Source organism: Amblyomma americanum, chromosome 4 (assembly GCF_052857255.1).
Source record: "Amblyomma americanum isolate KBUSLIRL-KWMA chromosome 4, ASM5285725v1, whole genome shotgun sequence".
In the NCBI taxonomy this organism is placed as follows: Eukaryota; Metazoa; Arthropoda; class Arachnida; order Ixodida; family Ixodidae; genus Amblyomma; species Amblyomma americanum.
Genome location: NC_135500.1, coordinates 218,431,051 through 218,501,022, shown reverse-complemented (window position 1 = coordinate 218,501,022; position 69,972 = coordinate 218,431,051). Strand labels below are relative to the sequence as shown.

At 48.5% G+C, this 69,972-nt stretch overlaps 5 protein-coding genes and 1 long non-coding RNA gene across 8 annotated transcripts in view; 2 read left to right on the top strand and 4 right to left on the bottom strand.

The window, feature by feature from the left end:
* Positions 1–6,002, bottom strand: part of LOC144127603 (uncharacterized) — a 15,991-nt gene extending 9,989 nt beyond the window's left edge. The window contains exons 1-5 of one of the 2 annotated variants that reach the window (XM_077660581.1): positions 5,748–6,002; positions 4,404–4,566; positions 818–1,125; positions 95–323; positions 1–20 (exon numbers count right to left, since the gene is read on the bottom strand). The exon at positions 1–20 is cut by the window's left edge and continues 77 nt beyond it. In XM_077660581.1, the coding sequence (XP_077516707.1) occupies positions 1–20; positions 95–323; positions 818–1,125; positions 4,404–4,416 (570 nt within the window). In that variant the 5' untranslated portion in view covers positions 4,417–4,566; positions 5,748–6,002. Of the gene's footprint in view, positions 21–62; positions 324–817; positions 1,126–4,403; positions 4,567–5,747 lie in introns of both variants that reach the window. The other variant, XM_077660580.1, reaches the window with a different exon arrangement.
* Positions 6,003–13,291: 7,289 nt separating this feature from the next.
* On the bottom strand, positions 13,292–25,313 carry LOC144129368 (mitochondrial 2-oxodicarboxylate carrier-like). 2 transcript variants are annotated; one of them, XM_077663442.1, is made up of 2 exons: positions 25,167–25,313; positions 13,292–15,662 (listed from the first exon to the last, which is right to left on the bottom strand). In XM_077663442.1, the coding sequence occupies exon 2, from the start codon at positions 15,630–15,632 to the stop codon at positions 14,709–14,711; it is 924 nt and encodes a 307-aa protein (XP_077519568.1). In that variant the 5' UTR covers positions 15,633–15,662; positions 25,167–25,313; the 3' UTR covers positions 13,292–14,708. The 2 variants fall into 2 exon arrangements, with proteins under 2 accessions (XP_077519568.1, XP_077519567.1); XM_077663441.1 differs by lacking the exon at positions 25,167–25,313 and adding an exon at positions 18,183–18,310.
* A 5,750-nt stretch (positions 25,314–31,063) lies between these two features.
* LOC144129365 (mitochondrial 2-oxodicarboxylate carrier-like) lies at positions 31,064–39,669 on the bottom strand. Its single transcript, XM_077663439.1, has 4 exons — positions 39,272–39,669; positions 35,858–36,486; positions 34,790–35,017; positions 31,064–32,225 (listed from the first exon to the last, which is right to left on the bottom strand). The coding sequence occupies exons 2-4, from the start codon at positions 36,263–36,265 to the stop codon at positions 31,947–31,949; spliced, it is 915 nt and encodes a 304-aa protein (XP_077519565.1). The 5' UTR covers positions 36,266–36,486; positions 39,272–39,669; the 3' UTR covers positions 31,064–31,946.
* Positions 39,670–43,368: 3,699 nt separating this feature from the next.
* Positions 43,369–59,278, bottom strand: LOC144129367 (uncharacterized). The gene is made up of 3 exons (XR_013313913.1): positions 59,192–59,278; positions 45,680–45,865; positions 43,369–43,535 (listed from the first exon to the last, which is right to left on the bottom strand). It is a non-coding gene; the product is annotated as an uncharacterized LOC144129367 (long non-coding RNA).
* On the top strand, positions 43,389–49,978 carry LOC144129364 (uncharacterized). The gene is made up of 3 exons (XM_077663438.1): positions 43,389–43,530; positions 45,633–45,919; positions 47,003–49,978. The coding sequence occupies exons 1-3, from the start codon at positions 43,389–43,391 to the stop codon at positions 49,631–49,633; spliced, it is 3,060 nt and encodes a 1,019-aa protein (XP_077519564.1). The 3' UTR covers positions 49,634–49,978.
* LOC144129366 (very long chain fatty acid elongase AAEL008004-like) lies at positions 59,190–65,541 on the top strand. Its single transcript, XM_077663440.1, has 2 exons — positions 59,190–59,269; positions 62,656–65,541. The coding sequence occupies exon 2, from the start codon at positions 62,718–62,720 to the stop codon at positions 63,552–63,554; it is 837 nt and encodes a 278-aa protein (XP_077519566.1). The 5' UTR covers positions 59,190–59,269; positions 62,656–62,717; the 3' UTR covers positions 63,555–65,541.
* Positions 65,542–69,972: the final 4,431 nt, after the last annotated feature.

Here is a 69,972-nt window from a genome sequence, read left to right as displayed (position 1 = left end):
TCTTTTGGTAAAAGAGAAGCCTACGATAGAAAAGAAAGCGTGCGATTCAAAACCACAATCACCGGTGCGGGAAAGGTCGATGCTTTACGCTCACTGGGCCAGTTAAAGCAGAGGACGTCTACGCCATGCCTGTCCAGGAAAGGGATGGTGTAGCTGAAGTCCTGGTACTGTCCTGGAGAGCCCGTGAGCAGGAGGGCCAATGGGCGTTCGCTTGTGTCCTTGTGCTCGGCTCGATCCATTCCCGTGTGCACGTACACCAAGCGCACCTCGGCGCCCGTCTCAGGCGCATTCTTATAGCCCGGACGCTCTTCCGCGCGCCATTTCTGCACCGTTCAGTCAAGAAGTAAATGTTCAACTTGCGAAAGCAACCGCAACAATGAGGAGATGAACGGCGGCTACTGTGCCTTACCGGTACTCTACATCGCTCAGTAAAGTTGTTTATATATTCACCTAGCCCTTTCTAGCAAACATGTGTGCTGGCGGTGCGCTTTCGCGCTGCCCAATGCGGAATACCAAAATCATGTCTGCACTGAACACTGCTGAGATATTGAGGGCAGTGAACCGAGTCTGCAGATCGAGACAAGCGCAATCCTGAACAAAGCAGTGATTATATACCGAAACTTTTGAAGTTTGCATGCTTAGGCTGCAGTAGTGTGTGTCCAGCCCCTAAAGCGATGCCCGATTTTAAAGGCGTAAGCGCAGTTCACGCGTGGAATATCCCGAGGAGGAATTTACTCGCATAAGAAAGGACGTTTACGGTAAATGCATGCGGTATCGCCCAATGCGCCAAGGGCGACGTAGTGTTTTTCGCACTGGCCTCGTAGAGGTGTCCGCATGTGGTGACGACGGCATGGCGCTCCTTGTACGCCAGCGGCACACGGTGCGGATGCGGGTGGCCCAGTCTGTGCACAGCGGCTGTGACGTGCATCCATCGTCTGGAGGGAAGAGTCTGTGCCTTCCGAGCACCGTGGGCGCCAGCTGTAGTGGTGAGGCTGTTCCTGGCTGGCAGATCAAACATCCACAGCGGCAATGAAATCGGACCCAGCGTTGAGACTGCCGGCCAGTGCCCCCAACGGGCACTGTGAGTCAGGCTCGCTCGTCGGGAAATCCGGCATGACCCGAGACCTGTGCCGGTAAAAGGGGAGAGAGAGAGAACGTGTGGAGGAGGGGGGAGATTTCACGAGGAAAAGCCTGGTCCGGTTTCGCAGTTCAACATGGTTGGTGGAGTACCAGTCGTCCTGCATTTTGTTAGAACGCACTTTTCAGCTGCATAACGCACATAACTTAATTCATTGCACCATGGAACAACCCTGAAATCCGTATCACAGTACTTTTTACATCGTACTAGGTTTCGCTAGGGTCAAAAGCTAGGGCCCATATAGGCCGTCCACGAGTGACCTTGTTCGGGCATTGGAAACGAATGACGAAGAACAATCTACCTCGCACCTCTGGCGTCCCCAAAATGACAGCAGAACCTTCTGTTATTGCCCGTTGTTACCGTGAAGTGCATTGGCTATGAACAGCATACGAGGCGACAATGAGTCCCGAAACACTACTAAACTCAACCTATAAGTGTTTAAAGGTTCTCGGTACGCTGATGACGACAGCACTAGCCTTGCATATCTGCTTATACGTTAAACGCTGGATCTCTAAACTTCCGCGAACGATTACGCTCCCTTCGAACTACACTCAATGACAGATGAAACTAGCCCTTCGGGTCGGGAGCGGCACCCATCGCAGAAACTACGGCAATCACAGTCTCGGCTTCCTTAGAGGATCTTGCTGTGAAGCGAAGATTGTCAATGAGGTTAAGAAGATCAATATTACAACTCTTTGCAGTGACGAAGCGACAAAAGAAAATGGCCGTGGCTTAGCTTGGTTAAGCCTGGTGATTGCGAAGCTGCCTTGTTCGTAGGCACCATCGTAACATCTGGCTGTATCTGGCCTTGGCGAGAGGAGCGGAGCTGTTTTATACAACAGGTGTGACGTCACTCTGACCGTAGCGCCCCAGGTGAGAGGAGCGGGAGTTAGACTGCCGTTGGTGGCTACCGCCTCGCCTCGCGACGGCGTGAGATGGGGCCCCGTTTTTACACAGCTGGTGTGACGTCACTCTAGGTCACGTGGTGTGACGTCACGCAGCGAGGTCACGCTAAAGGTCAATGGTGCCTACCACCGCCTCGCCACGGAACGGGCTGAATTGCGACCTAAAGTAGTATTGCTTCGCAATAAAAACTTCACTGGGAAAGGAACTCCCATTGGATCACTGATCAACCTGGTCACTGGAGTAGGTTTGCATTTTGATGCTGCAAGTTACATCTCAGCATTTCAGTGATGTGCAACTTTGAGCAAAACTCCTACAAAACAGCAGTATTTCACGACGCACGGCATCTTTGCTCCACCACCATACATGCACGGAAGCAACATTACTATAGTCGGATACAACTAGTCTGTGGTGAATCTCCGCGCATATTCAGGACCGCCGAACGTGATCCCTACGTGAAAAGAAGTAGAGCGTTGTAAAAGCTTTTCTTGTTACCTGAACTAGAAGCTAATCACGAGACGAAATGACAAGCTCAAGAATTTTTATGCCTCTGGCTTGTTTGATAGAGAAACTTTAAAAGGCCGCTGATTTTGGAGACTGTTGCAAATGGCCAGCGGAGTAATACAGGACGCCGCGGACTCTGGCCAGTGTTATCAGTTGATGCTTTTCTAAGTTGTATCCAACTATAGAAGTGAATCTGTTTCCCAGCTTTCCGTGCCAGTCGGCGGAGGAAGGTGGCTTTACGATGGCCCAAGTGACGATTCAGAGAACTAACGGCACTGCAGCCCAGTCTTGCTTCTGGTCGAGTGCGTTATTTTGTTATTTCTTTTTAACTTCCTTCTCTTTCTTTCTATTGGCACACCTACTCATTAGCATACAGTCGTAAGGCAGCACATGTACAGTCGTGTTTCGTTAATATGAACACTATGGTTCCCGAGCAAAGCGTACACAAAGCGAGTCGTCCGTAATAACGAAGCAGGTAAAATACACAAACAATAATATAGCTGTGGTTTAGTTCTGGTTAGACCTGATAGAATAGCGAGAGCTTGTTTGTTTCGTTTCGCCTCATAAGTCTGGCTTCTTTCAGAGACGCAGAACTCGATTCGTCGTCCCCGCCCGTTGTGGATGCACTGTCGGAGGCTAAGCGGGCCCGCCCAGCCGCGTCTTCCTTGCGCCGCTTATCGAGACGCTTAGCGCGCTGCCTCCTCTTGGTTTCATTCCGACCGCGAAGCCTGGCTTCTTTGTCTCTCTGCCATCTCTACCGACGGCTCTGTCTGTCTGTTGTTGAGAGGAAGAAAGAAAAAGGAAAGTGCACAGGCCTGCTCACTGGCTCAAGCCGAGCCGCTATCGCTACCACGTGCAGATAGTAGGAGAGTTGAAAGATGGGATAGAAAGACAGGATAGTAAAGACGCGCTAAAGACAAGGCCGAACCCGGAGGCAGTGCAATACCGGGCCAACCGGTGGCGGTAGTGAAGCATCCTTCAAACTCCCCGCCACATTTCCAAAAATAAGTCCAATTGGACCCGTAACAGATACTCTACGGAGTATGGACATTCGCTCGCCTCGCTCCTCCTACCGACGGCTCCACTGAGCCGCATTCTATATATACAGCTGTGCCAACCCCTCTCCCTCCTACGGCGCATGCGCACGGCTGTTGCAACTCGGTTTCGCTGGCGCGCCGCGGCGGCGGCACCTGCTATGGCATCACGCGCATGCGCACAGCTGGCGGAGCGAGCGGCGGCTGCCAACTGTTGCGGTTGCTAGGCAACGGCTCGAAGCCACGGTGCGACCACGACTCAAGTGTGGCCACGCTGACCTCGCGTAGCGGCTGCCGTAGTGCAGCTCTCGCTACAAAATAGACAACAGATATTCTGAGGGAAAAGAGCGCTTTATGATTGCGGATTGCTTCTCTGCATAGCGGCGGGCAGTTAAGTGGACATAAAGGAATCTTAGAAGCTGCATGTTTATTATTCTGATTGCCGTTATCAGGACGTTTTATGCGCCTAGTGGCCCATGAGACGCGTGATGGCGCCTCTTGGTGTGACGAAGTGTCTCCTACTACAACTGTTCACATCGCAAAGAACTCCGTACTCACTCAGCTGGCAGCTACTGAATATGATTTTCAACGTAACGCGCAGAGATTTTTTTTTTTCGCAGCCATTCATGCAATGCGGCCCAGCCTTTCCGCTTCACGTGTAGCAGACGACGCACTTGAACGGAAGCAAGATTCGACCGCAGCAGCATTAGCTGTTGTGACCGCCATTGTGCCTAGTTTCCGGCGCCGTCTGAAACTGGCCTTTTTATATATATAGCGTTGGTTTGAAGGTCATAGACACAGGGTACGCATTCCGGATGTCTCACCTGCTTGTAACATACCACCGGGAAGGGGATGTGTAAGCTTACGGTCACCTGTCTATGGCAGGCACGTCAAGGTCGAAGGCGGCTGTGGTTGACATGGCCGTAGGAACCATGTACATCCTTGAAACCTCAAAGACGGATATTTTGGTGAGTTTTCAGCAGAGGGCTGGAAAGGGCACGGAACATGGACTTTCATGAGGAAAGTCACGCGTGCCTAGTCAATACTTAAGCAAGACCCCAAATCACTTTCCCTTGACCAGGAATGTAATAAACAGCGTTATGAAAGATGAAAATACAACAATCACTGTTAACTTGTTAGTGTTATGCATTTCGCGGGTATTTCTGCAAATTACTTTGTGGTGAACTTGAACAAATCCCGCTTCTCATCAACACTTATCTGGCGGAAAACAGGTTATGAAGCTACGATCCACAAACATTTGCTCGCAGCAAGGCTTATCTGACGGCATTTCGCGACGGTACTCAAGACAACTCTGGAAAGTGGGGCAGTAGCGAGATATAAACCGCGATGTTGAATAGGAACCGATGCAGTCCAAGGCTGCTGGTGTCTGCTTCACGGAGTAAACAACATTGAGGTGACTATAGACTTTTAATTTAGAATTGTACTGAGACAATCATAGAATGAACGACTCTAATTCTGCTTCAGGGCAGAAAATTGAGCAAGTTTGTACACGTTCAATGTGGAAAATTTTAGCGCTAGCAAACTAAGACACAGCGCTTATTCGCAACTAAATTTTTTATTCAGAGACTTCAATATATAAGCAAAACAAACAACAACAGCAATACTGTCTACAAGGTGCATCTGATGCGAATACCACTTCAATTAACTGATAATCTGCATGACCCCAAAGCTGAGAGATACATGTTTTCAAGAACGATAATGCGCAGTACAGGTTCGCAGACACCAAGCAGTGCAGGCTTCAATAACGCAAGCAAATTTCGCGTATGCCACAACGGGGGATGCAAGTTTTCGGGTGCTGACCGCGACACGCATGGTTCAGGAATTCCGGCTGTGCTGGCAACCGTTGAAACTCATATTACAGGACAACTTCGCGCTTACTTGTGTATACACTGCGAGCGTAATGTTCGTGCACAGACACTAATTATCTGACTGTCTCTTTAGTTCGGTTTTCGATTAGTTTCACGAGCTTACTAAATGGTTAGCGGTCAAGCTCAGTCATTTACGAAAGGCCAGCCATGGCAGGTTTCTCGTCTTCAAAATGGATAATGCCTAGAGTATACTAGAAACTTTGATCATTCTCGACTCTGTGTCGTGACTACCTGTCCATCTATAGATACAGACTCGCTTCCTGCCAACTGTTAACTTACCGCTGAACGCTGTAGCCAAGAGGATCGCAATTTCGATACCCCGCGGGGCTCTTCACTTGGCCATGACTGTAGCCTCCTTCCATGGCCCAAGATGATTTTGTGTCGACATGGAGAGCGCGGCGGCCTCAAGCACGCCAGGCTCTTTTTGTCTTCTTTTTCTTTCTTTGCTATGCCATGAAACACCGTACGTAGATTGAATACGCAAACTGACGAATACAAAATTAAATCTTGTGGTTAACTCTGCATAAAAACTAAGCCAGTTATCTATTTATTTATTTGGTCATGCTCTTAATCTTAACCCTCCTCGAAGGTGATTACAGAGCGGGAAACTAATATATATATATATATATATATATATATATATATATATATATATATATATATATATATATATATATATATATATATATATATATATATATATATATATATATATATATATATATATATATATATATATATATATATATATATATATATATATATATATATATATATATATATACTTTTTTGATAAGCCCGAAAACCCCCACCAAAACACGGACTTCCACCCAGCAAACCAAAATTGGACTCCCAACATCGGGCGGGAAAAACACTTGGATATCTATATTAAGGCAGTTCAAAATGACATTGTTGAAAATTTTAAGAACCGCAGGTTAGGACCAGACAATCTTTCTAAAAGAGAACGTACTGCTCTCGAGGCGCTCAGCAACCGTACCGACATCGTCATAAAGCCAGCTGATAAGGGCGGAGGCATTGTTATCTTGAACAGGGATGACTCTATAGCAGAAGGCATCCGACAGCTTTCTGACAACCATTTTTATAAACAACTGCATGGCGACCCCACCGACGAGCACTCAAAAGCTATATCTGACATTCTCCTCGACCTCACAAAACACAATGAAATCTCCCCGAAACTATGCAAGGCACTCACGGCTACCCATCCTTCTCCTGGGCGTTTCTACATGCTCCCTAAATTACATAAAGCCGGTATTCCTGGACGGCCAATAATTTCAGGAATCGGCACTCTCACAGAACCAATATCAAAGTACATTGACACTCTAATTAGCCACATTCCAGCCACACATCCATCCTACATCAAAGATACAAACCACTTTCTCCGCCAGATAGACAATATAACATTACCAGAAGGAGCCTTTCTTGTGACCATGGATGTAACATCTTTATACACAAACATTCCCCATGCCGACGGCATTGTAGCCCTTTTAGAATCTTATGAACAGCAGAAACCTCATGAATCTCCAAGCCCAAACGTGTTAGGAACACTAGCCAAAATTGTGTTAGAATATAATAGCTTCGAATTTGATCTTCAATATTATCTGCAAGTAAGTGGCACCGCTATGGGAACAAGAATGGCCCCAAATTATGCCAATATCTTCATGCATCATATAGAGTCAAAATTTCTTTCTTCTTGTACAATTCAGCCGTACTTTTACAAGCGCTATTTGGATGATATTTTTATAATATGGACAAACACAGAACAACAACTTATCCATTTCATTGACAGTTTCAACTCCGTGCACCCAAACATAAAGTTTACGCACACCTACTCAGCCAGTCAAATCAATTTTCTTGATGTTGACATTCTGGTGGACAAGGGGTCAGTTCGTACAACCGTTTATAGAAAACCAACCGACTCACAAAAATATCTACATTTTCAAAGCGCCCATCCCCGTCACTGCAAAACCAGCATCCCTTATTCGCAGGCCCATCGTTTTCGAAGAATCTGCTCTAACGACCTAGACTTTCATGAAAACTCCGAACACTTGCGCAACGTGCTCTTAACACAGCGCTATCCACGTTCCCTTATTGATGACGCCATAAGCAGAGCTTCAAATCTTAACCGTAGTCAAATACTCCAGGGGCACCAAATAGATAACCGAAATGATTACACTACAAACCTTATCCTCACATTTAACAGTAACGCACCGAACATAAACAGAATTCTTAATAAGCACTTTAACATTCTCCAGCAAAGTCAACGACTATCGAAAATATTTACATGCGCACCCCGCGTGATTTACAGGCGTGCCAAAAACATTCAGAACCATCTAGTTCACTCCAAGAAACACAAAACCCCAAAATATGGATGCCAGCCCTGTGGTAAGGGTCGCTGCAAAGTTTGCAAGCACATGCAGACTACGTGTTCCGCAACTAGTACGAGGTCAGTTTTCCAGCATTCAATCAACGGTAACTTTGACTGCGACTCATCAAACATTATTTACCTTCTTGAATGCACTTTGTGTAACCAGCAATACATAGGACAGACAAACACTGCATTCCGCATTCGATTTAACAATCACCGCGCACACGCCATGTCTCTCCCAAACCTTCCCCTATCCAAGCATGTAAACGCAGAAGGACACCCATTTGACCAACTAAAAGTAACAATTATTCAAGGGGGCTTAGGCGTGAACGTGAACAGCGTGAATCCTATTTTATCCACAAGTTTAATACTATTCAAGAAGGTCTTAACGAAAAGCCTGGTACCCTTTCTTTTATTCACGACCTCCAAACAAAATAATACTACACTTCTCGTTAATTGGCTAACTCAGATATACCTTTTATAACTCCTAGTGTATATCCCAGGCAATCATACCCCTCCTTACTTACACTATCCTGTCTCGTGCAGTATTGATAAGCTTTTGACGTTTTTTCCTTACATTTTCCGACAATTTGAAATCTTTGCACACAGCTAGCCCAGCCCTCCTCCCCTACAAACAAGTATTCCCGGCGAGGTCGGTTCAACGACCCACCCACGGAGAGGGGTGCACCGTTCAGTGAAACCCAGACCCCGTGAGTAAGTTCTTAGACATGTGCTCGTTAACGTAACCCACTCCTTCCTTAACGTTCTAGCCCTCGGCTCACCGGAAATTAGTGAGACCCCCAAAAGGCGCCTGGTTTGGCCTGTTCGTCACTGCCAGTGTCATTTGCGCAGCGGCTCCTCTTTGGCCACGCATCTGCAGCGGCGCCCTTTGTGTTTGTGCATTTTGTTTGTGTGTTTTGTTTGCACGATTTGCTTTCGTACGCCTGTGGTTGCCGTGCTGCCCATGTCCCCCGCACCGTCTTCCTCTCCCTTTCTCTCGTTTCGCCATCTCCTTTTGTACCCCACCCTTCCTTACTATACTAGTTTTCCCCCCTTTTTTTTTCTTTTATTTCTATTTTTTTGCTTCCTCCCCCAATATTGTCCCGGTCTGCTCCCCGCACCCCCATCTTTATTTTTTTTTATTTATTTATTTTTCAATTTTTTGAACCGTTGTTGCTATTTGCGTGTTACACTCCTTTCTCCCTCCTCTTGAGCTCACAAACTTAAAACGTCCATCTGACGCGAGACCACTACAGTCCTGAAGAAGACCGCACCGCGGTCGAAACGTTGATAAATAAAAGTGTCTTTGTAGAAGTGCCCACTTCTCTTAAATTATATATATATACATACACTTCGCGAAAACTGCAAACAAAGTACAATCATGAAACAAAATTAGAAATTTGCGCACAATTTCGGCAAAAACATATCGACGCGTAATTGAAATCTTTGCACATCCCCCTCTGGAACATCACTTCGTGATTTATTCCATATTTCAATAACATCGTATCAGCACGTGTATTAATAGGTTGTATTATTCTACTGCAGTTTTTACGTTTATTTTAAAGTTCCATTGTGTTATCCGAAAAAAGCTTATCCGAAAAAGTGTTTTAACCTTCTGATCTCCAGCAGTTCTAACCCACACTGCTGCAGCATCCACACTGCTGTCAAGTACGGCGGTCATTTCTTCACATTCTGCATTTAGCTCGTCATTTCAGCTCTGAATGCATCTATTTTGACATCTGATGAAACCTGGTCATCAAGAATTAATTGCAAGATTTCAGCAGTCTTGGGCCCAGCCTTTTCCTCAGCATCTGAAACCAACAGTGACAATGCCATATAGAAGAAGTCCACCAAAAATATCAGGTAACTGCAATGGCATGGCACGACTAACGAAAATTAGTTGTCACTTCGAAAAGTTACAACATTTGTCAAATAATGAACTGCAAATAATGTCGCCAGGCCAGGTGCCGTGAACCACAGTTAGAACAGCCTCCATTATTGTCTTTGTAAATGCACGCGAGGTAGGATAGCAGTCCTCCCATATGTCCACCCCTCCACGTGGAACTTCACGGGCAAAGCAGGAGCATTCCGGCACCATCCAATCAATTTCCGTCCTTCAGAACTAGAATCAGTTTTCTTTTCTGTTTTGATGACACGACGCTGAAGCTTGCTCCGAGTCTATAGTGCGAATATACGCGAGAGGAGGGCTTCAACTCGCAGAAAATCCGTGACCTGAAACCGCTTATTTACAGCGTACGCCCATCTTGTATTTTCTTTTGGCCCTCGAAGTTGCTCTTTCCGTGCGGTTGCTTTTTGTATACTATATGCATTTGTACTCCTTAGAAAGTTTGCTCAAGGTGCCTCAACTTTCAGCGTGCGTTATGTTTTTCGTGCTTCATTTTTGAGATTGCTCAGAACTGGAAATAAAAGTGACCACCCACATATGCCGATGTTATGCTACGTACACCGCATATTAAATGTTGCATGCATGTGTCCGCTGCTTGCCTTCATTTCAGCACACTGCGTACATTAAGAGCAGCTAGAAAACAAGCGATGCAGTTTCGCACGGAGCATGAAATATTGCCCATATGACCGATACAATGACGTCATGCTATAAAACAACAACAAAAAAATGCAGTGCGGCAAACCACAGCTCAGAAATTATACGAACTAACCATATGGGGTCTTCCCTAAGACACACAAAGTTTTGGGCGCTGCTGGTTGTGGCAACGTTTTTCGGATGTGTCCGGAGAACATGAGCACCTCCTTAAGAGATTCCAAATGTCCCGAAGGGTTCTTTTGCGTTTTGTGTTTACTGGGAAATTATGCTAGAGTCCTTCAATACATTTAAGATATTGAAGATCTCCGGTTATACTTCCTTGAATTTCTAAGAGGAGCTGTCCTTTCGTGGCAATGGCACCTTCCCTTTCCCTAGAGCGGAGTGTCCGGCCAGAGGTCGATCCTTATTGTAACGTCTCTCTCTCTCTCTCTGCTGCAAGCGAATCTACCTTTCGAGGCCAAGTAGGGCTGAATGCTATGGGTGGTGAAGCTTGAATGCATGAGTGGTATTTGCAGTTTTCGCATCTGAGGCAACAAGACGGTGGTTCACATTCTAATACAATAATGGAACGCAATAGGATGACTCCGGTATGAGGCATACGAAAGTTTAGTTTTCGTCTATTCCAATTCGTCGAAAATAATTTATCGGGGAGAATGAGAGGAGATAAATAAATAGGTGTTGAAGGTGCTTTTTTGGTGGGACAAGTCAACGCTACCTAGGTAGGAAGAAAGTTTTGGAGAAGACATTGAAAGGAGTTGGCCATCGGTGGCCTTGTGCGTGGCACTCACACACCATGCGCGTACGGGCAATGCCCCATGCCTCTTCCCTATACACCAACCTGTCCGGTTCATCTCCTCTATTAGGGCCGCCGCGGTGGCTGAGTGGTTATGGCGCTCGCCTGGTGGCCCGAAAGACGCGGGCTCGATCCCGGCAGCGGTGGTCGAATTTCGATGGAGGCGAAATTCTTGAGGCCCGTGTGCTGTGCGATGTCAGTGCACGTTAAAGAACCCTAGGTGGTCCGAATTTCCGGAGCCCTTCACTACAGCGTCCCCCATAGCCTGAGTTGCTTTGGGACGTTAAACTCCCATAAACCATAAAACACAAACCATTGTCTCCTCTATTCTTCATTCCCCTTAGCGTAGTCGAGTTGCGGTGGCTCCTATCAATAAGGAGACAGTTGCTACCCATCACCCCCAATCGACCTCCTAAATAAATAAGAATCACTCGTGGCGCGTGCCACCACCACGCCTCACTCGGCGCTCCGATCGTTTCCTTCACCGGCCTATCTGGCACTAATACACCCGGTTCAATACAAGCCCGAATGCTCTCTCTGTGGGGCTCCGAGAGCTAACTTCGAACACTTTCTATTCATATGCCGAAAACTCCAACCACCATCTCGCTGGAACCTCACAGACCTAGAAGGTTGTGAGATCGCGGTCGCCAGCTCAGGGCCGGCCTCACAGAAGAGGCTGGTGGAATGGGCGGAGAAGGACGCCAGAAGTCATGGACTGATGGCCGCCAACCGGGATTAAAAACCAAGCCAGCCAAACCTCCCCTAACGCCTTCCCTTACTTGGTTCATTTATCAATATAGTGTTTGCCTACCTACCTAGCTACCGATCGGTGCTGCCACTTGGCGGTATATTTGAGAACAATCCGTCTGCAGCAAAGGTGCGCTGGATCGCGGAGGCCACGCTGCACCTAGCCTCGTGGCCACGCAGCGGCGCTTTCGAAGTGAGTATTATGTACTATCGCGATCTATATACTACGGCACACATGCTCTCGGAGAAATTCACTGCAGCTCTGCCTCGGGACCCAGACACGTGGTATTGTTTCTAGCGGCGAGAGCATGCTTGTGCCCATATGACGCATTTCAGGCGACTGGATTACGCGAGGACTACGCCGAAATAAGTTTTTTTTTTCTTCCGAACACTCGCGTCCCGTAAAGTTTTGATCGCGGTAGAACAAGCACGCTCGTCGTGTAACAGAAACTGGACCTGCCGAGTTTCGTTCTTTGTATCCAATACGAGGGGATCAGCATAGCAGGACAGCGTCTTATGATACGGGAGTGACTGCATTTGTGCGATGATGTAAACATTCTCCGCACTGTTGTTTTACCGCCGTGCTTACAGTCTCCATGAAAAGAAGTAGCCTGTATTTTCAATTGGGAAAGCTCTGGCTTCCTCTCCCATGTGTCAGCATCCCCTATTCACCCTGAACAGCCGACACTGGTGAGAATGACAGCTTCAAGTCCATCCTGCGGCTACACTGTCGCATTGCGCGATTAAAACAACGCGTGCAGATCTGGCCCGGTGGTCTACCGTCTGTGCCAGCTTTTCTATGCTGTCTTTGAAATGAACCAGAACTTAGAGAATATTTCGTGCTCCGCTCACTACCGAGGATGTGGCTTTTGGAAATTCGACCTTTTAGCAGCTCGGTCTTCGTTGTTTAGGCTGTTGACACACTTCTACATTTGGGCACGATACAGCGGGATACCTGTTGCGATATTCAGGACTTTCTTACAGAGGTAAGGCGATTACCCAGTTAAAATTTTATTCTGTTCAGGTTTCTTTCAAGTGAAGGCTCATATCATTGAATCATACCTTTCCTTTTTGAAAATGTGTCCACCTCAGAACCCTAAGCTCTTTTTTAAATTTATTGACTGATCGGGTGAAAAAAATCAAGATCACCATCTTCCTGACAATAAATTTTTTCTCTCTCTCTCTATCCATTGGCAGTCCGATGACACAATGCATCACGCCACCCGAATATAATACTCTAACCTCCACCCCGCCACCACCCCCTCTGCCTTTTACTAGCGTGACGCATGACACCCGCGGCAATCACAGTACGAATAAGGTAGACACAGGAGGAAACCGAAACAGGTCAGAAATAATTTTTTAAAAGTCATCATACATAACATGGGAGCAATGTATCACGAAGGACCTCAAAAACGCAGTAAGGAAGGCGCCCTCGACTTTCGCGACCAACTGTTTCAGTGATCACTTCGATAAAAACACGAGAAAAAGATGAAAGCACTGAACTGCATTCCATGGCGCCAAAGCGAGCAACTGGCTTCATCGCCTTGACGGGAAGCGGTGTGATTATACACAGCGTTCGAGTTAAGCACTTGAGAAATGGGAAATGGTTGTAGACAGTTCAACCCGATTACAGAGGAAATTCACGTGTGGAGGTTGCGAAAATGAGAAAGCGCAGTCTATGCAGTGGTACATTTGAACGCTGTAACATAGATATTACCGAAAGCAAGCAGTTCCTTGCTGCACAAAAGGCAGTAACAAGCTGAAAATGACGTTGCTCCTGTCAGTTGCAAGGTTTCACCTAGTCACATTTTTCTGTAAGACGGTCTTCAAACCCTGCTATTTTAGCAATGCATTTCCTAGAATGCGAAGTTAACAGTGCTCCAGCATGGCTCTGCTTATATGTATAAACACGTTGATTTCCTTCACGTATGAGGACGCCAGGTCAACCCTTCTCTCAGAATTCTCGCCGTTTTGCCAGCCTGCTCAAGTGTCGCAGCTGACAAACACTTAACATACGTACGGATGGCATGACACGATTGGTACCTTCGTTCACGGCGTGCCGGACGTAGCAGTCGAAATCAATGTACATACCAGCAATGATTATTTTTTTCATTAAGGGCGCGGCCAGTTATTCTGTCTTGTAGAAAAACGCAATTGCTATATATTCCGCTGCACGTGAGCCTAAGGTGCCACGATCCTTCAAAGTCAGCTCTGGTCAACAGCAGTATAATGTACTTATACCCAAAGTTTTCTTATTTGCACAAGTATTCCACAAAGAAAGAGCGATACCACAATATTCCTACAGGCCAGTAATGAAAGATATATGCGGTTCTGAAGAAAAAAGACCAAAACTCTTTTTTAAACCAACATAAGTAACGCTATTTCTACAACCTCAATCTTCCCGCAGCAGCACCAGTGACACAGGAGAGTTTGAAATAGCGCAGAAAATACTGCTTTGTGTGCCTCCGTTGAAAAGTCCACTTCATTCTCCTTGAAACAAAAGATGAAAAGGTTGCGGGTATAAGGACAGAGAAAAGTCACCAGAAAATGTTCTTAGAGTACCGTAGCCAGCGTATAGTCGAACATCTGCAGTGCTTGAGGTAAGGCACTTCACTACAAGACAGGCTCGCGTGCTAGACGTGGAGCCCAGTTTGCAGTCAGGGCTTTTCGTCAAGAACCACAGGTGCTCCTGGAAACAAATCGCCGCACTCCGCGAACCAATTCTGGCAACTCTGGGCAACATTCACAAAGCGATCAGCCGGGGAACTTCTGCTTGAGGAACTCGTGCATGTGCTCGTACACAACCAGCATGACGGCGCCGCCGGGACCCAGCCGCAGAACTTTGGGCACGAGGCCCTTGTAGAGCGCGAAGAAACCTTCCTCGACGAACACGGTGCGCACGCTTTGCAGGCACGTCCTGTACTTGATGGTTCCCGGCGGCCCGGGTTGCGGGCCCTGGATGCGGCTCTTGGCCACGTCGAACGGTATGTTCATCATGGACGCTCCCGTGCCGGCCACGAATCCCGTGGCCAGCCGCATGGCGAACGTGGCTGCTTCGCTGTCCGTCTTCGGCAGCTTGTCCTTGACCGAGAAGTAGAAGCCGAAGTAGAACATGTTGAACAGTCCATTGCGACTCATGGTCGAAGTCAGTCCCAAGTTGAGGCCGCGGAGGCCGAACCCTGCTTCGCGATAGATGCCCCTGGCTACGGCGAAGGTGCTCGGCTGCCTCGTGACGACCTGCTTGTCGGTCTGCAGGCGCACCTTGACCACTTCGAACGGGTTCACGAACACGGCTTCGGTGAGGCCGGCGAACAGTCCCGCCAGCGAGAGGCTGACGGCCGTCTGAGGGCCACCGAAAGCGAACAGCTTCTTGTACTGCTCGAAGGTGAAGAACTTGACGGCCCGCTTGGGCGTTTCGGCCAGGATGGGCGGCAGGATGCCCTTGTAGATGGCCAGCAAGCCCTCGGAGCGCACCATGCGCCGGAAGCAGTCGGCGATGGAGGTGTAGCGCTGCTCGCCGGCGGCCGCGAGCAACTGGTTGTGCTGGACCTGGAAGCGGGTCTTGACCACGTCCAGAGGGTGCATCAGGCAGATCTCGACGAAGCCCGCCGAGCCGCCCGACGCGATCTGGATGGCGGCTTCCCGCGCCAGCTTGCGAATGCCCGAACGCTCCGACATGGTGGTGGTGCTGGTGCTATGGCCGCCCGTCTGCACAGTTTAATGCAAAGACAGAACAAAAAGACATCGGTAATTATGCAAGATACCTCTACACACCAACCTTCATCCAAAACATTAGCGCCGAGCAACTCCCCACATACGGCTTTACGTGCACAAAAGTCCGTGAACAAACGAACCAAGGCGAGGCATGTTCACGTTTCAGGAACAGAGATACGAACGACGGGTGATACGAGACTGTTCCAAATATTGGCAGTGACGAGTTGGTAGTGCGATTATAAGCGATAATGTAAGAAAGTTTTAGCACAGAGACGTATTGGCGTAGGCGCGTATTCCGGACCAGCGTATGCGCGCTGCTCACGCGCAGTAGCAGGCGCGCGCTCCCCGCTTTCCTCCACACCATGCAAACTGCCAGAAATGCCCTTCAAGTTACTGCAATAATTGTTTTAAAAATAGTTCAATGCTACTCAAATGTTTGAAGCACTATTTGTTCTGTTCCTGCAGCCCTGGCTGGACGGGAGAGCTGTGGATTCCATAGTGCTGCAGACAACATGCGTGTTATAGTATTGCAAGGTGGTGAGCATTGAAGCGAACGCCGAAACGGGTCACCGACGTGGCCTAACGAGGGCGCGGGAAGAGCGCCCCGTAAACCGACAGTACACGTTGGTGGCGGGAGTCAGACTGGCCCCTCTCCTTGAAAAGCGGGGGAGCGTCTATTATCTTTTCCCTTTCCCCCGTGCAGCTGGGTGCCGCTGAGAAGGCGCCTGTGGTGTCCTTGGCGTCTGCTGCCTTGGGGAATCGTCACAATGCGATATAGGGCATAGTCCGGCCGACGTCTACGCTAAAACTGCTCCGCTATGCTAAATATCTCCCTAAACACAAGCTTTCACGAACTACTAGATAAGGTGCCCTTTTCTTCCCATGGCACTCCCGAGGAATCAAAAACAGAGACCGACTAAACAGAGAACCGAGCATAGTTTTTCGAATATATATTATACTATCACTCTGAGGTTCTCACCCTGGAATGCAAACTAGAAAGAGAAGAGGGAACAGGCTTGAAAGGCGCGCCCCTTGCTCTGCGCACGCGCCAGCCGTTTCGCTGCAATCACTGAAGGTTTGGTTTGGTTTAGTTTACGGGGGTTTAACGTGCGAAAGCGGCTCAGGCTATGAGGGACGCCGTAGTGAAGGGATCTGGAAATTTCAACCATGTGGCCATAGAAATGTTTCTGCGCCCACGGTTGTAAAAGCGTGCAAAGCGCGAAGGCAGCAGACGACACACCTAGTCGGAGACAAACGCTCATATATGTCTAGGCTCGTCTGCGCCTTGTAACGACAGGAAACTGAATCAAAATCAGAAAGAATAGCCAATGCCTGCTGTAGTACAGTTTCGCTCCCTCTACGGCGTAGAATGCCTGGCTCGTTCATATTACTAAACTGTACCATGAGAAGCCGACAGAGAATAGTGCCCTGATATGAGCCAACGTTAGAGCCACGCTATGCGGATCCAAGCCCCTTCAGATGGTGGCTTTTAAATCCCACAGAAATCAAAGGGCCCTCCAGTCCCAATAAGAGCTGGACGGAGGGATGCAGCCAAGAACCAAAGCTGCGAGCTCATAGTGTTTACGAGCATAAAGTCATAGCTGATGAGACGCCCCGGGGCGCACAGGGCAGAGACGGAGGCATCAAATATTCAAAAGTTAGCTGCGGTTTGACTACTGCTGAACCTGGTTAGAGAACGAAAGCTCTGGTGTATCGGGCAACTAGACGCGACCTGGCGCCTGTAACGTTGAGTGCGTTCCGCACACTGGATAGGCAGCGCACCCACACGCCGTTAAATTAATGGTTCATCGCGAGAGGTTGGCCATCCAATCAACGCTGCGGCCTGTTCTACCACCCTCTACAGGCGAATCGAAAGGTCAAAGGTCAAGTGGTGCGACACAATGGTGGACCCCATACGGTAAGGCCTATAGCCACACTTGACCTCTGGCTCACTTGAAGGTCGACCGACAACGCACGGCGAAATCAGCTTTACCTAGCGTAGTGAAGCTCTCGCTTCAGTAAGGATAGCGTCGGTAGTACCCTAAGGTGACTGCAGCTTCCAATCAAACCACGACGACAGAGCTGAGGATGCTGGTTTGGTTTGGTCTATGGGGGTTTAACGTCCCAAAGCGACTCAGGCTAGGAAGAACGCCGTAGTGAAGGTCTCCGGAAATTTCGACCACCTGGGGTTCTTTAACGTGCACTGACATCGCACAGTACACGGGCCTCTAGAATTTCGCCTCCATCGAAATTCGACCGCCGCGGCCGGGATCGAGCCCGCGCCTTTCGGGTCAGCAGCCGAGCGCCATAACAATCAGCCACCGCGGCGGCGGGAGCTCAGGATGCAAGAGCACAGATGCGTCAACGGACGACCGCACCGAAGCAACAACCTGCACCCGGCAATCAACGCTGCGCGGCAGTTCCAATCACGCGTCCGAATGAGGCGTTTCGCGAAAATGGTAGCTACTAACGCCGCAGTCAAAACAACGCAGGTCCCTGGACGAAGTGCCTTACCGAAGGGCGCAGAATGGTTTTCGTCGAAGCCATAGGCCTCAAAAATCGTCCCAGCGGGTGCAGACGTCAACGCTGCTGGCTGAGCAGTGGACTACGAGGAGCGCCGATAATGATGTCTTCAGGCTTAATGGCCCATACCTACGGCGGAGGATCGGCCAGGTTGCACTGCCGATACGAACGCCCTCATGGCCAAGGAGTAGAGTAATTGTACTAATTTGTCGCCTAGACACGATTTTGGATAAAAAGTGGAGACAAAAAAAAAACTGAAATGAAAAAAAAAGAGTGAATTCTCATTCCAGCAGAGGATACTAGCTAATGCAATTATATATTCGTGAATTAAAATCAGCACCCAGTGATGATGATGATTGCGACACACCTCTTTCTCCTCACTTCTCTCTAAGAAGCGTCCATCGACGCGTCCACGAAGTAACTCGCGCGTTCCTGCAGGTGACACTGCATTTGAGTCGTAACTGAGGGCGAGCGAGAAACGGAACTGCATGGAGGCAGCAGAGCGGTTCCTGCTCCGTCTACAGTTTCCTAACCAGACTTTTCGCTACATAAGGCGTCGCTGCCTCTTACCGCGCCACCGCCACATCTGCGCGCGCCGGAATCGGCGGTTTTTGAGGAGAGGCAACGGCCCTCTAACTGCCTCGCTTCTGGGTGGACACCTCAACCGTCAACAGGGCCGTGAGGAAAGGGAGAAACGTGGGAGCGAGAAAGGAAGCGAGAGAAGGAGCCGGAATACACCGGAATGAAGAGAATACAGAACAACAATTGCGGCACCGTGAGTTCGTCCCCTTCCACGAGTGAACGCAGCATTTTCGCGGCGTCACCAGCCGCACTGAGTTCTAAGTCTCTGAACTGCGCGCAACTCTGGAGCCTCCCCGACGTGTCATGCTACTCAAGGTGAGTTCCGACGCCACATCCTCGATCACAGGTTGGTTGCACGCACGCACGCACGCACGCGCCCTACTGCGCTAGGTCGCGTATGGCATGCATGCTATCCGGACTCTGGATAGGCAGCGCGCCCACCCTGCCACCCTGGCAAGGGTGGCAGTTACATTATTGGTTGATCGCGAAAAGTTGCTCACCTAATGAACGCTGCGGCCTTCTGCTGCAGTGCCGCGTGTCTGCCACAACGCTGTCAGCGCTAATGCATGCAGCCACATCTCTCTCTCACCACCGCCACGCGCCTCAATGCGCGATTGAGGCGTCCAGGTTAGACGTCCAGGTTAGGCGTCCAGATTATTATTATTATTGTCCAGGCGAAACGCCAAGGCGCCCGTGTGCTGTGCTGTGGTCAAAATTATTCCGGAGCCCTCCACTACGGCATCTCTTTCTTCCATTCTTCTTTCACTCCTTCCTTTTCCCTTCCTTTACGGCGCGGTTCAAGTGTCGGCCGATATGTGAGCCAGATACTGCGCCATTTCCTTGCCCCCAAAGCCAATTTTCATTTTTCCACTGACCTATGGAGCCAGTTATGCGCCCTTCATTTCCTCAAAATCATCGGAGTCTAGAACGCTAACAACGCCATTGAACGCAATGAACGCCGACTGCGGCGGCGGCTGAGTGACGTCATAGCTGTCACGTGGTTTCTCCTCGGTTCAAGGTCAAACGCGCGCTTATGGCGCGCACTGCGAAGAAGCTACGGAGTGGAGAAGTAAAAGCTTTCGCTTTTAAAAAATACCACGCGACTAGCTCGCGAGGCAGAGCCACAACATTATTTTGTTGAGAACACGCATCAAGTAAAACTTTTATTGCGATAGTACCTATACACTTTGGCTTCGCGCTCACGGAAATCGGTGGTGAGAAGTCGCCCCAGAGCCAACTGCGTGCTGGACCTTCGACACTGCAGGTGCACGACTGATCAGGCGGCACCTGCTGTGCGACTGCCCCGTTTGGAGCTCGAACGCACAAAAAACAGAGGGGAAAATTTAAAATCAGTTTTGAGGAAAGGAAATGACGCAGTAACTGCCTTACATATTTCGGTGGACATCTGAACCGCACCATAACGGAAGGGATAAAGGAGTGAGTGAAAGAAGAAAGCAAGAAAGAGGTGCCGTATAGTGGAGGGCTCCGGACTAATTCGACCACCTGGGGATCTGTAACGTGCAGTGACATCGCACACCGCGGTCCCCTTCGAATCCGGTTACTCCGGATCAGTAGCAGAGCAAGACGAGCCCTTTAACTGCTGAGCCACCGCGGCTGGTGTACAAGAAGGTTACTTCATTGGAAGAGTGGACGACGCCCGGGGCCAACACGCCAGCGTGCAGTGCTCCCGTGCAGTGGGACTTCGCGAAGTAGGCCTGCTTAACCCTTTTACCCCGACCCATTCCCCTGAGTGGAATCTTGATGCAGGCAAGTTGCTGCATGTTGCACAAAAAGCTGATACAGCGCGAAGGTGCGAGAGACCATAAGAGGCACACGTACGATATACACCGGGCCAGCCTAGAATGCGCGCTATCGAATGGAGACACGCCGGCCAAAGTGCCATTCTTCTGATTAAAGATTTACACATCTTTCCCTCTCCCCTGGGTTCTCTTAATCCCTTCCGTCATGGCACGGTGTTCACTCGGCTTGAGACTATAATCGCTTCGGACCTCTTTCTCTGTTCTTTCACTACCACCTTCTTCCCTTCACCCATGGCACGGCTGAGGTGTCCATCGAGAAGTGAGACAGTTACTGCGCCATTGCCTTTCCTCAAAAACCACTAATTATAGTCGCTTCGCCTTCCTTTGCCCGTTGCCCCCCCCCCCCCCCCCCCACACACACATCAGCACCACATAAATAGTTTCAGAAATGACACGCCTACTTGTGTCGCGCGACAGCAATTAGCGCTGCGTACTAAACGTTCCCGTATAACAGCTTTTATATGCGATTCCCCAAACCCTTCGTAGCATCGCTTTTCTTGAAACCTATTTAAATACCACAGCTTCGTTTTTATGGAGGAAAAACGCTAAGGCGCCCGTGTGCTGTGCGATGTCAGTGCACGTTAAAGATCCCCAGGTGGTCGAAATTATTCCGGAGCCCTCCACTACGGACCTATTTGTTCCTCTCTTCTTTCACTCCCTCCTTTATCCCTTCCCTTACGGCGCGGTTCAGGGGTCCAACGATATATGAGACAGATACTGCGCCATTTCCTTTCCACCAAAAACCAATTATTATTATTATTATTATTATTATTATTGTGGAAAACTCTAGGGCGTTTACGAGTCGCGCCACACCGAATTGTAATAGTAAAAGTATAGTAATTCATCTTTACATACATACTTTGTGCCCTGCTTTACGTCGCTTTGAAAAAATGTATACTAACTAGTACGTGGCTGCTGATGAGGTAACGGCAAACGCCTATTACAGAAAACGTTCCCAGGCGTTACCACAGTTCAATATTCACGTAATGAGCGGATAGAAATATATCAGATCTAGAGGGAAGATCAGGTGACATTTGTGCGGTCTATATCGCAAGCTGTATGAGGATCGAGAAGGAATGTACTTCATTCAAGCAACTCTCCTTCATATCTAGTCTGAACGATGTTTTGTTTACGGTGGCCAGCTTGGGGACTTCGCAGTAACGTAGAGGTGCGGACGCTCGTGCCTTGAGACAGGCTCGGGCAGGCAGACGCCTTGTGAAAAGTGCTGCGCGTCCTTGTCGAAGCTTCTTCCTACCATCGCTAGGCTACGCGTTACGGCGCTGCGGTCGGCTCGGGCATCGTGGAAACCTCCAGCCCATGTTCCCCTTGCTCGCGCCGGCGCGGCCTCGACAATGAAGGCGGAGCCCTATCTTCACGAGTGGCTAGACGCTTATCGGACAGAGCACAAGCGTCATTAGTGTACAGTCAACCGACGCAACGAGTGGGCTATTCGGTGCTGTAGTATCAACGCTTATCATCGGGGGCAGCTCGTCTCGTCCGTCCCGAGAGCAGGCACGCGCTCGAAATCTCACTAATACATCGGACGAGTGACCCTCGAGCAAACGCCTTCTTTAAGAGCATGACGTAAAAGTCCAAGTGTTCAGCGCCACCAGATATCGATTCCAACATTGCCAGCTATATTAGGCGTGCCGTAGTAGAGGGTCCCGAATTGAATTCGGGCTCCCGGGCTTCTCTGACGTGCACCTAAGCCTCAGTGCATGGGAGATTTCGCATTTCGCCTCCACAGAAATGCGGTTGCCACGGAAAGGATCGAACCCGCGACGTCACGTTCAGGAGCCGAAAGTGCTCCGACGATGACAGAACAATGCTTGCTTGGGAGCAAGCAATACCATTCTTTGGAAGGACAGTGAGGACAAACTGGAGTTTGCCACTATTGATACGTTTCCGCGCTCTAGCTAGAAAGACGCTTTTCTCACCAAAAAAAAAAAAGCTTTTATTAGGCAGAAAAGTCTACAGAATTAAATACAGGTGTCGCCATCACCGGCGGTTTTCGCAAGTAATCTGCGGCGCGTCGACCCTTTTTTTTAACGGCGTATCTTTGAGGCTATACTAAACGACCATTCACGTTGAAACGGTGAACACGGAGTACATTTTGGTGTAAACGTTGAGAGTTTAAATCCGGGAGCGGGAAACATTATAAATCTAATTTTCTCAACAATAAATGGGCCGGTTTCTGCAGCGCAAGCATCAGCATAGCAAGAAAATGCCATGGAATGAATTCTTTACAAAGAACGGAAATTACGTACACTCATCCTTAGTGTCTCTTCAGAGTAATGGTGTTGCACTCTGAGAATAAGCGCTAGACGCGAGAGTGCGTTCGCGCTCAACACATCGTACTTGATCACATCCTCAACAACTTGCAGTGCAAGTAAATCGGCAAACCTACAGCAACGTCAGGCGTAGACGCATGCAATTCTAACAGCGACAGATGATACCGCAGGGTGTTCTTTTACCGAAAGGTTGGCAGCTAGGATAACATTTTTTATTCTTAAAGATAGGCGGGGAATGAGAAGAGGCGTTTACCTGTATCACTTGACCCGCCCCTAAGATGACACTATAGAAGGATACACTCCAAATCAGATGCTGTAAGCGACTTATTTCTCGCGTTTTTCGCGGATCACACTGACCTCGCGAAAAAATCATCCGGCGATTAATTTGCGCATAAGGAGCGCTAAGGGTCTTGCTTCACGAAATTCCGTATTCGCAAAATATTCCGACACTGCAAAGTTACCAGAATTCACGCAAAAAAAAAAATAATTTACAGTAATCACCAAAACAGGGAAGCCTGAAAGAGTAACTGCAGTATCGAGACGTGCATCATTGCTATTTTTTTGCACAGAGATGGTACTCCCGTTACCTACTGAAACCGCATCGATGGCGCAACCAAAAACAAAAACAAAACTGCGGACTCGTCATTAAGCGGCACGTCGACAGCTTTCAAGAACACCAAGACCCCGTTGCTATTACTGGCGAATGACGCGACACGCTGACCGAGTTGGCTCTTTTCTGTCTTTGTAACGCGTCTATTCTGGCTACAGCCCCACACTCGGAGCCGAACAGTCCAACAGGGGCTATTACATTACGCACTGGGCAATCTACCAACAGTTCAGAGAGTAAAAATACCGGCACTTAACGGCTGAATTGGATAAGTATGCGCTTTGATACAGTTATAGTCATGGCACATTCCACAGTTTAGTTTATCACAAGAGCCAAGTGCAGATGTAAATCCGGGGGCATATATGAATGTGAAAGGCTGCTCTGCCACGGAGACTTTGCCTAAGCGCGTAATAAAAGAAAAATAACCTATGCTATAACGGCACGAAAAAAAAAAATAATAATAATCGGTTTTCGGGGAAACGAAATGGCGCAGTACAGTCCTTCAAACACTTGTCTAGACCACGTCGGCGTTATTTACGAGCAGCCTACACCTCTAAGCAATGCACAACTGAGCTCGCGCGTTTGTAGTAACCGTGCTTAAGTTCGCCTTGAAAATGTTACGCTAAACCCATGAGGAAACACATACCGGCGTGGGCAGCTTAGTGGTCTAAGCAAATACTACCGAAAGGAAAACTGGACGCACCACGGAAGCAGAATAAAAATTTTATTGCCTGAATCCTGCCATGTCATGGCAGTAACGGTTCACTCGATCGGTAAATGCTGTGAAGCGTAGACAGCGCTTGATCGCACTCGTCATGTTTTTACGTAGTCACACGGTTTCGTGGAGGCTCGGCTTGTAACGTCGCTTCAACACACTAAATCAGTTCAAATCATTTATCAAATGCAAGCAAAAGACGATACCAGATAAATCCCTATATGAATGCACTACGGTCTCAAGCATCTCTTGGTAGGCACTTGCATGCAGTACGCGCGGATTCACGCCCTTCAAGCAAGCAAGCAATACAGAGTGAAACTTCATCAAGCCTGATATGTGCAAGCAAGCAAGCAAGCAAGCAAGCAAGCAGTACAGAGTGAAACTTCACCAAGCATGCTCTGTTTTGAGACACTCGAGCGCCTTCTGGCGCATTAAAACCGAGCCGGCGCAACGCGGACGTCATACCACCAAGGCGAGCAAGTACCTCTCTCCGTTGTAAACAAACAGCGCGCTCCGTAAAAACCCTCTCCATCGGGAGTCACATCCCGCAAGCTGGAGCTCGTTGTAAGCTCGACCGCGGTACAAAACGGCGCTTTTGGAATGCCGCGACGAATCTTGGCAGAGGTAAGGCAACGTACTACGATAGGGCCCCCGGCTGTCAGCACACGCAGCACCAAGGTCACGCCCTCCAGCGCCAATTTGCCCCGAAATAGACGCTTCGCTGTCTGCTTTTAGCGCCATAACAAACACGTGCAGGGCAATCTCCCGCTACCCAACGCTGCGCAAAGCGTCAACCGGAAAACGCCCCGCGCTGTTAGCAGCCAGCGGCACGCGCCAATGTTGTCACGGCTCTAGCGCCTCGGATGTAGTACAGTGATCACTAAAGTTGGAAGTCCGGTGCAGGCACGATCCTTGCGCAAGGTCCACCGGGTTTAGAAATGGCAGAAGGCGAACACTCACCGCGTGAACGCAGCCGGCACGATCCGCTAGCCACACACGCAGCGCCCGTAGACACAGCCGGCGGCGAGGGAGACGCGCTTCGCAGCATTTCCGGATGTCACGTGACTCCGGCGCAAGCGTCTCTCGATGAGGGCTGCGAGAGCAGAGAGCTTCCGTCGTCTGCTAGCGGAGTACAGGCAGACGATGCGAAGCATTTGTATTTGCTAGTTAGAAGGTCTCACCAACAACCTTCAAACGAGGACAAACCTAGACTTATAAAGAAAATACGATGCAGGCATAACCATGTAGCCATTACATAATTTTTGATGATTGTTCAAATGGCGGTCAAAACTAGTCCATTAAGTGATGTTTCCTGATGCTTTAGCTGTTTTGAACTGAACGTTGCAGTTATTACTGAAGGTTTACGAAACGATCTCTTCTTCGTCATCTCCACTGAGGAAGTGGGAATTGAAATCACTTGTTCTTACAGGGTGAATGGCCATTGCGGCCATTAGAATGATTTGCTATTTTTTGTTTATGTGTTGTTCCGTGCTATTAGGCATGTTCGTTTCTCAGAAGGTGAGCAAAAGTAGCGGGGTCACCGAAGTACGTCTTCGGGCATTCTTTATCCCCCACCTGGCCGTTTAAACTTGATTGCCGGGGTGCCATTTAAGAACACTGGAGCGAGTGAGTACGGCATGTTTACGGTCGAAGGTGGGTGCTTCGGATCAAGCCCATTATCTGCTGGACTGTCCGGATAATTATTCGTACATCCATGCCTTACCCAGATTTGATTCACCACTCAATAGCCTCAGAAAAACCGTGCCTTTACTAGCAATTTCATTCGCCCATAAGCTTCTGCACACATTAACGCTGTTAGCACCACCTGGCGTTTGATGAAGACACGAACTCCACCGGACGGTAACAAGACTCACAGATGGCGCGATCCGCCTTCAGGCGATACTTTAGTGGCCTTGAGGCTTGACGGTAACAAGACTCACAGATGGCGCGATCCGCCTTCAGGCGATACTTTAGTGGCCTTGAGGCTTGCTAATTTTTTGTTTTTTTAATAGCTGTTCCAAATGACGAAGTCCTTATGTGACCGCGTGGCGGCAGCTGTCGACTCCTAGTTTACGATCTGCAGACGACAGTGTGGGACGTTTGTCGTCTCGCCAACAGGTGGCTGTAAATGTAGGGCGTGTAGGGGCGTGCTAGTGACTCTGGGGCGTCCTAATGCGTCCTAGGTAGAGGCTTTTTGTAGTAAGTGTCGTGCGCGCCAAGCGATGTTCCTTTTTTTGTTGGCACTTTTATTTTGACCAACCAGCGCCATCTTTCGCAAAGGTTTCCAAATTGTCGGGGAGGTGTTGGCAGTGGTGAAGCTAGAGAGGCGTGAGCCAAGCGTGAGCGACGGCAGGGCGTTGTCCGGACGGAGTGGATGGAAGCCGTCGTTGTTTCCCCGATAACAAGAGATCTGTTCTTTCCTCCGCTGCATCTTAAAAGCATTTATTAATGCTCATAAACGGGCTTGATACTGTGTAGTTTTCACAGGTAAATATTTTGAGCATTGAGGACAGATCTGCTTTGTGTGCTCTATTTTTAATTAATGGAAATTTTCAACGTGTCCGATTTCGCGATGCAAAGCTTTCCCCGTGTGCGCTCATTTATGCCACTCTATGCGTTTATCCTCCTCAGAATCTACCCATGACCTGTAGCTGTTCTTACTGTGCCCGCAGGGCGTCCGGTGCGTCATGAGCGGGCATATAAACGTGTTGCGGGGAATACTTTCAATAATTCTCAAGAATAGTTTTTTTTTAGGTAAAAATATCGGCTTTTTCAGCATAGTATTACCAGTGTTGGCGGACACCGAAAAACCAGTGAATCGTCTTAAGTCATCATCATCATCAGCCTGACTACATGGCAAAGGCCTCTCCCATGTCTCTCCAATTAACCCTGTCCTTTGCCATCTGCACCCACCCTAAGCCTGCAGACTTCTTAATCTCATCCACCCACCTAACCTTCTGCCGCCCCCTGCTACGCTTGCAGCTTCTCTTGGAATCCACTCCGTTACCCTTAAGGACCAGCGGTTATCCTCCCTTCGCATTACGTGCCCTGCCCAAGCCCATTTCTTCCACTTGATTTCGACTAGGATGTAATTAACCCGCTTTTGTTCCCTCATGCATTCTGTCCGCTTGTGGCCGCTTAACGTTACACCTATCATTTTTCTTCCCATGGCTGGTTAATTAATTTCAATAATCAACTTTTTAACTGTTATAGAGATAGGCGCGTAGTTGTAATTAGAGATTTACGGCCGGTCGTTATTAGTAGTGTAAACACGAAGACAAACATTCTGTTTAGCGGCGGCATTGCCATCGCTGCGCGTGCTGTGCTAAAATACATTCGCTTTCGAAAAGCATGCAGGCAAAGCAAACTTTCCAGTGCACGTAACTAGTCAAGAAAGCCAAATTTTTTGAAGGAGAGGGGGGGGGGGGGGTTCTACGGTTTTTCCACCCTGCTTTGAGATCGTTTTTAGCTTAAAATTATCTTAGTTCAGTTTACCTTGCTCTCTAGCCGCCGCCTTAATTCAGTGGATAGCTGGGCATGCGTGTTTGATTCCTCGAGCACGTCATTTCGTTACCAGTTCTTTCGTTTTTAAGTTAGCGTTCGTCCTGTGTTCTCTTGTCCTTGTTTCCTTTGTGCCAGGCCCCTCCAAACCCAAACTTCCACTTTTGTCATTCATTCCTCGTACTGTCATTGATTGGAATAGTTTGCAATCGAACATCGGTACAGAAAACTACATAAAAAAAATTCCAAGAACTCATTTACTGTTATGGAACTGTGTTGATATATGAATTTATTTTTTCCTTTTTGTCTTCCTTTTATGTTATTACTTGTGTTCTAATTCTTGTTTTTATCGCCGAACCTGTTCTTCTTAAACTGTAAAGCGTTTATAACAATTTGTATCCCCCCAATGTAATACCCTCTCAAGGAGGGCCTTTAGGGGTAACGTGATTAAAATAAACAACTGGCAGTTTAGCATTGCTAAGCGCGAAATATTGTGCTTTCGCACATTTTTTTTTTTTTTTTGCAGGTGCACACCGTTGCCACGTACCTGAAAGCGCGACTGAGGCGTCCACTGACTCAGGGAGCCAGTTATGCGCGTCTTGGACTTTTTCATCGTCAGTGCCAGTTTCCCAATGTAGGCCGGCAGTCTATGCTCCAGTGCCGAGTTTCTGCACCAGTGTTGTCAACGGCAACGGGTACTGCCCTAGTGCCGTGTTTCTGTCACAACGTTGTCCACGCGAAAGCATGCAGCGCACATCTCTCTGTCACAACCGCCACATAGCGCTATAGCTCAAGGCGCGAATATTATTGTGATCGTAGTATTGGGCGATGAAGAAGAAGATGTGGAATGCGCAGCGCGAGTGTGTGTTGCAGTTTAACAAAGGCGTATCCCAGAACAACTAAACCAACGTTGATGCGATTTAAAAGACAAAAAAGAAATTAATGGCACACTCGGTCGAACGCCTTTGCCAGGTCAATTTGCAGCAGAGCTAGTTGTCCTTGAGCGTCACTGCAATACTGCACCACCATGCGCGCAACACGTAGATTAGACTCTATTGACCGTGCCCTCAAGCCGTGTGTTTGATGAGGTCCAATAAAAGTGGACGTAGCAAGCTGTAGCCTATTTGAGAGTACAGAAGCTGTTCCACGCGCTTGACTGTAAATGGCTGTCTCTCGCGACCTGTCTGCGTCCAGTCGTCTGTGAAACAAGATTGCCCACTGTCACCGCTCCTGTTCGCACTATACTTGGAACCACTTTGCTTAAGTGTTAGGTACAACCAGTGGAGCCGTCATTGGTTTCCGCATTATGGGTATCAAACTGAACTTAGTGGGGTAGATGTGTAGGCCAGTTGGTGAGACATCGGGAGGCTCAGCAGAGCACAGGACAGAGGAAGGTGACGGTGTCGTCACCTCCCCCTGTCCTGTGCTCTGCTGCGGTGTATAGCCTCCCGATGTCTCAAACTAAAGCTATTAGCTGATGCAGATGACCTCGCGTTTTTCTGCACTGATAAGCCAAGCATCGATGAGGTTATTCGTTTAACGGATGACTTTGGTTCAGTCAGGAGCACGGAGCACGGTCTCTGGTTTGGAATACGGGTATCGACACCTGCTGAATATGCTGACATGCAATGGACGCGTAGGCCACCCAACTTCCCCGGAATTTCTTCGAGTGCCTATAAGCACAGTGCACATTACTGGGAAGACCGTGTGCCAACTCTTCAGCGCTATGCTCAGAATTTTGTCCCCCATGGTTTCTCGATTTTTGGCAGGGTGACTGCATGTAATCTGTTCCTCGCTACTAAAATTTATTATGCACCCCAAATTATTCATCGCACAAGACTCTATATATATCCAGCGTTTTCACAGAGCTTCCGCCACTTTTGTGTGGGATTTGTCTTTTGAATCTATAAGGCGTGATTACCTTTTCCGGCCTGTACGCGCTGGAGGGCACGGTTTAGTCCATCTATATGTCCGGCAGATAGTTGCACGTTTCATGTTTCCACGTTTCATGTTTCATGCATACACCCAATAGTGCATGCATTCTTGCAAGTCAATTTAGTTTCATGTTTCACCGAACCTCACTGTGTCTTCTAATGTTTCTGATTGCCAGTGTTTATGGGGCTTCATGCATGAGGTGTATTTGACTGTTCGTTTACTGCTTGTTCGTTCCCCTCCTCCCCCTCCCCCATTTCGTTTTCAGTGTCGAGGAAACGGTTGTACATGGATTTATTTTGCATGCGCTTCCCTCCGCCCATGTACCGCTGTGTGTATTTTGGTTGACCGGGACATTACCTACTCAACAGTACGTAAATAATTCCCCTCTAGTCATATATCACGACTTTTTTCTATCAGTTACGTAGCGAGACATTGCCGGTTAAGACGTGGTTAGAAAAAAAAAAGGTGTTTTTGTGTCCACGATAAATCTCCGCCTTCGGGATGCTCCAGAAACGATTGAGCATTGTTTCATTGATTGCAAAGATGCAATACTCTTTTGGGCTACCTTGCAATGGACATTGAAACAATACTTAACTTGATACCGCATTCTGTACGATATCTCACAGCACTGCCATTTGTTAATGATCCCATAGACTTGTTTTTTTTTTCTGATTGGGCTGCGCGGCCTCTATAAAATGCATATGATCGACTAACATTGTAACTCTTTTTGTTCAGTATAGCATTTCAGCAGAACGATTATTCATGTAAAGGAATTTTATGCCCAGACCGAGTTTGAGCCGGAGTGGCAGCAGCTCCTAGTGTTGTGCTCTTCGTTGGCCAATTTCTAGTGTATCATTTCTTAAGCGTGTCCTATTATGATGTAGTAGTGATGTGCCCTGTGCTGAGTTTTTTCACGTGCTTGGTTTAGGTGTATCGTATTATGCATTGTGTTCATTTACGATTCTTTTTTTCATGATTTGTAAACAGCTCATGTACATAGCACATTGCTTCACTGTAATAAATACAATGTTTTTTTTATTTTAAAAAAAGGCGATAGCCTTGTGCTCTGGCGTAGTGGCCAGCGAAGCTGATCCGTTCGCGCCGGCGCAGGTTCGAATCCCAGTAGCGGATATTTATGCGATTTAATTTTATTTGTATTTTCTTCCCGCAAACCCACAAGCATCGCAAGATCTTGCTCGGAGTTTACCCATCGGAGTAGTGCTTCCGCCCTAATCAATGCACCACCACCACTCAAGTGCTGCCGCTTAGCCCTCATTCTCGCATCGTTTTTCGGTGCGATTCGCGCAGTGTTTTGCAGCCGCCTGTAGCGTAGTGCATCGACATCTAACCGCAATGGAACAGAGCTTAAACTTATCTAGCTCTTGGAAATGCTTGTGAGACTGTATTGTCCCTCAGTCATGATGACAAATCAAGCATTAATGACACGAACATGAGCACAAACACATTCGTGTCAAATTACCTCCAGTGCTCTCGTTTTCAATTGATTCTGCGCTGGTTTTTAGTCAACTGTACCGTGGTGCATGATGATGAGAACTGAGTGAAATCTCATATCAGCTCTAAACTCTTAACAAATCTTGTAAGGCAGCATCGCTTGATCGGCAATAGTGGGGAACCTAACGAGCTCGCAAAGCACAAGCCGACGTCAAACAGACGCCGCCGCGCCTACGCACGGCAAAAAAGTAAAAAGAAAACGAAATGGCGTTCGGTCAGCGGGGGGCATCGTATTCGTCAAAGCTGGTTCGCCTGCTGCCCACGTCACCTGCTCTCTGTTCCCATCGCTGGCATGATCTACCCTGAGGATGAGCATATAGAACAAGCACACACAAACGTGGCACATGTTAGTGCTCTGTTTCTGTGGGGAGGAAAACATTTACTTCCTCGAGCTTATAAATACCTCCCATCTTTGAGGGAATAAGCAAGATGGAGTGCATGGAACACCTGTACGGGTGTGCTATGGGGGGCAAATTAACTCCATATTCTGGGCTTATGTTTGCTACTTCAGGCCCCTCTGGCCAGATATCCTTACGCATGTGCACGCCTCGACGTGTCGTCCAAGCATGTAAACAAGAACACTCTTTCGGCCTTACGCTTCGGCGATGTCTTCTGCAGTCTGAGGCGCAGCGCACCGAACATGACTGCCCTGAGCATAAGTTTCTCTCAAAGGCGCCTGTCCCCCTTGCGGCTGCTTTTCAACGCCCGTATTCCACACACACTTTTGAACCAGCGCCAGCTGCTCACGGGAGAAGAGATCGATGCTCGTGGTAAACATTCATTCGTCCCTGCTCACAACCTGGACGCCATGGCCTCGAGCACTTCGACGATGTGCTCGTAGAGGACAATGATGAGTCCGTGCCCCGTGCCGAGGCGCAGCATTTTCGGCGCGAGGCCCTTGTACAGCGCCAGGAAGCCCTCTTCGCGCACGACCAGCTTGAAGCTCTGCCAGCACGTCTTGTACTTGGTCTCGCCCGGCACGGGCTGCAGTCCCTGGATGCGGCTCTTCACCACGTCCCAGGGAATGTTGAAGCACGTGGCCACGCAGCCGCTGAAGAGCCCGGTGCCAACCTGCGGGTTAGCGTTGTTGCTTTTTTTTTATGAACAAAAGTACGACCACTTGAAGCTCGCGAACAAAAGTCGATGTATATAGTGGGCTGAGCAGCAGGTTCCCGGTTGGCAGTGGCCGAATTACGCCCGCAACTAACTGAAGCGATCAGCGGCTAGAAGCAAACACTTCCGCGCTAGTACAAAAACTGCAATTGCACGAGGTCATTGCTTAGATGCCAGTAATCCTCGATGTGATATCACGCACATTACCCTATCACTTCAGTTGCGCGTCTAAAAAAGCCAATTTAAACCACCATAAATCGGTAAACTTGAAACTGGTATTATCACTGCGGCGGGTCACACGGAGTGAATGAAAGGGGGGGGGGGGGGGGCAGCCGTACAAACGCACTTGGGCACAATTTTATGCAGCGAGTTCGTCGCTGCTCTAGGAAATTCAGTGATATGACGTGGTGATGCACTGAAGTGGAGGAGTTGTGATCGTATAGCGGTTAGAAATGAATCTGATGACTTTTTACTGGCCTGATTCAAGTTCATCTTTGTCGTAAACAAGGTGAGGTGACCACACAACTGACGCCTATCCAAGAAGACGCCTGATTAAAGATTTATAAGCTGTTAGTTTTCATTCTTTAGTTGCACATTTTAAAGTTCTTACGTACCGCATTTTTTGCAATGATTTTGCGCATATAAAGCCAACATGGACAACTACTTTAAGATAACTGAAGTGTGCAGAGGTTCTAACCACTTAAAAAAATCTCAAAATACAGGTGTTGATGCCGTTGATCTGACATGCCGCGTGGCATACCCTGTCCTCTTTTTACCTCCGCTTTAAACCGTTAGCAAGACATACCCTGTCCCATTTTCTTGTACCGGCCTAAGCCATTCGTGGGGCATATGCTGAGGCACCTTTGTTCAAAAAGTTTCAAAAGTTTTACATTTCCTTGTCAGTCTTGCACTCCTAGGCGGAACACAGAAAAATATATCAATTTCCACCCGACACATTAGTTTCTGCTTTCTCGTTTTGTAAAAGATTTATGCACAGATTATGAACAAATAAACACTGATCGCCTCTACATGTTTACTATATAAAGTATTGAAAAACCATTGCCAAGAAACTGTTAAAGCCACTTTGATTTGAGATACCAATATATCTTGAATTTTGAACAATGAGCATTTGGTCCACTTTGTGAAGCAGGTACGAGTTTTGTGAAAGAAATACTCGAAGACCTCGAAAAAAATCGTAGGCCCAGGGACATGAGCCGATTTTTAAAGCGATAACGTTAAGGAGCTCGTGTCGCGGAAAATCCGGTGTCGTCATCGGCGTCATTGACCGTGAGCAATAAATCCCCAAGAGAAACAATCTACGTAGATAGGTGGTCCAGCTAGGGCACGTGACATTGTGGCGTCATCACAACCTGCCCACCGGAGAGTGAGCAAACTGCCCAACGTGATAGGTGGAAAATAAATAATGATTGCCCGCGAGACGTTGCTGGGAACAGCAACCTGGATCACACGAGCCCCACCGGTGTCAGCACCTGCCATTGCGGGGCAGTGGCGCATCGCTTAACCGCTGCAGCACTGCGTCACGAGGGGTATGAGGACTCCCAGGGATCTGTGAATGTTAAGTAGAGAACACCCAATTCCGCATATATGGGCATTACCCCGTTAGCTATCACGTCATACCCTTGAGACGGAGCTTAAGTGCCCATCTATGTTTTTTGTAACAAATGTCTTATTTCTCCCATAAATGTTTTGAGCAAATGAGAGACATGCAGTTGTAGAGCATTCGCGCCCCCTTTTTCTTCGCACAGTGGCGCCAAACTATCTTATCCGAAAGCGCTGGGCGCTGAGAATGCGTTGATATAAACCGTTGTGTGCATGCTTCGCGACGTAATGAGAGGACGGCGTGCAAACGATATTTCGCGAATCCATGACACTTGGCTTTAAAGGGTTAAAGGCATGGGTTCTTTTTTTTTCTTCTTATGCATGGAATATTCTACCCGCTGTTTTATCCAGAAGATGTTCTGCAGCGCGGACGAGCGGCCGCGAAGTTAGACGAATTATTATTCACCTGCGAAATTTCCGTTACAGCTGCCTACCTTTTCTTTGTAGCCGCATGGCTGAGCTTGGATGGGTGTGAATAATTTATTACTCCCTTATTTCAAATCTGCTCGCCTTTGGCGGGTCTTTTCAGCCAAACATATGAATGTATTTCTGTACTTCATACCGTAAGCACTAACTCCAGCTTAATGCGCAATAAAAGCTTATTTTGCTGCCGATTATACGTCAACAGAGTCACGAAAGTTCACGCTATCGGATTTTATTAAGGACAAAAACGTTCTGGACAATGAATGTCTCTTTTAGTACCAAGACCACGGGCGTCGATGTAGTGGTATATAGTTGAAAGTCAAAAAAATTGTTCTTGATCCTGGAGTTCTTGTTTTATTTTAGGCTTAAAATTCATTAAACGCCTTCGTATGCTGTATACATCGTCGATGGTGGTTGCACCCACTGTTCCTAAAAACCATAATTCCTAATTAAATTGGAGCAAAAAATTTTGCACATACCTTGTAGACATCTTGGTGACGTCGGTTCTTGAACTCTGGCGAGACCTCTTTAAGCTTTCCGTAAATGGCGAAGTAGAACATGACAAAGACGCCGTGTCGGAAAAGGTTTGAGGTCAGTCCCAGACTGAGTCCGTTACGGCCAAAACCATGTGTCCGATGGATTTGACGAGCCAGCGAGTAGGCGCTTGGCTGAGCCGTCACCAAGGTGCGGTCTGTCTGTAATCGGACCTGTGGACACAGACACAGAATCATTCGTCTGAACAGCACAAATCGTTGGTTTATTGGGGTTTAACGTCTCAAAGGGACTCAGGCTATGAAGGACGCCGTAGTGAAGGGCTCCGGGCGTTCAGTTGAAAGAAAGATGAGCGTTCAGTTGAAAGAGGCTAACATAAAAATATCCTCGTGCCCAATAGTGCTTTTGCAGAGAATATATTGCTCACATAAATGACTAAATTATATTTGTAAAGAAATTGACTGGTTTCTCTCCATTGTAAGAACTTTACCTCTATTGTAATGCATGGAACGATTGAACTATGCTAGCTTTTTTTATCGCGCCGCTATTATGTTTTAATTTCTTTAACATATGTTCAGTATTACTTATAAGAGTTCTCCTTTACTTGCATCAGAAACAATGGTTATATAACAAGTTATGTAATGTTGCTCATTTACTGACTCGTAATTTCTGCAACCAATCACACGCAATCAATGTTTCAGTCTCAAATCCCTTGAGAGATGTAGTGAAACGAGAAACACTTAGAAAAGGAGAAAAAGAGGTAAACATATTCGCTTAGGCATAAGAGGAGAATCAGTTTTATTATCCCTCCCCTTGCTCATTAAACATTTTTTCATAAAAAGAGCAAATGAAAGGGAGCATGATGAGATCTTAGACGGAAAAGCTGGCCGTGGCGCCGCTGTCTCGCCTGTGTTACGTGTACTGCACCAGTGTTGCTTTTGGTGGACAGGCGTGGAGAGCGGTTCGCAATTTCCATCATTCAGGCGCACTCACGGAAATCGTGGGAACAGCGACGGACTTGAACAGTCCTTCTTTCCTGCGTATGAAGAGCTCACCTTAACGACCTCGAAAGGGTTGACAGCGACGCCCTCTATGGCGCCCGCCAGGAAGCCCGAGATGAGGTTGTTGGGCAAGAGCGGCATGTGAGGCGAGAGGACGCGCTTGGTCTGCTCGTAGACCATGAAGCGCAGCGCCATCTTGGGGGTCTCCACCACGAGAACGGGCACGATGCCTTTGTAGATTGACAGGAAGCCCTCGGCCTTGGTCATGCGCCGAAAGCAGTCGGCGATCGACTTGTACCTGTTCGGGTCGTCGGCCGACTGCATCTGGAGTCGCGTCTTGACAACGTCCAGAGGGTGGTTCACGCAGACCTCGATGAAGCCCGCTATTGCACCCGATGAGAACTGGACGGCGGCCTTGTGGTGGTGGCCCAGCTGGCGCTTGCCTTCCGAGGAGCCGGACATCCCGAAAGTGACGCTCCTGGCCTTGGATTCTGGTGGCCTGCAGGAGCTCCCACCCTTGCTGCGCTGGATCAAATCTTCAACCAGGAGTCGTCATTTCTTCCTGGCGTAGGCAGTCGGGCTACCGGCACTGTACTTGCAACCTGAGCCCAAGGCGCGGACCAGCGATAGTTTTCTGCGCACTCCCGTGATTGACGGCTGGAGCGGCGCATATTGACCTGGAACTGAACAGGAAATAATTGGCCATTCAAGGCTTCTATTGGAGCTTTACCGTTCTAATTCAAAACCACTAGTGTATCTCCAGCGTTTTAAAAGCTGATCAACCGAATTTTAATAATTTACCTGCTTCTCCCGGGCACCTGCCAAAAATAGTCTTAATTTCATCTCCGCAGTACGTACTACGAACCTTTGGCTCATGCTAGCTCGGGCACTCTAAATATATAATTCCCTGATCTTTCGTAATCCAGGCTTGTTGAGATGCCTGAGCGATGCGATGACGCCATAGTGGAGAGAATATCAAGTAAACAATCACTCACGTTCGGCTCACGACAACACCCCAGAAGAGAGGCTCTTTCATGCTCTACGCGGCTGCTTAAGGTGGGAGAAGTATATGCGAGCCGCTCTGAATATTCTCAGGTCAAAACTGCGGACAGCACGTGCACGCAGAGGAATACTTGGCTTCCTGTTTCGTTTTTTTTTTTGCGTGTGCTACTTCGAAAAGCCAGAATGGGGAGAAACTGCGCTTTAAATTTAAAAAAAATTAAGGTAGGGAAAAAAGCAGCACTGAGACCATAGCGGAGTGTAGATGGATAGATAAAGAGGAGGAGGGTAAGGCAGGGATTTTAACCTGAAAGGGGTTCCGGTTGGCTGCCCTGCACTGGGGAAGAGGGATTAGGGGACTAAAAGGAGGAAGAGAGAAGGGGAAAAAGGCATAACACACACACACGCACAACGCTGTCACAATGTCACTCAATCCAGTCGCTCTCAAGTAGGCAAAGAGTGCCTTGTATGCCTTGAGGGCAGTGTAGGTAAAAGAAAAAAAGCGTGGGTTTCTAGTCAAGCAACACCACCTTTAGCTATCCAATACGTTGTGTGTTCATCATTTCGCCTCGTTCTCTTAGTAATATTATACGGAATAAACCTTCATCGGCCTGCTCCAATCTCAACACTTCTCAGAACTGGGCAAAAAAACTTTGCCAAGGAGGAAGTTATCTCGGTTTCTGCGTCAGTAGTGTGCAAGGCCTCCGGGTCGGTTTTGTATGATTCGGATAAGGTTCTTTCGAAGCGTGTGGCATGCTAAACCGCTCGCAGCCGGCCCCCGCCAGGAACTCCTGTTCGTGGATTTTACGTCACAAAGACACGTGCCACGTTCGATAAAGCGGGCGCAGAGCTTACCATCGGAATACGAGATGAAAGATGAAAGGAGGAAAGAGGAGCCGTACAGGAGGGCTCCGGAATAATTTCGACCACCGGGGGCCTTTAACGTGCACTGACATCGCACAGCACACGGGCGCCTTTTGCGTTTCGCCTCCATCGAAACACGGCCGCCGCGGTCGCGTCCGAACCCGGGAACTCAGGCTCAGTAGCCGAACGCGCTAACAACTCAGCTACTGCGGCAGGTATCGTGAGCGATGATTTCAACGCGTTTTACTCGCAAGGCATAACAACAAACGCACATGGTGTCCAATAATTGTGTTAAGCCCTGACAAGAATGTTTTTCATTGTAAGCCACTGCCGTATTTGTTAGGAAATACAAGGCGTTATAATTAACTTAAGCGACGTAGCTCTTCTCTTCTTTCTGCGATGTTTGGATACTTAAACATAGAAGAGTTAGCCCCAACCACAGGCTGCCGTCAAGGTCACCCCTCAAGGCGCGCCTTGTTCTTGGGAGGCTAACTGCGGTCGTAACGTAAATGCTGAAGAGCGTGTACATTTATTCCTATTGTTTACACCTACTTCATGCCTGCCAAGATTCGTCAGGTGACTTCCAAGCAGCCTGACTCAAACAAAATAGCTGTTGCCATTGCTCAATAATATCAGAAGGAAGGAGTACCTAAGGGCGTCACTGCGTGGTTTATTATTGTTACTTCCATTTTTCAGTTCATGCCTGTCCCAATCAAGTCGTGGAATGAGTTGCTTTCTTTCCTAGTCGCACTGCTCGTCAGGAAGCATGTGCCTACAGGATCGAAGCCAGAGTATCTCGCTTCCGTCAAGGACACCTCAACTGCGCTGAACTAGTGGTATGTGTTCAAAGTTGGCCCCGCACTTCATTCTTATCCCCGGGGCGTCCTCATCTCGACTAAAACTGCCATAACCATCACCCTGCCATCGTCACTACAGTCATCGTAATCAAAACCATCCGATTCGCGTACAGTGCGCAACGAAGACATCTCCCGATTAGCACGATACAGTCATTCCTGTTTTAAGCCAGCCCAAGATCGCAAGTTCTCCCTCTAGGCTGCCAACTATTATGTTATCAATCTCTTGATGTCGTCCGCGACACTATCAGTTCTGCGCGTTACATTTCTCGCAAAGTTCATCACTTCTTTAACAACTCGAACTAAAGTCGCCTTCGCAAGGATATTTTCTCCCCAAAGTGACACCCACCATTTTTCCTTCTGTCGCTCCCTGCACAGGTCTTTCTAGAATTCTGTTGCCAGTGCCCATGTCCGGGGGCCATTTGTGAGCGTGGGTCGTGCAAGCAACGGAAACGACTGCGGAGGATGAGCTGAGATGGCAGCTTAAGGCGTGAAACGAGAGGGGGACCTCCGTGCGTCATCTGTTCCCGTAACTTATTCATCGGTCAAACCTGCATCGATAACATCCGATTTCGCTCCGCGCCTGCGATCTCGCATTTCTGTATAGCTTTCCTGGCGTTCAGGGCACTGACGACCCATTCCGGGAAGTAACGCGAGCCGCAGCGCGCACTCAGTCGTAGCCCAGTCCGTCTCGCCTCGATTTTCATGAGGGCAACGTAGAAGAGTGAAAGCGAAGGAGCGAAGCACGAACCTGTCTAGGGAGGAGGTAAGCGTCGGCCTCCTCTCTCGTCCATGGCCGCACGACAAGCAGCGAGGCAGAAGACGACTCGGCGGCCCTGACCAGCGCAGTAGGTCAAACCGCGGTGGGCCGGCGGCGCCGCCGTGCAGGCTGTCGCTGGCACCGCCTCGTTTGTCGCCGCCGCGCCGCTGCAACGGCAATTGCGCTGCCGCTGCGTAATGACAAAGAAAGATGACGTTTTAGCAGACAAAAGGTGACGCTTTGGCCGAGAAAGATGACGTTTGACGCTCTGGCAGACGGGCGACAACGGAGTAATCAGTGTAGACGACACGCGCGATAAAGAGGGCTCGCTTCTGTTTAAAAGACGCTTGCGAACGAGACAGCAGCTGAAGAGTCGCTGGCAACAAGCCCGTCGCTCCTGAGCCGTTCTGCATATGAGCGCACATGCATTGTTCGCGGCTGAGTGATGAGGGATATCGTACCGGAGTTCGCGGTATGCGTCTGTGGGGAACGGTCGGCGGAAAAAAAAATGCGATTACGTTTTATCTGACGAAGGTCGCACAGGGAACCATAGAAGGCGCGAGAAACAGATTAGAAGCAGATGCACGCACGCTCCCATATAGCACGCTGAGGAGACGGCACGTGAACTGAATCTCGGAAGCAGGCAGAGTGCTCATATAGTTCCTGCACTTCTATAAGTATCCGGTATCTCTGCGGAGAAGCCTCTCAGTTTCCTTGGTGAGCAAAGTATCGAGCGGGGTACTTAACGCTGTCATTGTCGCCGGGCGTCCTAAGTTCAGCCACGCTGCCGTAAAACTCAAATGAGCAACACGCATATTGTGTTACTTTGTGCAGTGACAAGCAAATCCTACTTATTTCCAACTCCTTTCGCGTAGCTGTCATCCTCAAAGGGCATCAAAACAACAAAACCTTACGCATAATTCGACAGTTTCTCTCGGAAATAATTTTTCACGCGGGCCTGTAATCTTAGCGGTACGTTATATTGGCTCTATCACCGCTTTTACACTGTCATATGTAAGCGTTTAAAGGGTAAGCAAGCTCCTTTGTATAGCTTGCTGGACTTTGAAAGTGCCGAAGAAGAAGCACAGAAAGAAAGAAAGAAGGAAAGAAAGAAAGAAAGAAAGAAAGGAAGAAAGAAAGAAAGAAAGAAAGAAAGAAAGAAAGAAAGAAAGAAAGAAAGAAAGAAAGAAAGAAAGAAAGAAAGAAAAAGTCACGCATAGCGAAGGAAACTGTGAGGTCATTTCATTACAAACCTTCCCTTCTTCTGCCATTTTCATTATGCCTTCTCTCTTACCTTGAGTGGTTCCCGAGTCAGTGTGGCTACCTTCAATGCCAGTGCGGTCTCGGGCAGTTTCTTCGCTTTAGGACAGCTGTGGACAGTAACTCGACACGAGCACCAATGCACGCGAAAACGCAGCCGCCGACTTCGAGTCTCCAGACGCCGGACCACATCTTATGTTTGAACAAGTAGTGGTCTCTTCAAGAAACTTGCGAGCACACACAGGCTGTACTGAGACCGTATACAGCTGTGCTTCTTCATTCACTCCCTCCTTTATCCCTTGCCTTACGGCGCAGTTCAGGTGTCCAACGATATATGAGACACATACTGCGCCATTTCCTTTCCCCCAAAACCAATTATTATTATTACTGTGCACCGCGACATCTCTCCGCTGTGCGCAGCTCGAAGAAAGCTTGTACATATTGTTTCCCTCGTATTCCTTCATGTTCCCTCGCTTCTTTTACTGTTAATTCTCTGGTGGGCGTCCTTGGGGAGTGAAAAATGCTTCGAGGATCGGCGCTGGTTCACGCCCCCTAGTGCTTTCTTCGTGTGTGCATCGCTCCACTCGGCAACTAACGTTTTCCCTTTGTGCTTTCAGGCCATTCCACAGAGAGATCAAACAAGGGAGCAAGCATTACGACCCTTATCCTTACTTTAGTACCTCGATCGAGAACGCCACAGTTTGGAACAGCCGCCAGTGCGCCAGGAATGTATCCCCAAAAGTAAACGCCTAAAGAGCTATCGCTGAACATCGCGTTACACAGTCGTAACCGTCCTGTGAGTTCTCTCGACGTTTCTCGATTTCTTGGGGTCTGCTACCACCTTCGTTCAGAGTGAAAGTTTTGAAGTGCGAGGAATTCAAGATGGTGGCCACATAGTAAATCGATATAGCAACCCAATTGGTGACTGATTGGTGACGTCATTATTATATCGAATTAGTGATTGATTGGTGGCTCATTCATATCAATTCTAGTAAAGCAAACAGCTAACGCTCGTTACTTCAACGTCGTCCAGACGGTGGCGGCGTCTTTTCTTTTTTTTTTTGTCATGCATCACTCGAAGGAACTTTCCGTTTTTTGTCAGTTTATATTTATTCTCAGGCTGTTTGGTATCATTTGGTGCAACACTAGAGATCCAATGGCAAATTGCAAGGCTAGCGGCTGTGCTTGGTACGGTTGGTAAATCCGCGCCGTGCATTGGTTCTTCTTTGCGCGCGACAATTGGGCCGGGCGATGAGGAAGACGACACAACACGCAGCTCGAGCGCACCGGTGTCGAGGACGGGGTCCCGCCTCCTAGAAACGGGCCGTCCCGCGAATAATCCTCTAGCGCACCCCAGGTGAGCCCGTCGACTTTCCGAGACTCGCGTACGGCACTCGCGAAGTCACACGCGGCGTCTGGAACACATCCACAGTAACTGAGGAGTGGCAGCCGAACCCGCTCGCAAGCTTCTTGTCTGCGCAAAATTAAGGCCTAGGGCCCGCAGCCCAAGGCGTGATGATCATTGAAAAAATTGAAAATTGGTTTTTGGGGAAAGGAAATCGCGCAGTATCTGTCTCACATCTCGGCGGACACCTCAACCACACCGTAAAGGAAGGGACAAAGGAGGGAGTGGAAGAAGAAATAGAGAGCAAAAGCCGTATTGGAGGGCTCCGGAATAATTTCGACCACCTGGGGACCTTTAACGTGCACTGACATCGCAGAGCACACGGGCGCATTAGCGCTTCGCCTCCATCGAAACGCGGCCGCCGCGGTCGGGTTCGAACCCAGGTGCTCCGGATCAGTAGTCGAGCGCCCTAACCACTGAGCCACCGCGGCGGATCATTTTGATCAGTGCGCAAACTTGCATTAGGAGCCGAGATAGCATTAAATTACTCCGATTCGTAGATGGACGATCGGAGTGCAGTGCATACTACATTGGCCAAGCAATCAAGCATACCGTGAGTGAATGTTGAATGCATTGGTGTAAGCGAGGACGAGACATTGCGCATTCCCGGCTGTACTGCCCCGGCCTGTCCTAGTCACTGAAGTGCAAAGGTAGCGCATTCTTCGCTACTCTTCGCAGATGTCCGTGAGGCCGCAACGCGAGGAGCCGACCTAAATTCTGCATGTTTACGGGGCTGAACCCCGGAGATACGAGACACGGGTTGCTCCGTCGCGGCGCTGTCGCTACAGTTGCCGTCACCGCAGCGTCTCGAGCGCCTGCATTTTCCAGGTGAGCACATCAGCACTATACAGCACTATGCAAGTGTTTGACGGGAAAGATTCCATGCTGTTAACCGTGTCACGGGACGTCCGAAGCAGAAAAGAGTTCCGAAATTTCGACCAGCAGAAAAGGGAAGAAGAAAATCTGGAAAATTTTTAGAACACCAACATACCACGCCTACAACCTCTGGTGCTGCCAAGAGTAGCAGCTCTGTCGCTGAAACAAAGAATCTGCTGCCACAGAATCTGCTGCCACCTTTCTTCTGTTGCTTCCCACGCATCGAGAAACTCGTTTTCATTTTTTTTAACTTTATTACTGCTATGAAATGTACTTCCCGTTTTAGCTCCCCCCTCCTCCCCCTCCGTTCTTAATGTGCACATGACTACCGCGTCAGTACATCCTTTATTGCCGGTTCAAGACGATCGTCACCGGTTGACGTCATGTCTTCACTCTGTGACGTCATCAGAGCACGAGACGTCACATTCCCAGTACTTGTTCTGCGACACTGATATCATGCCCCAAGCCAAGCCAGTGGTTGCTGATTAACATTAATCGAAACCTTGAGAGGCGTACATCGAGTTTCATGCAGTTACTATACGCGTCGCAGGCGTACCGGTGCGCCGCATGTTGCGCCGCCTGTTCAGCTTCAGAAAGAAGAAGGAAACCCGGCCGCGCTGGTGGCAGGGCTGCGACGAGCGCGTCTGTCCCGCTCAGCTGTTGTGCCGGGCCTCCGACGCACCAGATGGCCTGGACCATGACCAGTCACGTGAGCTGCGCCACCGCGACATGCTTTATCCACCCGTCTGTGTTCCCATAAAAGAAAAACTTCGCGCGCTGTCTCAGCCATAGAGTTTCTTAATATTACCTGAAGGGAAAGCAGGCGGCGTGACACTTAATCCATCATGGAGAGGCGTAGGAGCGCAGGGGAGACGAGATTTCGTATTTGGCTTGGCTATTGTTGGCCATAAAACGCGGTTCAGCCGTAACAATACAACTCTTCTCGGGGCAAATGCTCGATAGAAATGCTGTGAAAGTTTTCATACCAGCCTAACGCCGAACTTTTACTTGAGTTAATAATAATAATAATAATAATAATAATAATAATAATAATAATAATAATAATAATAATAATAATAATAATTGGTTTTGGGGGAAAGGAAATGGCGCAGTATCTGTCTCATATATCGTTAGACACCTGAACCGCGCCGTAAGGGAAGGGATAAAGGAGGGAGTGAAAGACGAAAGGAAGAAGAGGTTTTATACTTGAGTTAAATTTATTGAATAAGTGAGAAAATCAGTGTATTAAATTAATTTAATCTGCACTAAAAGGAGAGAGTCGCGGTGCAGCTACACATTCCGAAGCAGAATGCACGTTTTCGGCCCAACGCTATAGCGAATATGAAACCTCATTTTCTCGGCGCTCCCACAGAGGATGAAGGGCTCTTTAAGCAACTCGCATACACGGTGGCGGCAGATTTTCCTTAAGCAATATTAAAGAACTCTATGGGATCGGGCACGCCCTACGGGATCGGGTACGCCGCGTGCTCGATTTAGGCGTTCGTGATAGCACATACTTGCAATAAACAAGGCCCCATAGCCAGCTCTTACTGCATCTCGTAGCTGCAGCTCTGACTGCAACACTTTCACAATCTTTACGTCGTAGTTTTCACTGAACAAAAGGCAGCTGCATAGCAAAAAACGGCGAATCTTTAACATTACATGGTATCATATTTGTAGTTTATGTGTGTGTACGACAAACTACGCGATAAGAGCACGTCTTGGATGCGTTTCTTTTCCATAGCTAAAGTTCGGCATGCCATGAATGTTAAGGGCCCTTTAAGAAGCTAGATGACTAGTTTTGGCGAGTTGTATGTTGTATCGCGAAAGCGCTACTTCACGGGGTCGGACCCAACCAAAAATCTTACGACGTCTCAGACCTTGAGGATGCAGAAATAAAATAAATACTGCCGCGACTGGGTTTCGAACTCTCGGTGGCGCGAGCAGATCTGCTTCACTGACCACTGCACGAGGGCGCTGTGCTATCGCCGCAGCCCATCACGCTGCGTGTTAAACTGCAACATGCACTCTCGCGCTGTGCATTGCACATCACCAACTTCCATCTGGGGCGCGAAGAGACCAGATGAGCTTAACCTCGATTAGAGCTTAATGTGAGTGTAATGTCATTGCCAGACGTGCCGACAGCCAAGCAAAGCAAAATCATGAGCCAATCAGGCTAAACACATGCTTTCGCTCGTCTACTCGGTTTAACTACGTTGAAACCATCCACTCTCCTATCTTTAGCAGGAATCGTGAAAACATGCGGTAGAAGGATAAATGCCGAAAGGTACTGCTCAACTACTATTTCTTTTTACTGTTTGGTGCCTCAGCAGAACACCGGTCATTTATTGACCGTCTTTTGTTACTAAAGCCATGTTGACAGTACTAAGACCGTTTCGTCTGTTGCTGCCTGCGGTGACCATTACATGAACGCGAGGCTTTGAGCAGACCCCCTGATTAGCGCCCTGTGCGAGCAATGAAAATTCTGGTTGCACGCAGAGCAATTTTCAAAAGTATTCGGGTCAGGTGAGCAACACTGGCGGAAAACTGCCGTTCCTCTAATGCTCTGATACCTTCAGACGCTATAAAACACCGCCGGAATATTATGATTTTATGCCGCGATTATATCATTTCACTCTTTTCTCCCTCTTTATTGGATCAAGCGGTGCCACCCCCCCCCCCCCCCCTCTGTCTCCAGAATCCACCATTTGGAGGACGATGATTGCAAGGAGCGTATTTGAAAGAAAAAAAAATGCTCATAGCACGGCCACTTCTGGTCAGCCCCTCGAACTACTTGCGGCGCATGCGCAGTCGCCGGGCAGGGACACCAGTGCACGGCGACAAGTGTGGACGATTACGAGGGCGTCTCTTGGCTGGAGCGACTGGAGTGTCCCGAGTGGCCGGTGCCGAAACACTGCTTCGAGAACCGGGACGAGGACCTGTCTGTGTCCTCCTGCGTCGAGTCCATCTGGAGCCCGCGGAGCCGAGCTCCGTCCACGTCAGCACGACCCGCGAGATCTCTCGGCGGCAGGGACCAGTGGCCGCTGCGAGCAGAGGATGGTGCACAGGACGCGGTCATGGCCAAGCTTGGCCTCCAGGTGTGTGGGGGTTGCTCGTCTTCTCGAAGTGTGACAGCAGATGTGATGCAAACAAGTTTTGGACGAGTTGGTGACAGGTCAAGACCGAAACGTAGCGCAGAAAGAAAAGTATCCGACAAGTGACAGACTGTTCGAAGAAACCATACAAAAAAAGCGCGAATTTCCAGCAGCCTCCTTAAAAGGCGCACTAAAGAGGATTCTGAGCTCGTATTTTTACCGCGGGAACTCGATCTACACGCTACGAGCACTCTTAGACATTTCAAAATATTGTCCCGTACAGCCGATTTTCGTTTTAAATCGAATTAAACGTCCCAGCTCCCGCCTTTTTTTTTTCTTTAACTCAACGCAGAAAGTATAGGAGGAGTCAGCCAACGCTTGGAGTGCCTTTCAGCCAGTTCCGTGGCGGCTTGCCGCTCTGCCATCGGCGCAGTGATACGTAAATCAAAGAGTCCACGCGTATTTTTATTTCCTTGGGCCTAAGTTGTGGCTATGTTGTCTGCGACTGAAACTGCTTATTCATGGAAACCTAAAAACAAAATAAAAACAACAGCGATGCGCCCGTTGTGTGTGCTTCTCTTCTCATGTCCCGTCTACGTTCTGTGCAGTTAACATCACGGTGTAGATAGAATCGTCGCGGTAAAAAGACGAGCTCAGAATTGCTTTTAGTCCACATTTAGCGACAGGCGATATTTAAGACAGCGGGGCAATGGAAAGGATCGTTGCACTTTGTCGTGGGGAACTGCGTGGAGGCTCAAGGGGAAGACCTCGACCGCAGTGCGTTCTTTTCGGATTGCCTTAGGTCCCGCAAATCGGCAGAGGCAGAATGGCTGTTACCGCATTTCCTTTCTTTTTTAGTGGAAAATTTGCAAGCCAGCTTTGGTTTTGAATCAGAATGCTGAATCGAAAAAATAATCACGAACCAATATTGAAAGCGGTCTTATTCAGCCCACAGGTAATATTTACTTATTCAGATAAAAAAGCATGGATGCATTAGAGCACGTACGTGTAATCGAGATCTCAAGGACGATTATCAGGGGAAGGCTAACGCTGTTCATCTTGCGCCAAGTATCGGTATTTATCCAGGTCACCTGCCTGGGAAGCGGTTCACCCATGTCGAAGTCCTATCCTGGCCGCAAGGCGGTGTTCAGCGCTCACCGTGGCCTAAGCCTGTACAAGAGTGGCGGTGACGCCGCTGCGGCTACCGGCACAGCAGCAGCAGCGCTACGGTCACGGACGAAGGACGACTTTTGTGGCGCGAGCACGCCGGAACCAAAGCCTGGCGCCGGTGACCACAGGAACCTCCCAAACGTAGAGGCACTGGACAGCAAACATCGCAGTCGGAGTGTCAAACAGGAAGAGCAGGGAGGGCAAAACATCTCGTACCAACAGGATCGCGGGCTGTACGCAAACAGTGCTGAGTGCGCAAATTTCGTGGTATTTCACGCTGAGACGGCGATAACTTCAGAGGTCACCATCTGCAAGCATCTAGAAGGACTGCTAGAAGAGTGTCAAACCAACTGTTGGAAAGAAAGCGTCACGCTCGGGCAAGAGTGCAGCGATGGTGATGGTTACTGTGGTTCAGGCAGTGCTAGCGACATCCTCCATGTCTCGGCTAGCAGCGGTGACATCAAGCTCGACCATATAGAGGACATTGACAGAAGACTTCACTCCACGGTTAGGCGCCGGAATGGCGGCGGCTGCGGCGTCGAAGAAGATAGGCGGCTACAGCTTGGTCTGGGCGACTTTGATCCCTTGGGCGGTACCGTACCCTGCAACCGTCACAGACGCGACGCGTCTTCGCACAGTGAAGTGACTGGTTCTGGGGACTGCAAGGAAGGCAGTGGCGGCAGCCATCTTCCATCAACTTCGTCACCGATCCCGGCGGAAGCAAGGGGAGACGGTGCGCAGCTAGGGAGCGTTAATGATGCTGACTTCACTCGGGATGGAGCGAAGGTGACGAACGTGAACCCTTATAGAGAGCACATCACCGACATGAAGACGTTGCAGGACGACTCATTCTCTTCGGACGTGACGTTGACGGACATCAGCATTGGTGACGGCATCGACGAAGCTGACTTCGAGGTGGCGTCTCAGCTGAGCAGCGAACTTGGCGAAGACTTCGTGGATGCCGATTACGTCATCGAACCTGACGAGGGACTCCTGGAGGCCGCGCTTATCAATCACAGGTCAGTTGTGGACCCGTATCGGCTGAGGGCGGCGCGGCGCGAGCCACCAGGCTCTGAGTGGGGAAGCTTTGACGCGTTCATGGTTCAGCAAGGAGATGGTGCGTCCGACAAGCGTCCATTTCGCATAGGCATGGTGCGCAAATCAGCTTCCGTGTCGGGCGAAGGGTTCGACTCTGTGGGCACAAAATTCCCCTGTAGGGAGGTCACCACGGTCAGCGCAGGTTCCTCACCGGCGTCCAGGCCACCGCAATTTGCTTTCACTGTTTGTGACAAGGAGCAGCGCCAAACGTGCCTCAGTCCCGCTTGTAGCCTGGACGGACAAGTGTCTGCCTCATCCTGTGATTCTTTCTTCACCGTGGCCTCATACGACGATGACTTATCCTTGCCGAAAGCCAACCAGGCCGGTGCTGCTAAAAGCCGTGAATCCCCCCTTGGCGATGATTTCCTGGCAGCCGTCAGTCCTTCAACAGTGAGCAGCCCTCTTCGCCTGGAATCACAAAGCTTCCATATCTACGAAAACCGAGCCGGCTCTGGCTGCGGCAATGAACGGGACACTGGCGTTGCCAGCGTCTCTGGAGAACCAGATGAACTGGCGCATGGTGCCACGTTGCAGTGGGATGGGTGTTCAAGTTCGACGACCACGCTCTCCTTTCACGTTCTTGACGAACAGGCCGGAGAGATAAGCGACACTAGCGCTAGCAGCCAGTCAGAGAGTAGCGAGGAGGGCAGCCCTCGGCAGAATTCTCCGGAAGGTCTCCAAAGCGAGTCACCTCGTTTGTCACCGCTCGCACTATCGCCGCTTAAGTCGCAGACTCCGTCATACGCGTCGAATCACGCCACGTGCAGCAGCAGCGTCGCCTCATCGCCTTTCTCGCTTCCAGACTCCCACAGCTACCGCGATTCTCTGCACCATCTGACAGACGCTAATCCGGAGCCTTTTTACTCACTGAGAGAATCTTTCACACCTGAAGCCAGCAGCACACACGAGAAGATCTCCACCGAGTATGCCCACCGCACGACATCGACGCCATCAGATAGGCTGAATCACGCTGCGTGCAGTAGAAGCGTCGAGTCGCCACCTTTCTCGCTTCCAGACTATCGCAGCTGCCGCGACTTTCTGCGCAATCTCACAGACGCCAACCCGGAGCTTTCCCTCTCGCTCAGTGAATCCGTCGCGTCCGACGATCGCAACATAGACCTGGACACCTCTGTCGAGGACGCCTGCCGTCAGATCTTCAGCAGCTACAACGAAAGTTTCACGCAGTTCGAGTCGGTGCAGAGCTTCGCGGCGCTGCCGCGTTTCAGCACCACGGAGATGCTCACGTGCCCGGAACTGCGGCCCTTGCGTCTGAGCGGGTGTCGGGAGGACGTCTTCAAGCCCGTGCTGAGCAGGGACCCGAGCAGGCGCCTGAAGAGGCAAGCGGTACCCACGGCTTCGGACACGGACGCCTTCGCGAGCAAGGTCTCCGAGAAACGGACGCACATGTCGTCGGTGTCTTCAGTCTCTATGCCCGACTTGAAACGCTGACAAGTCTCCCTAAGGTCAAGATGGAATGGGGCCGCCTCATGCTCAGGCCTCGGTTTAGTAAAAAAAGAAAGCAAATTGACTCGCCAAGAAAAGAGGTCACATTCGTTGCTGCTGGCTCAGTGCGACGCTGGAATATGAAGCCTCAGAGCTGTTGCATGAAAAAGCAAGAGAACTGCTTACTATGCTGTAAAAAGACAGGAAGATGATCATTAAGAATAATGAATGGTAAGCTGTCGAAATGCCGATGTTGCGATCAGTCTTGACCACGTCGACGAGGTTTCATCAAAGGAAGGGACTCAACTGTGGAAGAAGACTTCTACATGCTTGGTGATGAATAAACGCCCTCGGGTGAAAATTGTGGCGTCTTCTTGCAAATGTAACCAGACAGGTACGGTTTCGACCGCCTGGCGCGCCCAGCGATTAGATATGCCTCCGACGCTATACATTAGCGTAAACATTATCTGAGCATCCTTTAGCATTAGAGGCGCAGCGACAATTTAACGTAGGCCTAAATATATGAATGACCACTTTCTAATGACAAGGAAGTTAACCGAAAACTGCACTCTTCTAATCTAGGAAAAAAAAGCAGGTATACCCATGACAAGCCATTTACACAGTTACTGATTTCCGGGGAAATTTTCAATCTGGTGGCGGAGGAGCCAAGCATGGAAATGCCATGCAGGTGCCAAACATCAGCGGCTCCATGATACTACCATAGCTGCGCTCGAAGCATACTTGTTTAGCTGAATGTTTGTGCGAAAACAGGCGCACGATTAAGGTGGCTCCTTCACTGAGAGTTAACATCTTTGCAAGAACGTCATCTTTTCTTCTGAGCATCTTAAATTTGACGTAGAAACAACGTCTGTAAGCTTCCGCTTCGTGGCAATAGCAACCATGCTTCAAGCCGGAAGCGCGTGTTGTGAAATCAACGGTGCCAAGTTAGTACACGCTGACTGCCCCAGAAATGGTCGACATTACAGCGGCTGTCAAGAGGCGTACCATAATCGTTGCGAATATGGTTAGCAAAAAAAGCCGGATAGAGTGTGCATGGGAGTACGGCCGTAGCTTTTGCTCGGAGAGTATATACTCCTCATACACGAAAGGTAAATTGCCTTTGATTTTGTCCAAACACTCGGGATATGGCAGCTTAGGTGTCAAAAACATGACAAAAATATAATTTTCTAAACTTCGAGCTTTTGGCTGTGTTTTTGTTTTACTTTTGTGACTACTACTAAGCACTTAAGAGTGCTTTAACTGATATTGATGCGCGCGTGAATCCATTTGCCTTTGTTAGACCCTCACCGCAAAACATGCTGGCACTGACTACCGCCATTTTGAGAGCTCCTGAAGGGGAGGGGAACGATACGGCTCAGACCGTACTCGCTAGAAAGAACACGGGTTCATAAAGGAGTTGAGAAAGACCACTTCATGTCATTAAACATCATTACATGGCTGCCGCTCCTGCGATTTCGTGATCCTTTATATAGCACAATTTTTCCATAGCTGAGTCACAGCAGGGCAATACTAACTTCGTGGCGCAGCGGCTGAGGCTGGCTGGCAGGGCTGCAGATCTGATAAATGAAAGTGTTGGCCCGAATAGTAAGGTTAGTTTTCTTTTTCAAATGATAGTGCACTTTCGTTGCACGAGGAACATCGAGATAAAAAATAAGTCCAGAAAAGTAAACAGAGGGGGAAAAAAAGAGGGCGTGGTAACCAGCGGCAGCACCTTAATGGCACTGCCACGGCTGCCCCTTTATTCCATATTTCCCGCAGAAGCGTAGCCACCACTGTTTGTATTTTAACATTGTTTGAGCGAAAAGAGATACAAGCACTCACAGTCTATACCGTCGCCGAGAGCAGATGTAAGCATGGATTGCATTAAAAAAAAAGGCGTAGAGCGCCCTAGGACGGTTCATAGATGGCGGTGGCCGTACTGGAGTCATGGAGCCGCTGCCATCTGCCAATTTTATTTCCCTAGCTTTTCATATGGAACGAGATTGATTGATAAGCTTAGCTGTAGTGGGTTAGGAAGAGGCTGATGTGGGAGTAGTAATCGGCACTCTTTGGTCCAGGAGTCCGTTGGTCTCAGCTGCGGCCGTGGCTCGTTGTACCAGCGTGAAGGGACGCTGCAGGTCCGAGGGGCTAGAAGGTCCTCTCACTTGCTCAAGACTAGGGTCATGCATTTAAGGCATTATGGGGCGAATGTGTCTGGTGCGCTACGTTATACCGAACGAGAGGGCGCTCGACTGCCTTCGCCCCTTATTACAACTATGTGTATAGCGAGCCGCATGGCCGGCCTCGCAAGAAGAGGAAGTGCTTCAGCACGTGCTACATGCAAAACGCGGCCGAAGCGAATGCGCTTTTGCTTTTCTCAAAGAAACTCTTCCATTTGCGGTTCTGAACGTGAAATACGATGAAGACGACGGTATGCAAAGCACAACGCGAGAGACTACCTTACCCACGGCGGGGGATTGGCCAGGGTTTGTATCCGCAATGCACCCTGGCCAATCCCCTGCCACGGGTATGTGCCGTTAAGCCTGAGGACATCATGATCATCATGAGTTATGCACGCGGCGTGGTAGACTGCGGCGAGAGCCGAGTGGTCCACGGCAGCGGGAAACGAAGCCGATCCGTTTGCGCCGCCGTCGGTTCTGATCCTGCTCGGGGCTGGGGATTTTTTTCTGCTAGATACCGTTGGGATGAAAAGTTCCGTAATTGTTCCGGGTAAGTTCGCCCCCATGTTCGTTGTGAGGATAGGAAGGTATTCACATTAATCCGTCGAGCACGGCAGCTAACAGCGCTTCGTGCTTAATATACCTGCCCTGCATTCGATGTCGCTCTATGTACATACTGTCAGCCACGAATGAGACGCGAACGAGAAAACCGAGGTGGCAACGTGTTTAGTTCCCAGTACTCAAGTTGAAGAACTCCGCAGTCGATAGTCGAACTTTCGCTGCTTTACGCGTAATGAAAGGACGGACTTGTTGAGTCACTGCAAACGCGTTCATTCGAGCTGCAAAGTGGCTGCATGACGGGGGCCTCCTGCTGCTGCGGAGGGCCGCGTGACTGCAGCGGTGCTCTGTGGCCATACATCACCAGCAGAAGAAGCCGGGTCATTTTCCACCCTTAATAGAACGAACATAAACTGAGTAGGAAAGAAAATTGACTTTGGATTTATTCGCCGTGAGTCGAGGTAAGCAAAGCAATGCAGGGAAACTTGTAGCGCATTCCAAGGCGTCTTATATAGGGTGGTAGCGTGCATTCCTGTCTTGAAGAGCCTCGGCCATCAGCCGCTTTTCTTAGCACAGCGCCCTCGACTTCTGTCGCCTCTTTTGGTGTGAAGCGAGGCTCGTGATGTTCTGAGCATGAACGAGAACAAAAGAATATTGGCGATAACGGGTGAAAGCACAGCTACAAGCAGCCAATCTCTTTGCTCCTGTGGCACAATGGACTAGTGCTTTGTTTTGGACCGCTTTAGACAGCTGTTTGAATCAGCTTTTGAGTGATATTTTTCTTTTCTTTCTGTTAACGAACCATTACCAGCCTGAACATGGTTCATCATTTGTCCTTTTGGGTGTGTTTTCTTTTAGTAGATGTAAGCATGAAATGCACTGCAGGAAACCTTATGTGTACATCAACCACTAGACTGCTTGCACTCGGGGTTCACTACCCGTTTGCGGAAATCCAGGAGGCTGTTCTATTTTCAAGAAGAACAGCGCGAAAAGACAAGGACCACAGGATGATACACAAAGACAAGCGCTGTTACTTTCAACTAAAGATTTATTGCTCGGAACGTGGTAATAAATACATCAGGCTCTAAGCAACAAAAAGAACACATAGGAGTGATACACACTTGTCCACGCACACAAAAAATACCAAACAGATACAGCAGCATTACTTCCTTGCAGATAGAAATTCTAATTCTTTCTTTGACAAAGATAAGGAGGGACTACTGATACATGCGTCATTTAGCCGGGCGATTTCAGCAGCTTCAATGATTTCTCGAGTCAGCGTATTGGGGTGTCTACTTAACACTTTTGTTTGTTGGAAGAATGGTTGGCACGTTTTGCTTTCGCAGTCTCGGCAGTGGATGCCGAGGTGCCCTTTAACAGTATTATAAACAGTGATATTATGTTCTCTTAGGCGCTCGTTCACACATCTGCCCGTCTGGCCAACATACTGTTTCCCGCACGAAAGTGGAATAGAATAAATGACACCTTCTTGGCATGCAACAAACTTATTTTCATGCTTTATGGAACACTTTTTTGGCGTGAATTCATCATTAACTCGTTTACACAATTTCCCAAGCTTTTCGGGAGCCGAAAAAACAACTCTTACTTGTATCATCCTGTGGTCCTTGTCTTTTCGCGCTGTTCTTCTTGAACATGGCATACCAACTCGCCCAAGCATCAGTCCTAACGGGCTGTTCTAAACTACCAACAAGCACGTCTCCTCACCACCTCGGTGGGTAGGGCCATCCTTTCAAGAACAGGCTACCCGTAAGCCGCCAGGACCATGACCCTGATTGTAATTCTTCCCAACGCTGTCCGCTCCCGCCCTTACATGGACCCTATCCGTCGACATATGAACCACGAGTCACAGGCCCCGCGCCGTCAGGCCCATCTTCGCAGCCTCCGTAGGCAATACGGCCAAGACACCTCGGCCATGTATGTGGATGTGGCTTCTTATGTACAGCCCCACAGATACGCTTGCGCTGATGTCAATCACGCCAACACCCCTTTTCTTGGAGCGTCCTTCACGACACAGGATCCGGCGGCCGCAGAAGCCATTGCAATAGCCACCACCATCAAAATAAGCGACACCCAACACCACGGCACTCACATTTTTACAGGCTCCCAAGCCGCCCGCAAAGCCTGCACGAGTGGGAGTGTATACCGCGCACGGCTCCCCGCGTTCTGGGCGGCCATCTCCAGGCATGATCATGCCACCTCTTGTATCCCAGGACGTGCAGGTCCCGATGGAAATATCAGGACAGATGCCCTAGCTCGAGATTACACCAACCGAGCGGGGCACACTGACACTACTCTCAACCCATTTTTCAACCCGCCTAGAGACCCTCAGCTTAAATAGGCGTCTCTACCCCCCGCCACATAAGAAACTTTCCCCGGCGGACTCCTACCACCTAAGACGCATCCGAACACTCACTTTCCTCAATCTCCACCATCTACACCGCATTCACCCAACATTATACGCAGATACATGTCCGTGCAAAGTGTGGCGATATTCCCGCACCCACGCACATTACATTGACATGCTCAGATAAACCGAACCACTTTAAGGCTGCACAACGCAGCTATGGAGCAGTGGGGAGGTGACGCTGGCCAGCGGCACCCTGGAGGACCAGGAGGCGCTAGTCGCCATCGCCAAAGCGCCGTCGGAAGACACTGGAGTCTTGGCCTGAGGACCCCGCCCACAATCCGCTCCGGTCTTCTTTTTTACAATTAAATGTTTATTCTCTCTCTCTCTCTCTCTTATAGATTGCGTTCTGTGATGTTTGAGAGGCAAATTCGCCGTTTATAAAAGCTTTGAGGTGAGCTGGGTGGCGAAACTGGAAGTTGGTGCACTACACCGTTCCGCATGCACAGAACACAAGATCGCGCGTCGGAGAATGTCAGATCCTTCGGCCGGACGCCTCGGGTCAGTGCATCGCCGCATTCACGCTGCTGCAATAAATGTGGTCATGCAATCGATCGCGAACTGCCGCGCGTGCTGCTGGCGTCACCTGCTTGTTCTTCGGCATGCGGCCCTTCGAATACCTGAAGATTTACTTCTGTTGTGGGGATCCATTCGGGCGGAAATGTTGAAATGTCTGCGGATAAGCTAGGCTTCATGTCCGGCGCCAGGCTCTTATGTTCAGCTCCAGCTTCGGACCATGTTCGCCTTAAATCACCCTAAATGGGAGCTGCCTTTCAAATTCAATAAACTCGCTGCGTCAACCAGCATCGAAATTTGTTCGGAGGGAATGTTTTTGTACTTGACAGTACCTTATTCTTGAAAACGTAGCATAAATGCTGTCTGTTAGTCTCAGTTTCATAAGAATAGCAGCCAGCAGGTACCGGTAAGAAATCACATGATCTGAGAACGATGTTACTAGAATCTTTGTGCGTGATAGTGGTCCGCATAAGAGCGACTTGCTATCACGAGGCGCATCATAATGTCTGCCAGCGCGGTTAGTAAAAATATGGAGGGGACGTGCATGGGCCTTAGGCCACCACTTTTGGTCTAAAATCAGTATGGAAATAAATGTAAATAATGGAAATAAATGTAAATAATGCAAGACAACGTAAGGCGCCATGGGCGGTCAATTTTCTTTCGGTTTCAACTCTAAGAATAATCGTACGATTTGTTGAGTTCCAGTCACTCAGATGCATACCGCAAGGGCTTCGTTGTCGAGATCACGAATGGCATCCATAGTTTATAGGGACAGTGTAGCGGGATCTATACGTTCTGTTTATAAGCACGCTTAAAATTCCCGCCAACTCTCGGTGCCAATCGTTTTGCTCGGGGCCAGGGTAATCCTCTTGCCTCTTCTCGTCGAGCGATGCACTGTGACTCACCTCCGATGCCATCACAGGGCCACGAGTTTGAGTCAGAGGAATGGGGGAAATGGTTCAGGTTTTTACAGCAATAATAAAAGCGGCCTTCCCTGCCGAACAAACGTCAACAGTGTCGGGAAAGGCCAGTCTACCGGATTTTACTGCGAACAAAAATTCATTGAAGTTGATCCCGGTCGCTTTAAGCATTGCGTACATGTTCCAGGCAGCTAAACGTTTGGTAGGACAGATCCACAAAAAATCAGAATTCTCTCTCCCCCTAAGCATGCGGAGCAGCGTGAAGTTTAACCAGTGTAGTCTTATACCAAGTGCTTCAGAGAAGCCCGCCACTATTTTTTTAAAATAGAATTTCAGCTAAAAAGGTGGCTTTTACAGCATAGCAATATCAGCGTTGGCCGACCTCAGAAAAGAAGGGTGAACCATGTTGAATGCGATTCCCATTAACTAAGTTCTAATAGTTAACTTCTTAATTATTACAGGTAGGCATTTGGTAACAATTAGAGATCAGCAGTTGACCATTAGCGATAGCCATTTCATATTTAAAATTTTGGAGACGTATCACCCTTTATGCTATGGCTTAATATTTTTTGGCAATTTCACGCTCGATTCGGAAGTCGCACGAGAAATTGCCAGAAATTGTTGAGCCATAGCCCCAGGAAAATCAGGTCGTCGAAATTCTAAACAACTGAAATGGCCATAGCTAAAGGCCAGCTACTGGTCTCTAATTGCAACCAAGTGCCTACGTGTAATATGCAAACATTAACGATTCTCTTTTAGTTAACCAGAATAATAGTTAGCATTATTAACCTTTTTTGTGGCGGACGCTCGTATTACTCTGCCGCAAAAGCAATCTTTTTTGCTCAAAAAGCCTATTTTAAAAAATTCAAGCCGGGCTTCTCTGGAACACACGGAGTGTTGTGGCTCACGTAATATAACCGTCAGTTACAGAACGCTTGTCCAAGAACCGGGGTCATTCACAAAGCCGATCTGGCATGTTGTAAACTGGTGTCAGCAGCAGCGTATTGTGTTTTTTTTTTCATTTTAAAATAGGACGCAAACTATTAAGTGTTCTCTACTGTATAACCAGATGGCTTCAGTCTTGATATACCTATGCAGTTACAGTTAGCTTACTGTAGACATAGTCAGCAGCTTGTCTATAGACAAGCTATAGACTTCTTATAGACTCTATTGCCTTCCTATAGATATTTGTTTTTGTCTAATCATAGTCTATAAACGAAAGTCTACTAAAAGTGTATGATCATAAATCTATAGATTGTCTATAAACTGTCTATAGAATTTCTAACAAATAATACACTTGCGCAAAGAAAACAGGACACAACAAAGTAACACATACAACAAGAACAGAGCGCATCAACAGAGCTATAGAATTTGTATTGCCTGTAGACTTATTTGAGTTTGTCTATAGAAAGTCTATAGGCAATACAGAGTCTGTACACAGTCTATAGACAATCTATAGATTTATGACCATACAAGTCGATAGACTGTGTCAAGAAATTTTTGTTAGGGGTATACACCACTGTCATCTTCCCGTCGCCCGATGCACTTTAATTCGGCCCTATGGCTAAGTGTAGTTAGATGGAGGCTAAAGCCTTCAAATCGCAAGTACTTGTGACCTAAGACCACCGTAGTCGTGCTTTACCAGATTGTTGTTTCCAAATGCAACAGAGCGGCACATCGGCCTTGAAAGACATCCGGATCCGTTTGTCGTGCCGCCGTAAAATTTTCCGCTTATTGTTGTTTCACAAACTTTTCCACCATTTATTTGAACAAGCGCGCTCCATCGCTTACATATCGCATTGATCACATTCGCAAAGCCAGCTTCAGTTGTTGCAGCACAAACTTTTTTTCTGTCGTTTATTGATACTACATATTGCGAATGGAACCACCTTCCCGCTGAAATTGTCTATAGACTATAACTAATCTTCCTCGGCTTCAGCTAACATTGTATAACCTTGTTTAACTTTGCAACCTCACGCCCCCTTTAATGCATCCGGCACTGGTAGTAAATAAACGAGTTTATTGCTTAGTCTCACGAGTTTATTGCTGTTTCGCGATTTTCCATCGCTGAGTATTTCAAATTATTGTTCGATATTAGCAACGTAAATGCCCAATTCGAAAAACGGTTCTTCCCTCGCATGTGCTCCGTAGTTCGCAGTCTAAAGCCGCAGTTGCTGGCGTCGTCGCGCTACAGAGCACGTACTGATCGGGGGCTAGGCTGTGCGCAATTGTTGTGCACCAGCGCGTTTATATACAGTCCCTTCGCCGCAGGCAGTCGTGCAGCGATTCACGTTTGGTCGCGTGTGTCACGATAGCTACATTACGGTAGCATTTCGAGCCTTCAGCGTGGCGGTGGCACGTGACCGTGGCGGCGGCACGTGACCAGCCACGTGGTGCGGAGCAGCTGCTGCTGCCGGCGGCGCGCTGGCGAACTGCAACAGCTGTGCGCGTGTGCCGTGTCAAGTGGGACGAAGATGAAGAAGGAACGCCCAGCGAAACGGAGCGGCGAAAGACTAACTTTGCAGTTCAACTGAGCAAGTTCCACTCGGCCAGCTGTCGCTATCGCGTCACTCCAGGTTTAAACAGAGCTAAACCACCGCCAATTTTTTACTTTGTTATTCTTTATAGCTGATGCATTCTTACGCATACTGTACTCGGCGATTATCTGCACGCCGCAGGCATCGATCGTCGAAATGTAGTCGCAACACTTCCTCTTGGCACAAGTTACAGTCGGGTGTCCTAAATGAACTAAGCTTGCGAAACAACAAGCAAAACATAACACATGCGCGCCACGCATTGACGTCACGGGGGGAAAAATCTGGTAATTCCAAGTCTATAGAGCGGTCTGCGTCAAGAGAAAGGGAATTCTCCTTTCTGTTTTACTGCACACAAACGAGTGTCGAAGCCCCGTTGCATGAAAAAATGCACGAAGTAGCAAAAGGCCTTGAAACAACTGAAGACTTACCAGCCGAACAGAGCCAGTGAGTACAGGACACAGCGGCTCGAACGACATCAGATCAGGTGGCATCCCGCACCGCACCAGGTACGTGCAAGACCCATTTTATGAGAAGACTTTCGCCTACGCTTCAGAACAATCACAAGAGATAATTACAATATTCACGAGTGAGAAAAGCACCGTAATCTCCGCTTTCAGTACATTATGCTTTGTCATGTGTCGATAGCATCAGATATTGATTTTGTTATCGATACTAGAGCTCGCCGCTTTTCCGCATAAGGACCGAGCTTACGGCCTCAGCGGAATCTACTATTTTTCGCCTTTTGCACTTCGCCTATCATACTTTGCGGCCCGCTGGCCTCATTTTCCAGTGCATGCATTTTGTCTCAAGGTTCTTGGTTCGCAGACCTTCCATACGCAGAGGTATGGCTGCTGCAGGGTCTTGTAAACGTTAACAGTTTGTCCGCGTTAATGGCTGCTCACCTGGAATTCTACCTGTTGGCTCAGGGGTCCCTCTGGGAAGTGTCCTTGGTCCTGTTCTATTCTTAGTATACACTAATGACATGGCTGCCTTAGTTGACGTCGCATCCGTCAGTATAAGGCTCTTCGCCAATGACTGGTGTTCTATTCAAAGCTATTTGTCGTACCTAAGACCAAATTTTTTTCAGCAATCACCTTAATGCTTTCCACCAGTGGTCTAACCTTTGATCTATGGAATTAAAGAAAAATCCTTTCTTCGTTTAACTGAGAAGAAAGCTCCGTTTAAATCTTCATACAAAATCAATGAATGTTCAATAATACAGGTCGATGAATATAAATATCTATGTGTCACCACCACTAGTCAGGCTTTAACTGGACAAGCCACACTAGGAAAATCTGCACATCAGCCTTTACAAGATTAGGCTCGTCGTTATAAATTAAAGACGGCCCCTTCACGTGTACTATTCCAGAATATAGTAGCGTGGCGTAGGACCTTTACTTGACAAAAGACGTGAATAAGCTAAAAATGGTCCAAAAAAGCAGTTTGTTTTATATTTAATGCATATCGCAGATTAGATTCACCACCATCTCTCACGGCTGCAAACAACAGTTCAACATTTGAAAGCAGAAGGATACTTGCCAAACTGCGATTCCTGTTTCTGCTCTACAGTCGCCAACTAAGCATCCAATCATTGTTCATCCAGACACGCAGTGTGGGTCGTCAAACTCAGCACCCCCACTTTTACAACGTGAATGTATGCTTCGCACGTGCTAACAGTCTTAAGAACCCGTTTTTTCCGCGCACTGTCTCCCAGTGGAACGCACTTCCCTCAGATGTCTTCTCAGCTGATGATGTAACTTTTTTTGAAGCACGTGTACGAAATGCCGTGTGCTGAATTTTCCTCTTTGCTGTTCGACGATTTCTCCCCCCCCCCCCCCCCCCCCCGCCATATATCTTGTTTTTCTAGTGCATTGCTGTTCGTTTTATGCTTTTTGTTGCTTGCTCATGGTGGCGCAGAGCTGCATTTCTTTTCACTTGTATTGCCCTCCTGTTTGGTCCTCAGTGAAAGCAGTATATTTTAAATAAAATACCTAAATATATATTGCTGATAGTATACGTCAGGGACGCAAAATTAGGGAGCCGGTTAATACAAGGAAAACAACTGTCAAGAAATATAGGCCCGTTACCGCGGCTCAAGTAAGCCGGTGCCTACGCTCGCTTTTGTTTTTGCTATATATGACCCTGCTACAGCCCTGTGAGTAGATTGATACGTATCCGCTAGGTATATATGAGAGAGTCCCTGTAATTATATATTTTTCCACAGCGTGCCATCTGTGCTAGGCCACAACGAAAGGTACCGGCTGTACTTTTTGACAGGAGATGCAAGAAAATGAAAAAAGAAATGGAAGAAAAATTCTATACGACTGCCGTAATTTTTGCAATATAGTCTGCGGATATTAGACGTTTATGAGTTTATCTATTGATACCGCAATCCCAAAAAGGAATTTTCAAAAAGTGGCAATACACGAACAAGCACAGAAAGTAGAGTGTCAAAAAAGCAAAGGCCAAAAAACTAATAAACAAATAAAACTCGTCATAAGCAAAGATTGTAAGTTCCAAACGACAAGGGAGCCAGTGAAGGCGGTGGAACAAAGAAGTACTCATCGTAGAACACTAAGTTTCTGGCAGTGCACAAGTGTGCAAAAATTTTCAGCGAGACGAAAATAATGAGGACAAAGTCGGTAATAATAACAATTTAAAGAGATGGAAGTCAGGAAGAAAAGAATTCATTAATGAACACTGAGGCTTGCGCTAATAACATTAGATTGCTATAGAACTCCGTCGTTGATAAACTGATTCCACTCTTTTACTGTCCTTGGAACAAATAAACAAAGCAGCTATTAGGCGACAAAAAACGGTGATTGTGAGAGTGGAACCTTGTTTCGTAGCATAACTAAGAATTATATTAGGCTGTCAAGATTATTCTTAAAATGACTGACTAGTTGTTACAAGAATTTAAGGCTAGAAACACATTTTCCTTGGGTTATAAGTTCATTAAACCAGACTTATTTATTTAACATGTCACTTAGTGATGTGCGGCCATAGCTTTAATAAAAAGAACAACTTTTCTGCGCTTTAAAAAATTTTGAATGCTCGTGTTTCTAAACAGATCCGAAATTACTGCTGCAAAGCCCAATATTGGGAGGACGACGCATTTTTAAGCTGTAGTAGGCGGACTTTGGTGTGGAGAGTCTTAGTGCGCAGCCTAAAGACAGAAATGTTCACCATTTGCATTGCTTGCTACTTGATCAGTCTGTTTAATTCAGTTACGATGGTTACTGAGACAGTCCTATATACTTAGTGTGAAACTATGGAGAGAATATTATCATCTTGTGCTCTATGGAGGTTTTGCAACTCAACTTCCACAGTGAGAATAATAATTATCACCTAACTGAAAATATACCTTGCAAGTGGAAGTAAAGATTATTGTTGTTGTTATTATCAGAAGGCGCGGCCTGTACAGTATGTTGTTTCCAAAAATTACGCCTGTTTTCTGGCACTTCGTGGCATCCTGATTTTGAATAAAGGGCGCCTGACTTCCATGACACTTGTAGCACTAGCTGATGTTTCGCCCTGCAGAGGCAGGAAGACAGTGAAGTCCGTGCAGTAGAAACACCGTCGCGAAGCCTTCGAAAAGAAAAACGGCCGCCACGGCGTGCCATTCTCGGAACTAGCGCAATTAACATATTCCAATAGGTGGTCCCTGTGGAGCATATATGCCGCGTGGAGACAATATAGTAAAAAAAAAAATTTGATCTCAAATTGAGCACTGCGGGTGCAGACTACAGCTGGGAACATGCGGTATTTAAAAGCACAACTGCTCCAAAATAAAGCAGCTGCGGCAGCTAGGTCGGGAACATTGTCGTCGTCACAGGTACAAATTGCAGTTCATGCGCACCCCGGCATGTCACTCATAAGAGCTCTGTTGCAGGGAAACGCCGTATGAACGCGCCTCCGGTCTCGTCCAGTTGACCACATACTGGGAGGAAAAAAATGACCGGTTTCCAAGGTATCGCAGCCGCCTTCAGCGGTACTTGTGACCCTCGGGCGGAGACATGGCTGCTGATGGGCAATCCCATACCGCTGCTGCTCCTGCTGCTGGGCTACGTCCTCTTCGCCAGCTGGTGGGCTCCGCGACTCATGGCACACCGAGATCCCCTACCTGTACGCAGGCTAGTCCAGGTTTACAACCTCCTCATGGTCCTCTGGAACGGGTACTTCGTGGTGACCTTCATGCGGCAGTCCTACTTCCACGAAGACGAGAAGAAGCGCTACAGCTGGCTTTGCCAGGGTGCAGACTTCTCCTCGGAGGGTTTACCCCTACTGACAACGACATGGTGGTTCCTCGTCATGAAGATCGCCGAGCTCTTGGACACGGTGACCTTCGTGTTGACAAAGAACTTTGGTCACATCAGCACGCTACACGTCTTCCACCACGCGTCTGTCGTGGCCGTCGTGTGGACCTTGGTTCAGACTGGCGTGCAGGGCCAGAACGTCTTGCCGATGGCCTTCAACGCCCTGGTGCACGTCATCATGTACACCTACTATTTCCTGACCACCCTGGGACCCGAGGTGCGGAAAAGGCTGTGGTGGAAACGCTACCTCACTCTGTTTCAGATGGCGCAGCTCGCATCCTTCGTCATCTTCGGAACCGTGCCGCTCTTCGTGGACTGCGGCTTTCCCCGACCGATGTCGGCGATTATAATCGGAGAGCCGGCTGTGTTGCTTGTCATGTTCAGCGCCTTCTACCGTAAGTCTTATACAGCCGCGAAAAACCATGCACAAACTAAAAACGGGTTTCATTCTCTCCCGCGTGAAAAGCACAGCTGAAAGACCACGTATACCGACTTCTTCTGCGGCTGTGTACGATACGGGGCCTCCTATTTCGATGTCGGGATTGCAAATAAGAGTGGAGTTTGGACGACGCCGCTCGAACGTGGCTTAGACCGCCAAGGCCAAACGATAAAGCTCTTCTTTACGTTTGCAGAATTTATTAAATGGCTTTCACTGCCCCTTTTTCGCAAAGGCCACTCATCGTGACTTGCTTTGCTTTCAGTTCCATCTCTTTCCCATTACCCCCCCTTTTTTTTTTGGTGATTAATCGTCCGAGCAACGCCTTCTCCGACTTCACTCGTTTCGTATTTATTTTTGGAATCTCTTCTGGCATGCCAACGCCCCGCCTTCGAAAGATGATCTCAGTGTCATCGCGTACGCATGACTTTTGACTGTGCTTGTTGCCGTCTGCCAAATCTAGCTGGTCCAGTTCCAACTTTTTATGGCAGTTACTCGGCGTCTATTTTGAAGGTGGCTATCATGTATGCTTTGTTATGCAGGTATATGGCGCATTTTTAATCTATGGCTGGCGTCATGTTCTTTGCGTGCGCTGGTTTTCGTCGCGCGATACTTGAAGCACTATTTCTCTGAACTGTCCAGATCCTCAAGGTGGCGGAATAGCTCACGGCACAGACAGCAAAGTGCCAGTTTGAGAACAAAAGGAATCAGGTTCAAAGTCAGCTCAGTACGACATGCTACTGCGAAAGCTTTATGAAGGACATTCTTCGGCCTCAGAAACGCTGTCAAGTCGGCTCGGGGCGTCGAAGGGTCGAATCCAGTCGTAGCGACAGCAGGAGGCGTACGGGTTCGCTCGTTGCTCTGTCCGCTCAGCGAAGTGCATGCAAACACTCTCGTGTAAAAGAGTAGTGTGAACGGAAGAGAGAGAAAAATGGCCTGGCTTAGCTTATGGTTAAGCCTAGGATGCGAAGCATACGTCGCTTGGCAAGCCGTACTTCTCGTTCTTCTCCCGTTTCCGTGGCTCTTTGTAACTTGCGCTTTGCGGTCTGGCGAGCCGCCCTCACCCTGGCCGACATCTCGCTGCTCAACTGACTCGAGTGCGTCGCCTTTTATACAATTGCGTGACGTCAGTATCTCCTAGCGGTAGGAGCGGGAGTTAGGCCGCCGGCGGAGGCTGCGCGTCCGCAAGCGAGCGCACGAGTTGAGCCCCAGCTTTCACAGCTGTTGTGACGTCATATCACGTGGTGCGCCGATGTAGGTCAAGTGGTAGCTACGCGGCCGCGCGCGGCGCAGCAAGGAAGAGCTCGGTTGTGCGGCTGGTATGCTTCGCATAAAAGATAAGAATCTGTTTTGTGCTAGTGCCGTCGCGCCTCCGAGACAATGGCATTTCGCCATATCTTGGAGGCTGCATTTGCAGCACCGCACCGCGCTGCTCGACGCTGGACGCCGCTACATGTCGCACCGTGCATTACCACGCAAAGATCAAGTTCATGTAAATGCGCAGCCATCGAGATGGGGTGATCTCGCACGGCCTGAATCCTGACTCGACCCATTCCGGTTGGATTCGTCTAAATGAGGCTTGTAATCGTCACTCATTTGCCCCGCTGATCGAAGGCAATAAGCCCGTGATGTTTGTTAATTTTGTTGCGGTTTTTCTCTTCTTTCCACGGAAGAACCGTTGCACACGAGATATTTGAACAATATTGCTGGGAAGCTTTGATTTAATGGTTTTTCCGAATGTCCTTTTGTTTGTTGCCACCGGCACGCGGCCGTTTCCATCTCTGTTTAACCTGAAAGGTGACTCATTTGTAAACGTGATCCGATCGCTGCAGAAGAATCCTGATCGTTCGCGACGGCTTCTACGATGTTCGGTGCTCTTCGCGGTATTGCAGCCGCGTTACCGGGCAAGTTTTTAGTCGTCTCTAAATCAAGTACGGCAAGAGCGACGGGCAGTGTTCGTATTCCTATAGTCACCACCTAGCTGTTTCTTTTGTGTGCGAAAACTCACCAAAATAAAGTTTGTTCTTCAGTACAACTGCGTGTGTTTTTGCCTCTGTTCCGTCACTCATTATCATCAGCATGACTACACGCACTGAAGGGCAAAGGCCTCTCCCACGTCTATCCAACTAACCCTGTCCTTTGCCAGCCCGATCCACCTTATAGCCGCGAACTCCTTACGCTTATCCTCCCACCTAACTTTCTGCCGCCCCTGCTACGCTTGCCTTCTCTTGGAATATCCACTCCGTTACCCTCAAGGACCAGTGGTTATCCAGCCTTCGCATTACGTGATCTGCCCAAGCCCATTTCTTCCTCTTGATTTCGACTAGGATGTCTTTATCCCGTGTTTGTTCCCTCGCCCACTCTGCCCGCTTCCGGTCTCTTAACGTCACACCTATCATTTTACTTTCCATATCTAGTTTCGTTGTCCTCAATTTCAGCTGAACGCTTCTCATTAGGCTCCATATTTCTGCCCCATACGCGAGTACCTGGAGCATGTCCATGGACCCTGGAGTGATGCGGCTTCGGGTGCGCGCGGGACAAAAGCATTATTAGTTCTTCTTAGAGACACGGGTTTGGCGGACACCCTTTGATAATCATGTGTGTTTGTGAGTGCGTGAGGGTTGAGTATGCTTGATTGCACCTTTCACCCTTTTCCTCTATTTCACCCTCTTCTGTTATTTTCTCTTCTTTCACCCTCACCTGGAGCAGCATGCTAGGCCAACAAACAGGCAGACCTCTCCTTATTCATTATAGTCTCTCTCTGCCGGATGCACTCCGTCCCATTCTTTTTCTTCTCACTATTTCACTCTCGTCGTCCGTATCTGTGGTACGGATCCGCGGTCACTGCCTGCCCTAAGAAACTTCCAGCGCCTCGTTGCCTGTAGTAAACTGCTATTCCCTTCCGATACTGTTGAACGCTACTCTGTTTTAGGCATATTGCCGCAAGCTGTGAAGAGGACAACAATGATCTCAGAGAAGGAAGTGCGCCGGCTCGTGAATCTTCGGCCGTTTCTGCTGAACGTACAGTCGGGGACAAAAGTATCTGTACCACGAGTTCCTCAAGCGAAGCCCTTAGCTTTACTACTAACCGGCGGCAGGAGACCACACTTGTGGAGATGAAAGAGCAAAATTTGACTTTCGCCTCCACAAGTGCGGTCTCCGGCCACAGGCTAACAGCAGAGCTATGTGCTTCGTTTCAGAAACACGTGGTCCAAATAATTTTGTCCCCGACTGCACCTGGCATTCGCCGACGCGCGACCTTGCATCCTGCGCGTGCACGACGGTGCAGTGCAGCAATTTCCTGTTTCGCTGAACACTGCTGGGCATAATTCTTCGGGCTTCGCCATTGACGCACCCGCAAGTCTATTTACCTAGGTGACAATATTAATTTTTGGACACACCGTTCTGCATGGCCACGCTCCCTCATTATGCGAATATCGTGGGTGGGCATGCCTTCAGTGGGACAGAAAGGCATCCAGGAAATTGGTTTATTTCATTCGTGTCTCGTCATCGTCCCCACCACTGCAATTACAATTCACGTGACACTGTGTGGTGGTTTATTCTCTAGTAAACTTTAGAGCTGGAAAATCGTAGGTAGCATTTTCTCCCAGGTACTGTTTGAGCACAGACACCTCAGGGATGGGCACCACAGAGACATGCGAATATGCGCTCTCAGGGTGATGCAATCTGTCTGTTGGATACGCAGCCTTTCTCTACATGCAGCTGTCTGCTGACGGTCTTTCAGTGGTCACTACCTGACCTCACTATATGTATTCCCTTACCACTCCCAGCGCCTCGCTACCAATCGTAAACTGCTGCTCCCTGCCTAGACTGCTGAAAATTACTGTTGTTTCCTGCTTATTAAATTTTAACCCCCCCCCCCCCCCCCCCGTTCTGCTTTGTCTGTCTAAGGCATTGATCATATGTTTTGTAATTCATCCCCCGGATGACTTAGCAAGGCAAAATCATCAGCGAATCTCAGATTAGCAGGGAATCCTCCGTTAACTCTTATCGCCAACTGTTCCCAATCCAGCTTTTTTAATACTTCCTGTAAACAGGGGTTGGAAAGCAATGACACCCTTCCTGTGAAACCGACAACGTTGGCCGTTAAGCCGTTATATATAGTTCCGTCATTGCTACGTGGTAATATATAGGCGAGATTCGGCGAGAAGCCGGTCTTGTAGCATAGCCGAGGGCCTGAACAAGCATTGTGTACTTCCCAATTGTCCTCTTCGGGAATCCATCCCGTAAACGTTTCGGCGAATTGCGTGCAGTGTACAACAACGCAGGAACCCAAATGTAGGTTCCCATCATTGCTGGCAGCATGATGCATGACATGCGTGAGTTGAAGCGCGATTGCCCAGACAGCACCGTTCTCGCCTAAAGTGTGCTCCTTAGGTTTGCAGGAACAGAAATCAGGGCCCCCTCATTTCTTGGGCAAGCGATTTCCGGATACTTTATCGTGCGAGGTTGGTTGCTCGTGCAGCGAGAGCTGTGTCTGCGACGTCCCACGAAACCAACGTGAAGGTCTGTCAGAGATGGAGTGACCACCTGCCGCGCGCTAACTTATCCGCCCACGTACGAGTGATCGCACCAGGTGAGCACACCGTGCATGCAACCCGTGCCTCGCGCGTTGTGAAGCCTTGGTTGCCGTCAGCAGGGACGCGCGATCGCAAGACGCCGCCAGACGCGTCGAAACCACTCCCGGTCACACTGTGCATGCCTATGTGGGCGTAATAAGTAGTTGCAAGGAAAGGCGTAATGGCAGCCTTACAGTGGGTGTACACCTGACCGTATTTAAGGAATTAAGGAAGTGGAAAAAGGGGCACATGTACTGCCGTACACGCACTCAATTAATGCAGTGTGATATAGTTTAAGTTAAATGCTTCTATCTCCTGATGCGCTTTCATTTTTGCTGAGGTGTATTTTGTTTCATACGTGACGGCGCGAGTAGGCCTCATAAGTACGTTGTTGTCTTGCGCTGTTTTCCACTTGTTTTTTTCAGCAGCGCAGGGGACAAAGGACGTGACAAGTGCACAGACACGGCGCTGTCTGTGCACTTGTCACGTCCTTTGTTCCCTGCGCTGCGGAAAAAACCATGCCACACCAACTTGCCCAAGCTTCTACAGTACTGTTTTCCACTGCCGTCAGTGCCTGCTGCAAGAGGCCAAAGGCACCTCAGGTGGTGTTTGAACAGCTTTTCCTTTCGCTTCTTTTTAACTGCATAGTGACAGAAAAAATGAATTAATGAATATTTAAAACAAAAACGACGACTTCAACGCTTGCCCACGCTGAGTTTCGCGATTTGCGCAGCATAGCGATGCCTAGCCATTTATTTTTCTCGTCGCCTACCTTGCAGAACCGCGTCATTGAAGCATGCATGTAGCAGGGTGTAGCAGAATTCCTTTGTTGCAAAGTTGACTGCTACACAGCTGTTCTCTTTCCTGATTCCATTCGTCCTGCAGAGGACAGGTGGCATTTCGAAAGCAAAAGGAGAACCGGAAAGGAAAAATGATAAATTCAGCTTCAATCGTGCAAATTGGCCCCTCTACAGCGATATGATTGCCCTGTCAGGAAAAAAAAAAATACGGGCAATATAACTAAAAGCCAGACAGGTGTCTGTCACTTCTTTCTTCTTTTCCGCCCGATGATACGAATTGCCTACCACACCGTCTTCTTCGGATATTCACTGGCCAATGTCATTCCCATCGAGGTCAAACTATGAGGTCAACGAGGTCAACTTATGAGATTAGTGCATCAGTATCAAGGCACCACAGAGGAGTTCTTAACGGAACTACGAGATCGATACTTAAACACAACCCCAGATGGACCGCTGCCAAACTATCAGGGAACACCAAACGAGGACTTGGACGCTGAGATTACGGAGTCGGAAGTGTGGCTTGCCATGGGGCAACTACGCACCACGTCTGCAGCCTGGCCTGACGGTGTTACTAACAAAGCACTTAGAAACTTGGACGCAGGGTCAGTGACAGCACTCACTGATCTCATGAACAAATACTGGACAGACGGAAACATTCCACCAGAGTGGAAACATGCAAAGATTACATTCATTCCAAAGCCAGGCAAGAAATTGTGTATAGAGAATCTACGCCCAATCTCTTTAACATCCTGCTTAGGAAAGTTAATGGAACATATAATTCTCAATCGGCTACAAGAATACGCTGAGGACAATAACTTACTCCCTAACTCCATGCTAGGCTTCAGGGCTAATCTTTCTACCCAAGATGTTATGCTGCAACTCAAGGCAGACATCATAGACATGGAACGCAGCAGAGGAACTAAAGCCATATTAGGCTTGGATTTGAACAAGGCGTTAGATGATGTCACGCACGATGCTATCTTCAGGAATCTCTCGGACATCAACCCAGGGGAAAGAACTTTCCAGTACATCAAGTCATTTCTCAGTAACAGAATGGCAGAGATAGCAGTGGGAGAG

What these genes read in the sequence shown, in the direction of transcription:
- LOC144129364 (XM_077663438.1), top strand. Translation starts at nt 43,389, where the DNA reads ATGTTGCGCCGCCTGTTCAGCTTCAGAAAGAAGAAGGAAACCCGGCCG. An exon ending in CCTGGACCATGACCAGTCAC is followed by an intron (nt 43,531 to 45,632) that starts GTGAGCTGCGCC and finishes GCGCATGCGCAG; the next exon opens with TCGCCGGGCAGGGACACCAG. An exon ending in TGGCCAAGCTTGGCCTCCAG is followed by an intron (nt 45,920 to 47,002) that starts GTGTGTGGGGGT and finishes GTATTTATCCAG; the next exon opens with GTCACCTGCCTGGGAAGCGG.
- LOC144129365 (XM_077663439.1), bottom strand. Translation starts at nt 36,265, where the DNA reads ATGTCCGGCTCCTCGGAAGGCAAGCGCCAGCTGGGCCACCACCACAAG. An exon ending in ACCCTTTCGAGGTCGTTAAG is followed by an intron (nt 35,018 to 35,857) that starts GTGAGCTCTTCA and finishes CTGTGTCCACAG; the next exon opens with GTCCGATTACAGACAGACCG. An exon ending in GTCACCAAGATGTCTACAAG is followed by an intron (nt 32,226 to 34,789) that starts GTATGTGCAAAA and finishes GCTAACCCGCAG; the next exon opens with GTTGGCACCGGGCTCTTCAG.
- LOC144129366 (XM_077663440.1), top strand. Translation starts at nt 62,718, where the DNA reads ATGACCGGTTTCCAAGGTATCGCAGCCGCCTTCAGCGGTACTTGTGAC.
- LOC144129368 (XM_077663441.1), bottom strand. Translation starts at nt 18,215, where the DNA reads ATGGCTTCGACGAAAACCATTCTGCGCCCTTCG. An exon ending in AAACCATTCTGCGCCCTTCG is followed by an intron (nt 15,663 to 18,182) that starts GTAAGGCACTTC and finishes TAAACTGTGCAG; the next exon opens with ACGGGCGGCCATAGCACCAG.